This window comes from Papilio machaon, chromosome 14, assembly GCF_912999745.1.
Source record: "Papilio machaon chromosome 14, ilPapMach1.1, whole genome shotgun sequence".
Lineage (NCBI taxonomy): Eukaryota > Metazoa > Arthropoda > Insecta > Lepidoptera > Papilionidae > Papilio > Papilio machaon.
The window spans coordinates 7,309,170-7,381,258 of record NC_059999.1 but is presented as its reverse complement, the minus strand read 5'-3'; the positions used below and the strand labels follow the sequence as shown (position 1 = coordinate 7,381,258).

Here is a 72,089-nt window from a genome sequence, read left to right as displayed (position 1 = left end):
TAACTTATTACAGTTAAAGAAGTTAAGAAATTGTAAAACGATGGTTTTTACAAAGAAAGAAGAATAGAGATGATTTTGTTCAGCAATCATTAAACTATAGAAGTTTTCTTGATAATCTATAATAAACAATTTTATGATTCTGAAAATACATATATTCCTCTGAAACTTTCTGAAATAAAATAAAGTTCAATAAATACTGAATAATTTAGAGTTTGTCTTTCAGAACTTAATTCGATTTTGTTAACGCTTTTTGCTTGAATGCGAGATAATCTTTGGAATTTGAATATGTAATCCTACTCTGAAATGTAACAAAAAATGTATACTGAGTATTAATGAATACGAGATGGTGGCAATTTTCTTACACGTAGGGCTGTCGATTGGATAGTTTACGTTAATATTTGAATTTAGTTCTTGGCTACATTTTTTGTTAATGCTTTATAGTTATATATAGTTAATCTGTACACATTTATTTCCTATTATAGTATACCATTTAATTATTCAAACGAAATAATAATAAAGTATTAGGTAAAAATTCTTTAGGAAAGACTCGCATTGAAGCTTCTTTATTTGTATACTAATCTGTAACTCAAAAATATATAACTTTCTTAGACTTTCTTAGAAAAAATAAACAAATATCTAGATAATTGGAATTTAGTTTGCATTAATTACTTGTATATTTTAAATTACTTTCATCTGTAATGTGACAACCCTATTCACATGAAACTCTCACGTAAAGGAAGGACTACACTGAACATTTTTCTTTTTGATAAATCTCGTGCGGTCCACGTTCCGAGTGAAAATAGGGGTCATATTTTAACTTTCAAAATGTGGCAGAGAAAGGTAACAGAACTCATTGCATTCTTAATATACAGAGCGCATATCACACAGAGGCGACCTCTACCGAAATTGATTTACCCTCAAGGGAATATCTTTCTTGCTTCCAGTTTTCAAACTTTACAATTTAAGTATTGTTTTTAAAAAAAAATGACGTAAGAGTGAATTATTCATTTGATGGAAAGAATATGCTGCATTTTAGTCTTCAGACGTGTTATAGTTTAGTACGGTGACGAACGTTATTAATTCAGTAGAATTAGTATAAATATTTAACAACAAACTTGGAAACAGACAATTTTGACATAATTAACAATGAAGATACGAAGAGGATTGTCACAAATATGCATGCTAGGCCCACTGATCAGTGAATTTAGTATCAGGGCCTAAGTAAATAATGGAATCATATTTAGACAGTTCTAAGTAGAAATTTGGTACGCGTAGAAACATTTTTTAAAAGAAAAATTGTCACCAGGTATTTCGTAGAAATTCAAGGTGGAAATGTGCACAACTATATTATAATACATGCACTTAAATGCTCGTTACTAACTTCCCGCAGGAGCCACGTCGTCGCGGAAGTTCCCAACACTGTATCGTATATTTTACGTAAACTTTTCAAGAGTTTGTTTTGGAATAAAATCAGTGCGGGCCCGCGAGGGAGCTAAAGGTAACTACGTTATGCGAGATCGATCTCGAATCTTGATGTCCCCCCACCTTTAATACATCACCAAGGACAAAATTATCCTTAAATTCTTCAAAAGGGCAACACAATCGATTCTTGCCCTTATTACGATTGTAATAAAGATGATATTACCACTTTAAGTCAATGTCGGTGTGCGAAAAGTGTACGTCAGAAAAGTGGTCCTTTGTTGACAGGTGTGTAAAAAATGCGACGTTATTTTAGTGGGACGTTAGTGAAATGAGTTCAAAGGAATAGATTTTTTTTGGGTCGTATTAAATTTTTTCGTCGGGTCCCGTTGAGTTAGTTTGGCTCGGGATTTTCTGCTGTAAGATTTTAACGCAGACGTGTTTTGTCTTTTTCCATGGTTATGTTATATAAATATTAGTTCTTAAAACTTGATCTAACATTGTTTATTTACAATATCTAGCCTAGATATTATTTCTAACACATTTTAATACACTTGAGTAGAATTATAGTTACAAAAAATACTTCCTTCATTAGTATAGACAAAGTTACCAAAAATTAATCTAAAAAAATAATCAAACATTAAAATCTACCTATTCCTAGGTACAGAGGCTTTTAAGCTTTGACCAATAGACTGGTCGTCTATTACTGCTAAAAGCTATCTCCAATTGTTTCCATTTCGCGCTTTGTCTCGGCGGCGAGGCTACAATTTTCCAGGCACGTTGATTGTATCGACGTTCAATCTTATAAAACGTTCGCTTCGACAACGTTCTATCCTTGGTATTCACAATAACTGTCATCTATTTGTATCTGTTATTTGCTACTTCATTTTAATTGTTTTTAACTCGACTAACAAAGAGGGTAATATTTTTCGCGCGTATGTAATTTGTGTTTATATTTGTGGGTTTGTAGGTATGTAAAATTCATTGTGATTATCTAGAGCAGGGATTCCCAAAGTTTTCGAACTTAAAGCATTGCTAATTCTCACTCTGTCTTCTTCTATTATAATAATAATAATAATAACTTTGACTTCTATTGACCTAAATCAGAATGAATAATAATAATAATTGATCTTAAAAGTAGGTTTTTTGGCCATGGGGATCTGAGGTAACAGTTCATTTTAGAAAAGGGGTCACTTGTCCAAAATAGTTTGATGATCCCTGGTCTAGAGTCTAAACTACTGAACAGATTTTGACGAGAGAAGTTTCATTCGATTCCTCTTCTTCTCTGGAATGACATAGGGTATATTATATTATATAATATTTAATGATAGTTATCGTTTAAGCCATTGGCCTCAGCCGCACTTAGTGTACGTTAAATACGTTTACCATTGTTGTCATACAAGTCCTATGACAGTGGAGACTCATCGTGAAGAATTGCTTAAGCAACAATGAAAGGATTCTGATTAGAAGGATTTTTTGTAACATGAATTGAATTGAGCTATTCTTACTAATTGAAGATTTTTTGTCGCTTGCAGTTTCATTAAATTCTCTAAGTTAATTAACAACTGCATTCTATATATTAAAAAAAAACAAAGCATAAAACTTACCCTCACGTTACAAGTTATAAAAGGCCGTATTTTTCTTTCATTCCATCTTTATTACTGTGGCAGTCGCTAATGTGAGGATACGTAGGTACTTCCTTTGCTCAGAAGAAATCCCCTTGAATACTGTATTTGCTAATAACAATTGATGATATTGTGGTACCAATACACAAGGTCGAAAGAGTCTTTTATTACATGTGAACATAGCAATGAATGAAAACAAATGAATAATTTATTCTGAAACTTGTTTCTCAGAATTTGCCAACACCTTATAGCGTAAAATTTGGACCTGAAATCGACTGTGAATTAGGATGAAGTAACGCAAATAACATTTTGTATAATATATCAATAGACTTATATTAAATTAATACAAACGGGTTCAAGATGAAGTCTTGTAGATTATAAGTGAGTAAAATACAAAACGTGATCTCGTCAAATTTAATAAAGCTTTGAGGTAGCGCCTACAGAGCGAGTAACGCCCGGGCTGGGAATAGAAGCAATTCCGATAAAGGGAATCCCACTTATAAGTCACGTAATAGGAGCCTCACTCAGAAAGATCCGATGGGAAAAAGAACAGGGCTCACCGCGCCCAAATTAATTCCCTCTGTTAGTCCCCTTTGAACATTAAGCATTCATGCTTTTCCAATTCCATTATTTCGTCTTGCTGTATACGTTGTATCATTTATTTTGTCTTGTGACGTCACGCTTGCTCTCTGTTGAATAATAAAGTAGAATGTTCATTTCATTTATTATAAGGTAATTGCAATTGTAAGCTATTATCATCAGCATCACGAATGGTCGGCTATAAAGGACAAGCTTTTTTTTTATTATAAGGTGGCAAACGAGCAAGCGGCCAACTGAATTCGCTGAAATAGCGAAGTGACCGATGCCCATTGACAAATGCAATTGCAGATGCGTTGCCTACCTTTAAATAACTGAGAAGGGGACGCATACAAAGTCTTTATTTCTCCTTCCTATGCGTCCCTTCCACCGCTAAATTCCTCCGCCGCCATTTCCTCTACACATTATTTTGTTATAAGAAAAGAGTCAACTTGGACTAAATTTAGGCCTCCGGCACGCACACTCATCAGACGAAACGCGGAATTGCTTCCACATCACGTCTGTTTCTGTGTGGTCGTGGTATTTCACCGGTCGACCAAACAAATATTGTGGGTGCGAGATCTACCACTGTTGCACTATAATAAAAGTATTTGTATCATGTTTCAAACAGTTAAGATGCAAATAGATCAGAATATAACTCTCTTTTCTGCCGATTTTTGTGGTTTCTTAGTGATTGTAATCTGGCTTAAGGAGACATGAGCCTAAATGTATAAATTCGCAATTAGTAACGTATAATACCCGTTGAATCGTTTTTAAAATGATTTTTATTTACACTGCAGTTCATTTCAACAAGCACAGTCGGTTGCTTGTGGCGAAATGAAATAAAAAATCTGTTAAGTGCATGTCAGACGCGCTTTGGGTACCCCGGCTAATGCGGACGAAAGGGAAAAGTAAAATTTTCTTTTCATCCTTTTTCCTTTTTAAAAACTCTTCAATGTAACCGAAGCGCTCCGATGAAGTTCGTGCTTTTACTCCTCAATACGTCTAGGTAGATGGAAATTACATATTCAAATATTTTCTTTCTTTTCCTTTTTATAAATACGACTAGCGGCGCCCATGAATACGTCAGCGCGTAAAAATCGTCAACATCGATCCAGCCATTCAAACATACAGACAAAAATTTAAAAAATACATTATGTATATGAAATATGTTTTTTTTTATATAACATACAAACAGTTCAATTTTATAGTTATATAATATAATATAGTTATATAACTTAATTCATTTAGAAACGGCTAAACTCACGTGTGGTCGTCCGGTGACGGCACCGACTAGTTTCGGACACTAGTGTCCTAAACTAGTCGGTGTAGTGAGTCAAGCCGTTTCTTAATGAATTAATTATTATGTCACGAAAGTTTAAACAATAACTTATTACTTATGATTACTTAGAAGATAATAAAATCAAAATTAAACATTTACAGTATTATACGTTCAAAGAGATGGAAACATTTCGCTCCTTGAGAAGAGTATATTAATGTTCAACGAGGGAATACATATGATTTATGATCCTTTGAAATGCATACTTTCTAAGTTATTTAAAGTATTTCATTTAGTTTAGAAATGATATCTTTACAGTTCCTGGTCACGAATTAGTGAACAACCTATGGAATTCATTAGCGTACCTTATTCGTGGAACTAAAGTTGTTTGATAGTTCTAAAGGAAATTACTGTTAGTTTAGCTCTTACCAAGGAATATAAGTAGGGCAATGTTCCAATGAGTTACCAAAAAACCAGTTTCATAGTAAAATCTTACTAATATTATAAATGCGAATGTTTAGATGAATGTTTGTTCTTCTTGATGAGCTTTGGCGTAGATGTAGAATATATTCTGGAAGAAAACATAGGCTACTAGTTAAGTTTTTTTTTAATACCACGCGGATAGAGTTGCGCGCGACACCTACTATTATATAAAACCTTACGTTTCTCCACTAAACTTACAAATTTATAGAAGTTTGTCTGATACATTGGTCAAAATCTTCATGAGTCTCGATTGCCAAAATATCTGCATAAAACATTTTTTTCTTTCCTGAATGTAAATTATCTTTAACAATATGATTTTGTAAACGCGTAGTTTTTAGTACTAGCTAAAGAGTGAGCTGTTTATATTTTCAAAACAATTTCTATGAATACAGTAGGTAATCTTACTTCTTACTAATATTATAAACGCGAAAGTTTGGAAGCATCCATCCATCGCATAGATTGATGTTAAAGGTATCTCCGGAACGGTTGCATCAATCTGGATATTTGGAATAGATACGGAATACTGTCTGATTAAGATTTTTCTGTTTAAATAAAAAGCCAGTAGTTTAGTTGTCAAAGAACGAAAATGAAAAACACAATTTTCGTATAATTCTATTTGCTTTTCGTCAGTCGTAAAGTCTCGTCTACGGAGGGGTGGCTGTAAAGCGCGCACGGGCGTAACTTTTTAAATATTTTATTTGCTGTTTTGTAAATAATGAAGTTTTTATTTTTATTTTCATCGTAATGACGCTGCGAGTTAGAATTATATTTTACGAACTCACAATTAACGTAATATCTTTGAATTTGTTGAAACTCCAACTTTTTTTTTAAGTACAAATGCTCTGAGAACTTTTATTTGTTGGCATTTAAAAATATAATTTTATTTTAAAACCTATCTAAAAATAAATTCAATGATTTATTTTTTGGTAAATTATATTTATTTATTATTTAATTGCTTCAGTATTTTCTCTACATATTTATTATATAGTCCCTTAAAAAAACTAAGTTAAGATTAATATAGAGTTCCAAGTAGTTTCTTTAAAACAAAAAATGCTATAAAACACTATCACATTCTTAAAGAATACAAATAACACAACTTGATATAATGTAACATTTAACATTCCATCACGTTACGTTATGACGATGTTATTTTCCACAAACAATTTCTCTCCTTATTATTTGCAACATATCTTGTTTTCCATTTTGGCACGAGCGTATAATTTCCATATTATTGTCTGAGACCGCGTTGCCCGTTCCGTGCTGAATTTATTCCGACTGTTATCTACTCAGTATCGTTACGAATGTTGCATCGTCTTGGTACTTTTGTTGGTGTTAGAAGATACCTAGAGATGTAAAGCGCATTACCTTGTTATAGAAATGTTTGGTTGTTCCCTTTTTTTATTTTGTGTGTATTGTATTGTTAGGTCACATATACATCTCAATGAGTGACTCGAGCCAATATTAGGGACTATTGGTACGGTCGGTGCTGGTTAGACGACTTTACACATTTGAATTACTTCGCCGATATGTGCAAATTTACTCACAATATAATTCTTAACTGCAAAAGTTCACAATTTCTAGTGTGTCTGTTTAAGGATGATGATTGACAACTAACGCCTATGAAGTATCGAATTAATTTTGTATGAGTGTAATTGTTGTACTTAATGGACGGTTGTCATAGTGTCGGACCGTACGTGCATAATGAACAACAAGCATGGGAAGGGGAAGTGGATTCGGCGGAAGAGAGGACGCATAGGAAGGAGAAATATCCACTTTCTGTGCGTCCCCTTCTCCGTTGATTAAAGGTAGGCAACGCATCTGCATTTGCGGATGTCTATGGGCAACGGTCGCCTCGCTACTGTGGCGAATCCAGGTGGCCGTTTGCTCATTTGTCACCTTATGATATAAAAAAAAACAAACAAGAATCAATAAGTAATATAGTTTAGGAATTTTATTACATTTTTAAATTTATTACAAGCTATGTATCGCATAATTAATTAAAAAAATATTAATATCGATTTTAATCAACACATCTCTAGTGAATTCTCCAACTAATCATCCTTAAATAGACACTATAGTTTAGCTTTCATTAGTTATAATTCATTATCATTGTAATGGTTATAAGAAATCAAAATGTTTTTCTCTCATAAATCTACATCGGTGTTTTACGCTGTGACAAATAATAGTTATTTTTACCCGAAGAAGGAATGTTATGGAAATTTTTAGATATGAAAATATATCATACATATATTTAAAGGAGACAAAATAAGTCTACAAAATGAAAGCCTGCGGCACAAAGACATCAAAGACCTAGGTACGAAAGCCTTTGTGCCTTCATCCCGCCCTACGCCTAGGGCAGATCTGTGAAGATTTAAAACTAGTTTTAGTTATAAAATTCGCTCAGGCGTTAGGAAAATAAAAATAATTTTTCACGCCTCGTCGCTCGGTTGTCGGCGCTTTGTGTAAAGTTTTGACTCTTTTAATGTGACATCATAAAGAGAAGAAAGGTTTTTTTCGTAGAGACAGACATGCGAATATTGTACATTCAATTCGAAATGAAATAAATAATATCTTCAGTAAAAAAACAGCTTTTTACACAATTATAATTTAACAATTAAAATTACTTAAAATATAGTCAATACAGAAAAATAATGAAACCGTAGAAAGAAAATTACCATATTAAAATATTAAAAAGAGAGATAAACTTATTTATTTCATGTAATTCTGATTATTGTATCAGTGATTAAAATAAATATAAACATCAAAACAACTTAATGAACTCAAAGTGGCGATTTCTCCTTTTTATCTGTGTATATGATTTGATTTAATCAAGGCAATATTTCGCAGGTCACCGCATTTAGAACTCATTCCGCTCCTCTGATCAACTTCAAAAAGATATTCTCTGAAAGCGGAAATTTCATCCGAGAATAAAATAATTACAGCCACTCTCAGAGACGAGGGTTCAGTTTTGTGTCATTAAAAAAATTGAAAATCCGCTTTAATATTATCCAAAAGTTTCCAGGTGAAGTGTACTTTCCAACGCTAAGTTTTCAACTTCACCTAAATAACCTGCTTAAAATTCATTTTCCTAGGGTATTACGTAATCAGAATACGAAGTAAAAGCGAAAGTGTATACGACAAGGAATGTTCAAAAAATTTCCAAACATGTTATTTTTTAGAGAGATCAAAAAAACTGTCGCCGATATCATGCACTACGTCTTTTCACGTGGTTTTAGGCCTACCCTTAATGTGATCGGGGAGGGAAAGTTGTAGATCCAAGTACCATCCATCCATTCAGCCTTGTTACGCCCACTGCTGGGCATAGGCCTCCCCCAAAGATCGCCACGATAATCGGTCCTGTGCAACCCGCATCCAGGATACTCCCGCAACCTTGACCAGATCATCGGTCCATCTTGCGGAAGGCCTGACCACGCTGCGTCGACCTGTACGTGGCCGCCATTCCAGTACTTTGCAGCCCCATCGGCCGTCTGTTCTGCGGGCAATATGGCCGGCCCATCGCCACTTAAGGTTTACAATTCTTCGGGCAATGTCGGTTACTTTGGTTCTGCTGTGGATCACATCGTTTGTGCGATCACGCAGAGAGATTCCGAGCATTATGAGATCCAAATTAATGGTGTGGATTTGAAAAAACAATAAGAAGGTGAAATTAAAACTTACTTTTTTAAATTAAGCATTATTTTATATCGACGAGTTTAGGTGGAGGATTAAACGATCTTAATCCGCGAGCGAAGGCCCTCGCTCCCTGTCAGCCAACATCGCGACAACCGCACAAAATCTCTTTTCCCCTCATTTTCGCGTATCGAGAAGTGGTGGTGGGTGCGAATATTTAATTTAAACAGATGTGTCTTTTTTCGACACAACACGTTGTTTGAATTACGTTTGTTTGCACTGCGTGTCGGCGGCGCGTGACTGATTACACTCTGTGTCAATTTCATTATCTGTAGAATAACTTTTTTGAAACAGAACCGAGTGGAGATTGATGATTTTGTAGAGCACTTTTTTATTTTATGAAAAAGTTTTTATTGTGTTTTGTTGATAAAAATAAAATCATTGAGTACACAAAATAACGTATTACGTGTTCTAAATTATTAACATTTTTCATACTAGTGAAAGAGATAACATATTTTTGTGCAGGAGATTTGGAATTTACGTTATCTTACTTCTTACTTATATTAAAAATGCGAATGAATGTTGTAATATATTGTGTTAAATGTAGGTAGGTTAGTATAACCTACCGTCTGTATGTTTGAAAATAAATCAGTCCCTAACCAACCGCCGTTTAATTAATACCGATACACTACAACTGGCGACGAGGATGTTTTCAATTACGTAAAAAGTATGGTGGACGCATGGAAAGGTGAAGATAGTGTGCGAACAAGCGGACGCGTATGTTTATTACTCGCGAAAATAATTTTTCACAGCGTAATGTCAGTTTGCCGAACCTAAGTACGTGCGATCATAGTATGTCGGCGGAGAAGGCGGTGGCGTTGGTGTTGGCGGTAGATGAAGGCAGCCCGGAGAGAGGCAGCGGCCAGGGAGCGATGCCGGCGCAGGTTGGGACTCAAGCAGGGCCAGGGCCGGCTGGCTGCAGTGGACGAGGTGCCTGCGCAGTGGCAGCAGCGGGCAGCGGCTCTTGCGTGTGCGGCGGAGAAGTGTGGCCGCAATCTACGGTATGGTGTGGGAAGTACACTCGTGCGCGAGGCGCGTGTATCCGGAAGATGGGCAGGGCCAGGGCCGGCCGGCTGCAGTTGGCGAGGGGCCTGTGCAGTGGCAGCGGCGGGCGGCGTGTGCGGCGGAGAAGTGTGGCCGCAGTCTACGTGTGTGGTGATGGAAGCACGCGGGTGTTTGGGGCATGTGTGTCCGGAGGAAAAGCAGCGCTAGGGCTGGTTGCAGTGGGCAAGGGGCCCGCGCAGAGGCGGTGGCAGAGGTACCTGTGGAAGCTGCGGGGAAGAGTGTTTCGCAGGCTTCGTGTATTTAGTGCGTGCGTTAAGTGTTAAACGACGCTAGTGATATTAATGACTGTAAGACTATCTGCTTAGTATTTTGTATCGTAATGTTTTTGTAGTTTATATTTTATTGAAATCGGTAAAGGGTAGCCGATGTGTTTCAGCTTTTTGTATAAATTTAGTATAAATCGATTCAAAGTTAGTATAAATTGATGACAAAGATTTTTAATAGTTCTACGTCCATTTTGTAATTTTTCAAATCATGACAAAGCATAATGCAATTAGATGCAGCGCGAGTGCGAACGAGACAGCTACACCGCTGTTGCCCCTAGTGGGAGCGGGACAGGCGCATCGCTGCTTTACGTATGATGACGTGTTTAATAACGTATCTTAAAAAAATTTAATAAAATGTTGTTGTTATGTGCAAAGTGAACTTATTATTCAGTGTTATTTAATTGTAGTATAGTCAAAGATTGAGTTTGATTGAATTTAATTTTGTACGAAAATATCGCACATTAATTTTAGTATAAAGTTCGAATGTTGCAGTTAGTATGTGAATTACGCCAATGATAATTTCAAGTCACAAGCGGATAACTTGATTAGTTTGTATTGTAACGTAGGATGTGTTCCTTACATAATTATTATTTAAGCCATTTAGGGATAATGGTAGTGGTTGTTGTATTGCGGAGAAGATTGGCGTCCGCTCATTAGTTGAGCGTTGTCGTCATCGTTCGTCGCGAGCGTGGTGGCGGGCGGAGCGGACAGCAGGACATGCGGGGCTGCGGCGGCGTGAGCGCAGGCAGTTGTGGCACGTGGGTTGTCATCGGTATCGCGATATTGCAGGAGCCGTATTGTTGCAAGTGGAAGCGTGCGTGGTGTCACTGCCGAAGAGGAGGTAGGACACGGTGCTACTGCCGAGGAGTAGGCGGAGCACATTGGCCGGGCGCACTGACTGGTCACTTGTACTGTTAAGGTGCGGGCAAGTGGCTGGTGGTCTGGGCGTACTGGCGTAGCCGTATTGGTGCACGTGGAAGCATGCGTGATGTCACTGCCGAAGAGGAGGTAGGACACTGTGCTACTGCCGAGGAGTAGGCGGAGCACATTGGCCGGGCGCACTGACTGGTCACTTGTACTGTTAAGGTGCGGGCAAGTGGCTGGTGGTCTGGGCGTACTGGCGTAGCCGTATTGGTGCACGTGGAAGCATGCGTGATGTCACTGCCGAAGAGGAGGTAGGACACGGTGCTATTGCCGAGGAGTAGGCGGAGCACATTGGCCGGGCGCACTGACTGGTCACTTGTACTGTTAAGGTGCGGGCAAGTGGCTGGTGGTCTGGGCGTACTGGCGTAGCCGTATTGGTGCACGTGGAAGCATGCGTGATGTCACTGCCGAAGAGGAGGTAGGACACAGTGCTACTGCCGAGGAGTAGGCGGAGCACATTGACCGGGCGCACTGACTGGTCACTTGTACTGTTAAGGTGCGGACAAGTGGCTGGTGGTCTGGGCGTTCTGGCGTGGTTGTTTTGTTACGTGTGGAGTGTGCGTGATGGCACTGCCGAGGAGAAGGTAGGATACGGTGTGACTGTCGAGGACAAGGCACACAACTGTGCCCACATTGTCACTGGTACCGTCGTAGGGTGGACGAGATTCTGGAGGCCCTTCTGTGTTGTAGGGAGGACAGGTTACTAGGGGTCCGACGCATCGGTGTGATTACATGTTGTGTAATGGGAAGGACAGGTGCCTGGAAGTCCGGGCACACTGGGATGGTCGTTTGTGTCGTTAGAGGGCACACATGTAATTGGGGGTTCAGGCACTGGTGCGGTCGCTTGTAGTGTTGACAAGGTAGGACTCGGGCTTCGTTGTCGAAATTTTTTGGTAAAACTATTAGAATGTTGCTAGGTAAAATTTTGCATTTTTGTACTTGATGGCAGTTTAATTTATTTAAGTTTATAATTTGAGGTATCGTATTAGTTTATAGTTCTCATAGTGGATTTACCGGGAGTTTTATAATGAAATTAGAAAAATTTATCAGAATGTCCATTTTTATAATTTATCTGTAACATTGTGATCGTGGTGCATTGTAGTGACTGGGTCGATTACTACAGTGTGAATCAATTTAACTTTAAAGTTCTAATTGATAAGGGATATGGAGTTCGGTTAAAATAATATTAATGTGTAATCGCCATTTATTAGGTACAGTGTAAAAAAAAAAATATTTCATTTGTTTATTGTACTAGAATTAATGTTGACTATATTTAAATCAGAAGTTACTGTATGTTTTAGAATTACAAAGAAAAAGTTGTAAATTTATTGTATTTGAAAAAGTTAAAGTTTTGGTACAAAAACATGTTTAAATTATATTTAAAAAAGTGTTAAAATGTTTCAGTTTGTTTGTTAATAAGTTGACCCCATAATTTGTTGTTTATTCGAGGATAATTTTATTTAGTTAATTATGATTGTTGATTGAAGTTAGTTTTCTTCAATTACAATGCCTTAGTTTTTTTTATATGGGTTCATTTGAGTTTATAAAAAACGAGTTATAGAGTGTTGTTAAAAACGAAATTCTTGTACTGTTATGTGTATTGTGTTTTTTTTTTGAAGAAGGGAAGTGTTGATGTTGAATACTGTGTATATGTAGTAATTCTTTTAAGGGAGAGACTGTAATATATTGTGTTAAATGTAGGTAGGTTAGTATAACCTACCGTCTGTATGTTTGAAAATAAATCAGTCCCTAACCAACCGCCGTTTAATTAATACCGATACACTACAAATGTGTGTTACAAAGTATCTCCAAAACGGCTCAACGGATCACGATAAAATTTGCCACAGATTTACTAAGGTTTTTTTTTTTATTCCGTCCGGAAGTTGCGGCAAAAATCTAGTAATGAATTAGAAGCTTAACCAATACAATTAATATTTTAATTTCTGAAGGTGTTCAAAAATGACATAGTTTTAAACATAATATTATTATCGCCGGTAGCTTAAATCGTAATACCAGTACAGTATTCCTCGGCATAAAGATGCTGCGCACAATGAGCTCGAGTAACGAGTAAATATTTCCACTCGGGCTGCTACCGACGACAATCGATAGAGCACCTGCAATTCTAATAAAACTCTTTCAATGTTTGCTTTATTTTCCTTTAAAAGTAAAATACATTGTAGCGCAGGGTTGTCGATGTGTTTTCGAGGTGTTGTGTTTTTAATCGACTTCAACATGGATGAGGTTCTAAATTCGTCTTTATATTTTTTAAACAGAATTGATGTTTTTTTTTTATAATTTAAACTAAAACTTATTTAATTATAAGAATGGCATATTACAAGGAGAAGTTTAAATATGAGTATGGAGAGGTACACTGGTAGGAGTAGGCCTAGCACGAGATGGGTGGATTGCGTAAACGGTGAAATGATCAAGAAGGGAGTGACGACTGTGATGATGGTAGATTGATAAGTGGAACAAGGACAAGGAGATGACGATTGACAATTTTATTCATATATATCAATTAGAAAAAGGAAACAAAATTTGTCATTTTTTTCTTGTATGGAAAATATTTAATAATTTTTCGCTGTTGATAGCCCTGAGGTAGCGAGAAGAAAGGGCCGTTATTAGATGGCGGACGATCCGCGAATGCAGCGAATTTTATGTGGGACATAAAGTTTTTTTATTGATGTGTATCAAATTTGCCCATAATATTGTAATGGAATTTTTCCTAAGTAATTTCTGTCTGTATTAAATAATGTGCGTGAGCGTTGGTGTATCCTTCTACAAATATAGGTCAATATATAAAAAAATATCCTTTATCGAAGATTAAGGCTTTTTAATACAACACATTTCAAAACATTTTCACAAAGGACCATGTATTAATAGAAATGTGGACCTTGCTACATTTTAAATATAAATAAAAAAACATTAACAAAGATGTGTTAATGAAAAAAATATATGTATAAAAGATAGTCGTATATGTCGCCAGTCCCACGATAAGATTGTTCAAAGCAAATACAAAAGTTTTCTATCGTTATAGCTGGCATGCTCAACACGTTGTGTTGCTGCAAGATTGGTGTATCTGTTTCGGTTGTATAATCTGTGGTAATGCGCCGCGCAACATTCGCGGCACGTAGCCGGGCTTACGGGGACCCCGTATTACCGCCAAACAACGGACGTTGATAGTAATGCTTGACAACAATCAATGTTTGTTCACTACGATATTAATTATAGTTTATTGCTGAAATCTATATTCGATCCTTGAGATCGATACGAAAACATTTTTGTTTTCCCAGTTTAATGAATATCGGGAAGTCCAAGCTTAAAAGTGATTCGATGCCTGCAACACTATGAAAATAGCAGAATTATTTTAATAATTGAATTCTACATTGGGAAATTTCTACGCACTGTAGCGTCGTAGCACTTAATGCTACAACTTTGCTACGTTTCATAATAAATTTTAATAATAAACAGTAACATGGCTACGTGAAATAATCGGTATCAATTTAGAAAAACAATTTAGAACAACAAGATTTTTACGTTGTTTGCGTTTTTATTTGTACCCGATTTTCGAATTAATCGAGTATGTTTCTACAGATTGAACTCACTGCTAGGAAATGACTCTACAAGAAGGGTAGCTATACCTGTTAATATGTCTATATTCATATAAACTTGGTGTATTGTATTACAAGGGGATGTTGGCTGGTTGCTTGGCGATAGGGCGGCGGAGCGCGTGACAAATGATTGTAATTGGTTAGCGGCGCTCGCTGTCTGACCCGGCACTGATAGCTGATACAGTCTGATGACTCTATTTATTATTTTATACCTTATTATGCTTTGATTTTGGTCTACGATTGATTGAGATTCATATCGTACAATTAGATTATCTATCCTAAGTAAATCATGTGCAACTAAATTTATTTAGTTACTATTTATTTAGTTCTTGATATACTTCAACAAAAGAAAGGGGATTTTATTTTACTCTACTCTAAAAGATTACATTTTAATTAAGCTTTGCTCTTATTATAACCACGAAAGTTAAAAGTTAACCAATTATTCGTTAATTTAAGTTTTAATCCAAAAAACCCGCGTCACGGGACTCACGATTTAACCGAGTAATTACAACTTTAATATTACTTGTTGCGAAACACACAAATACAGGAAAGCTGTTAATGTTTTACGATGAACAAAATGGCGGTAGAAAGAAGAAAAGTGCGCAATTTTTTCACATCTTTCCGCTATTCGATTTAATGTCTTACGTGTGTTGAAATAAAAGCGGATTCGAGCGCACATTGGGGGTGGTTACTGAAAGTTTATGAGATTCCCCGCTATAGTCTCTAATGGCTCGTCTGGGTCCAGATCTGCCTCCCCGTCAATCGTAACTCCAAGTCGTAAACGATGCCAGCGAATTCCATATGCGGCTTTTTACTTACCTACCCCCAATATATAGACCGTTTGACATAGATTCATTCACTGTGAATATACAATTCAAAATCAACTGTAAGTTTAATAATTAAGAATTGTATACCGTTAGCGACTTTCTTTAAATTTTCGACACTAGAAAGAGCAAAGAAAATTAGATATTAGAAAGATAAGTTTATCGAGTTCTCACAAAGTATTATAAAAGCCTCTTACATTTCTATGTCTATGTTGTCCTAGTATTTTCTTATTTAAATAAGTTTTTGTCGTACATCAATTATTAGAAATTATTTTCTAGTCTAGTAAATTTACTAGAGTGTTTTACATCACAATCTCTAGTATTTATAATATGCTTCACTGCACTTTAGTAATCCTTTTAAATCCTTGCTCCAGTATCCGACGTTGTATTAAATTCCACTATACAGTTATTTTATGGACACCTATAAAGCTTAACATCGTTGTAAAATTGTTTGTGAATTTCATTAGGGTGTTAGCTTCGCTTCGCACTCTCTCAATGTGTAGAGTACACTTTATATTTTTTGGATTGAATATCTCCTTATAAGATACTCATGCTACTATATAGTGTTGTTACTACGTTATATTGTTGCGTGTTGAAATTGGTTTACATGGTTGCTTAAATTATTATTTTATTATTCTTATCTTTGTCATTTGAATTATTTAGTTCTTGAATTATTTATTTAGTTTATGTTACATTTAATTTTAAGAACTCGCAAATAGGGTTGGTTAAAATTTATAAAATCTTTTGATGTCACGTGAGAGAGATAAGACCAGGGAGATGGGGATTCTTGTTTTTGACACGTTTGTTGCTTTGGAATGATTTATTAATTTTATGTTCGGTATATTTTGAAGTGTGTCTAATTAATATTAATCATAATTGGCTTTGGCATTTATTCCATTTTTTATATCAAAAAGTAGCAAACGTGCAAACAGCAACCTGAATTCGATGAAATAGCGAGGCGACATTGACTTTTTCTAGAAAAATGAGCGCCTGCTTCATATATTTTTTGAAAAATGTTTATCTTCTAAAATAACATTAGCAATCAAAATTTATTTATTAAAGCTCTAGAGGAATAATTTGATAGCTAACGAGCCATTTTACGTCGTAAAATAAAAAACAAAGGCCATATTATATCTGGTTAAGGTACGTTGGGGATGTGTTTTAATAAATTTTAAACTACCTCCATTTTGTACCGTTCTCGTTATGATTTATAAACATATATGACATCGTAAAGTAATATAAATAACAAAGGAGGTTTCACCTTTAAAGCTAAAATCAAAAACCGAAAACCGAGCGTTGAGCATTCCCTTGATTAATAGTGGTCTGTATCTTAGAAAGATTAATTTTGAATCTTAAGTTTATATCTATTAAAGATAAATTTGGATCGGCTACTTACATACATGCATAGCATACAAATCGCCAATTCAAATATGTTACAAAACTTATCGCATAGAATTTTGGTATAATTTTCTTTTGTAATTAAAGAAACTTCTTCGATTATATTTCTACTTTACACCTTAAGTGGTTGATTGAAGGTTTAATTTTATTTGTGTTATATATGAAATTTTATTCTTAAAGATACCCTCGTCTTATACAATGCATTCGTAGGGCACACATCGAATGTTTGTCTTTGCACTTACGCCCTGACGATTAGACGTCACACAACTGAATTCAAATATTGGCGGTGGTTGGATCAAATATTTGCCAATTTCTTAGTTGATTGATTCTTAATCAAAGTGTTGGAGTGTTTGCCCGCATTGTTTGAGTCAAGCATAGTCTGGTTCGTTTACATATTAGAATGATTCTTCGTTTTTTTAAATTTACGTTATACGACTTAGTAAATATTTTTGTATCAAAATACAACGTTTATCAAATAATTTTTGAGTCACTATGACATTGCTGTAACTAAAACTATAGTTTGCTATAAAATGTGTAATATTAATAATTTAAATTTAACCAATGTAATGCACTTTTAAAAAACGTAACTTTTCAAGGGAATTTTTTCTACTAAAGGGTGTTCTATTTTACCCCGATCCACCCTCGTGCGGATTCAATGGAACTAGGGTTCATTACAGTTGACAGTTGCACAAAATATCTTTAACCGAGAATCGGTAGGCTCCAGAGAATAGGCGGAATTGCATCAAGAGAACCTCCTCGGGGACTGAGCGCATCAAATTGAGTTAGATGTGTGCACATACTGTATTTCGAATTCTGTTGTCGTTCAATACATGTGAGTCTCGTGTATGTGTTATATGTAGGAATAATAATAAAGTCATATTAAATAAGATTGAAAAACAAATTACCAGTTATTTAATAAATGCTTTTTCTCTAATTTTCCGAAGGAGTAAAAAGTGCATTAGTACATATAATGTTATAGACTCCTGCTGCAAGTTCGCCAGACGCCGCAAATCCCGAACACGTGTGCACTCTCCGATCGATTACGATGCAATTAAAGTTTGGAAACTTTTTCGTCGATACAATCGCTTAAAATTTAAGGCTGTTCGACACATCTGTGAGCAGTTTAACGAAACGTGTTTCCAGTAACTCGAAAACCAGTCGGCAATAAAGAAAAAGTTTACCCGGATGTCAAAATCGTTTTGTAGATTAACATAAGATATTAAATATTTTTCCCATGTAACATTGCATTAACATTTTAAAAAATATTTTAAAAAGTGTATCATTATTTTCGCCCCTTGTTCACCGCTATTTGTTACAAATAAAAAGTTTCAGTTTCGATCCGTCTGCATTTATTTATAAAGCAGCGCAGGCAACATCGTGGGCGCATAAAGGAACCTCGGAGAAACACTCTTTCATCGGTGCCTTTTGTCTCGGTCAAATTGAAAGGAGAAATTAAAAAAATGCAGGCGTGCGTACAGCGTTTTTATTTCCTTTTGCGAATCCTCCATCCAGACAATCTGACGAAGTTGCTCGCTGTGACCCCGGCAAAGAGACGTGCACATCAAAAGGGACAAAAACATCGAGCACAACACTTGCACTACAACCGGACAGGCATACGTCAAAAGGAAAGGGCGGGGTTAGCGATTTCGATCGCATTTAAGCGAAGCGGAAATACTCGAAGAAAAGCTCCGGCCACTCACGGGCATCGTGTAACACCGTGTTACTCCGCAGATCGTAATGGCTATAAAGTTCTCTTTGAGTTGAATTTTTTACTAGGTATGATTGAGGTATACGAGCAACGGATTATTAATTGATATATATTATCCGTAAACCACAACCTTATTAGACGTTAAAGAACTATTGTGATACAAATTCCAAATGTAGGCAGTACACGAGTCAGAAATTTGCAAAGAAACCGTGAGAAATTTTTGTGCAAATTTGATTTTCATTTACGAAGAAGAGGCGATCTGTTTGTTTTTAATATCCTGGAAAGTATGCGACGAGAAGCTTATAACGTTGTTAGAGTTGAAGACACGGGCGAGGTTAACACAGAAGACACATAAGACAAGTTCTAAATTGAAAAGCCCGGCGATATACAAGGTACATATTTACTTCGAGCGGGTAATAAAGTGCATCCGAGCGGTATATTACTCGTTGGATAAATAAAACTTTATCAACTTTGTCAGACGTATTAAAATTTCTGTTCCTATTCTTCCGAGTAAAACTTAAATCAAATATTTGTGCGAGGCTAATCTTAATCTGAATTTAAAAGCAATTTATCAGTATGATACAATACTAGACAATGCTCTAAAAATCATTGAACCTTGTAATAATGATAAACATACTAACAGATCTTTACTAAAATCCTAATGTTTAATTAAAATTCAATACAATAAAATCAAATAATGATGAAATGCATCACTGATGACAACCCTGAATAGTTTTTCTTTTATAATTTTGACATTGCACAATGAAATAGACATTCGGGCTACGCAACATGCCCTATAGCCGCCGCTCCCCCAGGGCACGTGCGATGCGTTCATTACAGCGCATTGTCCGCGCGAATGGTGCTCGCAAAAATGTTTGCTCGAGCACACGTTATCCGAATCACGAGAAGTATTTGCAATATGTGAATATAATTTTAGGGTAATCATTTAATTATATTAAGTTTACATTATGCAGAGTTTGCTATAAAATAATTTTTAATCCAAAACTCTTAGGATAATAGTTAGAATTAGAAGATGTTGTAACTTTAAAACTGTACTAATTTGTTTCTATGGAAAGTATAGATTAAAAAATGATTTTAATAATAACATTATTTTACAACAAGTGATGGGTCAGAATAATGTGATTCGAATGTTTGGATGGATAGATGTTTATTTGAAGGTATCTCCAGAACGGATGCATGAATCTCGCTGAAATTTGGCATATATGTAGAACATAGCCTGTATGAACACATAGACTACTAGTAAAGTTTTTTTTTATTCCATTGTACTTGTTTGTCTAGACTCTTTGGGTATCGTAAATTAAAAATATTGTAGTCTCCGTTATTACCTGGGTATGTGTTGAAATGTTTACCGTCCATTACAAATGTAAATACAATTTTATGCATAATTTTCAGTCGCAACGCTACCGCTGCGCCTACATTACTACGCTAACCGGATTGCGATCGTTCGCGTTTATAAATTCGCTCGCATTTGTTTCTAATATGGACTACTGGAGCGCGCTTCGCTAACAACACGCTATTGGAATTTCAATTTTGCAGTACTCGATGCTTTTGTTTCAGTTTTTATACCAGCATTGGTGTAATTGCATCAGATATTTTGTTCTGCATATTCCCACGTCAGTTATACGTTTTTTTAATAAACACTGCAAACAATACTACTGTCGTATAAACCGATTCACTTGAAAATTTAAAGTATATGTAATTGTTTGATTTCTTAAAAGAAATTCGAAAATAGAATTTTTTATGTTCACTTAAATAAGCTGATTTCGTCCTATTGTTTCCTTTCGATACATGTTGCTCCGAATTGATTGCTTCGGTTAACCAAAAGGGGTAGCGTCTAGACAAGATGAAGGATCGAAATTTGACGTGAGCAGTTAATGACCTGTCCCACACGCGCCCGCCGCCTGCAGGGCTGTAGACGTGTCGAACCTGTATACTCTGTGTTTGTTCGCCAGCTGCGCTAACACGGATGTACTGGAAGATTAAAGATTAGCTATAGAACAGAGATTACGAATAAAACAAATGTTATATTTAATTAGTTCCTTATTTTCCTTCCGTACAAAATTGGTGTAATCGTAGGTACCGTAGAATTCGAAACGACACTTTCTCATGCTACTTTCTCATGCGTATCCGTCCAATTAATAAATCGTCAAGGTCGCGACAATTATTTATATACAATAAAAAGAAATGAAATATATATATGTGCATTGCTTCATTGGATTTTAATTTCTCCAGCACACATTACTCTGTATCTCAGTTGTATTTTAATTAAGTCCTGTAAAGACATGTCTGCGGGGTGCAGTTGCTGTTTCTCATATCTACGTAACTTGCGAATGGCATTGCCTTTATTATCCCTTCACTTTGAACTTAAGTATGAAACAGCGTGCGGTTGAGTATATTATCGTTTTCAATTACGACTACAATTACTACAAAGCATGCAAAGGAAATCTCATGTACGAGTCTGTATTTCTAACTATATGTAATAGGGTTCTTAATGGATTGTGCTCAAATTTTTGAAGACTACTTGTGTTCTTTTTTAAAGAATACTAAGTCCTTTGCAAGATACTTATGCTATATATTTTAGAATATTAAACTCTATAGAATGTATGCTTAATACATAATGAAAGACACCTTCAGAATTCTAATTTGCAACAGTTACTTGATCTGATATGCTTCAAGGCTAGTTTTGAGAAAATTTGTACTTAGCTTTATTAAAACAAGATGTGAGATAAACTGGTTCACAGTTAACGTCTAAGATAATCAGCGTTTGCTCCAAGCCTTAAGACAAGTTGAATAGACTCCCCTCAGGTTGTTAAGTTTTAAGCTTTTACGATGAGTGTCTACAGTATCTGTTTATACTATCTTTTCTAGGTTATATCGTCGACATGATCAGAATCCAATATATGTCGTCTTGCAATTAACTGTGAAATATTTAGAGAGAAATGTTCGTATTATATTTTTTAAACTTTTATTCATATGTTTCATTGCTTTTATTACAGGTGAGTACCATGAAATTTATCAATATTGCCGTTTAAATTATGGTGAGTTTTTAAATATTTTTTTAATCTTTTCAATATTTTGTATTTAAAAGTTTCTTTTGAACAGAGTTTCTTTAGACTCATTTTCTTATACGCCTATGATATTAATATCAAAAACAATGCGTATTTATTTAGAATGTGGCTACCAGAATAAATTAAATTCAAGTAGGTACGATAACGAAACAAAAGGGTAAAGCATTTAGCATAGTAACTTAACCGAGCTGTGATTTTAAAAGCATCCAAGCATCACGTAGGTGTGGAAAGGGACGTCCGTCACATGCCGTCCCTTAATAAACAATGACATAATGAAGCACGGAGGTCGCATTCTGACATCCACAGATGTGCCGTTTGTCACCGCGTACCGTCAAACTCGAATGCCGCGCGCGCCACCGCCGCCATTTTGAATTAGGGTGCGTTAGCCGTTACTCTATGCGTAACCTATCTACGAACGGATTTAATTAAACGGATGCTTTAAATTGTAGAATATGCACGATATTTAGTAAATAACTTTGCGTTAATATTATTATTAATTTTATCAAAATTATGGGATATTTTATTTAAACGATCTAAAAAATTTACTTGTATTCTGTTAAAAAACATTAACACAAACAGTATTCCTTTTAAATGAATACATTCTCATTAAATATGTATTTCTTTATAAATAATTAATTTGTTACTTTTTACATTTCCCATAGTTATTATATTAAAGATGAAAATATGTTGTAAATTAATTAATTTTTATAATTAAGTGTAATTAAGTCTGTACTTTAGCAGACATAATGTATTGCAGAGATGCAAAATAAGGCTTAGAGTATTGCCAGTTAATTAACATGGTAATCGAAAAGCAGATCCTGAGGGGAAGTCTGTGAATGGCAATACTTCCTTTTACAGAAAAAGTTATCTTTTTTTAGTATTCTCTAATTAAAAATACATATTTCTTCTATTCACTATTTCTGTAGTAATGGTAGGAATGTACGGTTAGGAATTTATTAATAGAGTTCATAATGGATTGCTTATAATTAATTTTTTTTAGACGTCTGAATATTTTAGATCGTTACTTTTATGACTAAGAAAAAGTAATCTAAGATGATCCCGCTATCTATCTTAATTAGCTCTTATAAAACGATGAAAAATGGCCTCTCTAGTTACAACCAACCCCTTGCTTGAATTATTTAGAAAAATTATAAGATAATTAGCATTTAAGGGGAGATAGGACGAGGGTTTTCTCACATCGATGGGTTAATTTCGAGAAGTTATTTGCATCGAGTCAAAGCCCAGTCGACTTAATTCCTCAGTGTTGACATCTGCATACAAATGGATGTAATTTCGCTCACTGACAACCCTGAGGCACGTTTGTTTACAGTTAGGGTTGTACAAACCGCTTGTATCTACCAACTATACTATTGATTTAATGTCTTTGTTAATTAGAATATAATAATGTTAATATTATTAATTCATTGTTCTTGTTATGTTACAATTTTATTAATGTATTTTTTTTTTTAAGTAAAAACTACACATTTACATCTTGCATGTGCTTTCAGCTTTTTTATGTACAGATCTGTTTTCATTCAGCATAAAATACTTATAATGAAAGACTTGTTCAATATTCAACTTTGAATTTTTCGTTCCATATTACGAAACTTTTAGCCGTACTTGACAAAACACCAATGCTGTTTAAGAAGCGAAAAGCCTAAGACACTGCCAACATTTCAGCATCTTAGATCTCTTAGCCTCAGCAAAGCATCGAATTGTTCTGTAAACTTCAACGTAGTTACTTGATCTTGTAAATTGTAGAAACGGAATTTAACACAGAATTCTGTATTCAACAAGTAATGCAACAAGTTTTGTTAATCAACTTATCTAATTATTACAAAACTAAACTAATTGACCACTTAAAGAGACCTTTATTTTATACATCTGCACTAAGTAAATGTTTAACTAAGAGTTTAATTAATTAAAAGACTCGTTATTGTCTATGGGAAGTAGATATATCACGTTAATATTCTAGTTTATTTTCTCTGATTTAATTCACTTACAAACTTTCGCTCGCAATTCCGTCCGCGCGGAATAAAAAATCTGAATCAATAGCCTGTGTGTTTTTCCAGACTGTGTTCTACTTATATGTCCAAATTTCATCGTGATCCGTTGAACCGTTATGCAGATACCTTCTAACATCCATCCATCCGTACATACAAAAATTGGCATTTATAATAATAGTAAGATTAAAATCTATAGAAATCTGAAAAATAGAACGAAATCAGACGTTAGATGGTATAAATCCTCTTGGCAAAGTTAAACACCCGCGGACCTCCGCTCCGGGGCTTGAGCGGATTCGGTTAGCGTTTTCATGTGCTAATAAACGTGACGTATTTTTATAAAGACCAGAGAGCTAATTAAAAGGTTGTCGTTTGAATGAGTTGCGGCGGGAATGTCCCGGAACTTTGCTAAAACATTTTCAACACTAACGTCTACATTAAATCTAATGAAACTAATTACGCTTTCGTTACAATGCATTTTTACGCTTACTTTATAGGGTTTAAAAAAATGAACGAGTTTATTATTGTATTCTTAAAATTTAAAAACGCATTTTTTCTAGTCACACCAAATTCTTCACAGTTTTAATTTAAGATAAGATATGTTTTCCTTTTAATTAAAATACATAATAATACAATTTAATTATTTTTCTGTAAGGAGGTCGTTGTTAATTGAGATAAGTTTGTGAATCGTTTTCAAAAAAATAATATTCATAAATTCTTCAATATAGCTTTACAAATAAAGTTGAACTCTTTGTGTACACACAATTTCATTTCTGGCAGTGTCAGCTAAAAGTTGACTAGACATTCAAATAGAATGCAACTGTGTTAGCCATTTATAAAAAAAAAAAACTATCAGATATTTTGTTGCAAAATGTATTTCCATATTTAAAAATGTGGACAAAAGCAATTACGATACGCTCGAAACAGTTATTGGTTTTCCATTACTCAATAAATATTTTATACAATTGAACATCGGCAACTCACCACAATATCACATTGCTATTTTATATTACAATAGTTTTTATGCTTGTAAAATAAGTTCCAAGCATCACATCAACATTTCTCTTGAACCAAGTCCTAGTTATCTTTAGGAGTTAAGTATTTCAACATATCTCATATCATTTCATATTTCATAGACTATACAATCAACAAATTAATATTTGTAAAATGTTTGTCATCATAATATGGATTTCATCTAGATTAAGAGAAGTATGTACTGAGTATAAGGGGGAGGGTTAGGTTATTAATTTAACGTATCAGTAACTGTCGGCCGGCGCTAGGATTACGCAAGAACGGACTCGACTTTTTAATGAGCCTACATCGTATTCAACATTTGACGTAACGAAGTTGCCTGTAGCAGTGCTGGAGTTTAGCGTTAATTGCGACAAAGTTCTATTGCACTGTAGTACTGAAAGCGAGTAGGTCTCCGTCGCTTTCACGGCTTTATGACTCATCCAATTACACTTAACAAGGTTGTAAATCTTTGGTCCACTCAAAGGAAATGGAACTGTTTCGCAATAAAGTCCGGAATGATGATTTTCGCGTGAGTAGCGTAAACGTGTACTAGGTTAACTGTGACAGGGTTGTAACTCGGTTCTGCCGACTATTTAATTGCGTCTCTGTCGCATTAACCGGTATTGCGATGCAGTCGATGAAAATCTAATTTCGATTCCAGCATTAATACGACTGTGTTGGTATTGACGTGTTTGTGACGACATTTAATTAATCTGCTGGATTCCCCCTTTGATTGAGATAGAGTAAATTTGGTTGGGTTATTTCGTGCGGTGAGGGTGTCTGTGTTGTTGCAACCACCAAGTTTATTTTTAACTACAAGTACAAATGTATTTTACGTTCTGATCAAAAGAGGGCGCTGTAACAACTTAGCTTACTGAACCATGGAATGCGTAGCACTTGTACTTACTTTAGTAAATTTTAAAATCATATTTTCTAAGGCCTACAATAGAGACATTTGAAATAAAAACATTATAAATATGTAATTTATGACAATACATCTTTTAAGACGTAATTGTACACTCCTTGACCTGAAAAATAAAGTAAACTTTATTCGACTGCGTTTTCTTTACTAATGGGCGGTTGTCTACTTTGGGACTATCTCGTTACTGAGCCGATGGCTTAGGTCGGCTCATGACCTTTTGCTTTAATGAGCCCCTAACGGCTGTGCATGTGACGTCAGAGCATGACAGCATTCGACGGACCGAATATTGTGACCCAGTTTCCAGACGTTAAGTATAAAACTACATAAAGTTTGTTATATCAACCCAAAGTTTCTTAGAAATTCGTTTTGAGTAAAACCGATTAGTAAGTGAAATCCCATTTTATATTGATTTCATTACTTTTTATGCAATAATTTGCTTAATTAATTAAGAAACGGCTTAACTCACGTTTGATCGTCCGGTGACGGCACCGACTAGTTTCACCGTCACCGGACGATCAAACGTGAGTTAAGCCGTTTCTTAATTAATTAATTATGATGTCTCACGAAAGTTTAAATAATAATTTTCTTATTTACCTTTAGACATATAAGTTATTTACTTAAAACGTACCAGACATAATTTCATTTACGAGCTAGTGACTTCCACTTATGTTTTGCTTACCAATAAGAACATAGCTAAATATGAAAGATTTTTAAAATGCATATATAAAAAAGAGATACGTGATATACAGAGGTACAACATGAGAGCGTTGGCGCCTTGTCGAAAAATGCCTCCGGGAGTTCATTACGTGAAATGTGCTAATGAGTCTCGCTTGCGGTCTAATGCAGGCCGCACACGTTAGAATTTGCATGATGGTCAAACTTCCAGGTATAACTGACAAGCATAATGTTGACCACACACGTTAGTTTTGCAAGTCAATTTTGGCCTTACATGCATAACCTTTAGCTTTAACAATGGTAGACGCCAGCAATAACAACAACTGTGGCGCACGACTTGACAGATCAAAGCCGACAAGGTTAAAACCGTTTTACAAAACCTAACGTATTATGTTGTATCTATAATGAATTTTCATAGTACACATAACTGTGCAGTTTTGTTACACACACGCTTGGGTTAGCCTGTTGGCCAAGCATGTAAGGTGAAAACTATTAGCTAACGTGTGTGGCCAACATAAACCAACTGCTTGGTTGCTATAATGTTGCGAATTACTTATTTAGAAAACCTCTCGCCGGAAATAACTCAGAAATAAATATCAAGTTATATTTTTAAATAATTTCGATTATAACCCAATATTATTTACTACATCAAAAAATTTTTTTGTTAGAACGTGCTAATTCAGAAACTATAAATCGGATAAAATAAAAGAAATTTGCCAGAACAATCATTATGTAATAGGCTATTAATGTACTATAATTCTTATATACCCTTTAATATACGTAACAGATTTTACTTAATTTGTATAACCTTATTAGATAATATAGAAATATAAACATTTTACAACGCAAGTATCCAAAAAGATATGAACTTTTTTTTTGTTTAAAATTTACATGCAAGTCATTATGAGCTGACTATGAGGAATAATTCATGCGCATAATTTTATCCTTTTTAAGCTTTTTTCCGTGATGAAGCTTTTGAAGTGTTCAGTTCGTTCAACCGAGAATATGTTTCTAGGACATATACTGACCTATATGTCTTATGTGAAGACATTTTGGTATACGACTAAATAGAGTTTTGTTACAACTAACATTTTTTCTTATAACTTACTATTATAAATGCGAGAGTTTATAGGAAAGGTATCTCGGGAATGGATCAACGGATCTTGATGAAATTATGCACAGATGTAGAACATAGTCTGGAACATATAGTTTACTTATTAAGGTTTTTTTTTTTTAATTCCGCTCGAACGGTGTCACGGGCAAGAGCTAGCTAGCTAGAGCTAGTGTTTTGATAAATTAAATTTAAAATTAATTGTGTTTTAGATTTAATTTTTCAAAATAACGATTAAATTATAGATTAAAATTGAATATTTAAAATTGCTTCTAAATTAAGTAGGCGTCAAAACTTACTTCTTTTTTTTAATAATCCTTATTCCAAAGTCTAGATTGGTCTCGACGATAACAAGAGAAATCAATGTCTTTTGAACCATCTTCACTCAAGGGAAATTTGTCTCGCTAAGAAAAATATTGTGTCTCTTGATTAAAACTGGAGGATTAAAAAAATAAATTCGAAATGAACGTTGATTTTTATACCGGTCTCGATGGCAGACGTCTACAAGTCAATAAAACTGTGTCCTCGGGCGTTAGGATTGCAGGGGCTATCAGACCGCAAGGGCGCCGCGGGCCGCTCGCTGGATTATGCAAATGCTACGAAAATCCGGCCCCTCGTCGCGTCACCGGTGCTAACAAGCTACAACATAGTGACGGACACTCGGTGCTGTACTTTTGTTCAAGTTCTTAATTGTTTTGTGGATTGAATAGAATTGGACACTTTTCTCATATATATTTTTCTTTTATTAACATCTTAGTCGTGATAATTAAAATCTAAAACTAATAAAAATTAATTTATAATAGTTAATTAATTAAAAAAATTAATTCTTCTTAATATCATAAGGTACACGGAAAGTATGTAAAAAAACTAATCCATAAATAAACAACAGAGTCGCATCGTAAGCGTGGAGTCCAGGGCCCTAATTATTTCAAAATCAACCGCTCCTGGCCCTGATTGATCCATGTGCGGGGACTCACATTGGCTTTGTTCTTTTGAAGCTCTCTCCTTGTTACTGCGGAATAAATTACAGGGTATCCCCTGGCCCTTTGGCTTTGAAGGGCCACTTCATTTGCAGTCAAAAGTTTGGTTGGGCTAATATTTGCATATAGCGTTATAAGCATAATAACCACATGTAAGCCGTATGTGATTTTTGTCATATTGCGGATTCTTATAGCTTTAGAAATATTTGTTCTTGTGAAAGATGTTTTGAGAATGAGTTTATAAAAGAAAATTAATTTAGGTCTTAATATTTCAGAAGAGAATCATGTATGTATGTGTATGAAAGTTCAATTCTACGCAAAGCGCGAGTCTGTCGAGTAGTCGCGCTGAGTTGGCGGTTTGTAAATCGAGGGAATTTCGTCCTTTATAACAGTTAATGCTTCAGTTACGCGCAATAACCGGCGCAATCAAATACAACAAAGACATTAAAGCTTTCAAAGTGTTATATGAACGCCAGTATCCTTATAAGTAATATTTATTACTTGAACTGCGTCGGGTAATTATTTAGGAAGAAACCCCCGTGGCTCGTTTACCCCCCATTAGGGGTGGCTTTTGAGGGCGGGGGGTGTTGTTAGAATCTGCGCGGATGAATAAACTTTTCTCGTATATTCAGAGAGGGTGTGCAGGTAACTGAATTAGGACTATAATGTCTGTTTATACTTTTTTGAAAATAAAAAATCGACAAAGGTTTTTGTTTTGCTTGGTAATAAACTTCAACTTTCTTTTTCATAATTTTGTTTTGGGCTTGTTTACCCGTGTAATGGCTTAATGTTGATGTTATTTTAAAATTCACAAGGAACACGTTAAATTTGTATTAAGATTTAACGAATTTAAGTTAGTGGTATTGTACATAGATTATTGATAAGTATTAATTAGAAAATTGTTGTGTTAATAATGTGTAATGACCAATAATTTAAAATACAGTATTAAACATCAAATTATTAAGCATCAAATACACTTTGCAAATAAAACAAAGTACATGCACCTTACTTAATTATTATAATATAAAACAAATAGTTTGTTTGTTCAGTTTTGTATATATTTGTACCTAATTAATATTAAAGTTGAGCTTAATTAATTATGATCCGCCGCAGCCGAATAGGTAATTCGATATTGCGGCGCGCGGACAAATAGACGGTGGAACAATCGAATTACTGACGCAAATATTAATCGAGTTGTGATTATTAGCGACTAAATAGATGTTTGCGTAACATCGATTGTTTAAATCGATTCAATGCGTTACAGATGAAATGCTGTGAATATCTTTAATTGTATGCGATAAGTTTAATTACACACGATTCATACGTCTGTACTATTCATAAATATTTTAACAACATTGTTACAGAAATGGATAACAATTGTACAAATTATTATTACATTTTGATACATGTACTAACGCGTTGTGGAATGGTCTGTCCTCGGCGGTATTTCCAAACCGCTACGACTTAGGGTCCTTTAAGGAGCGAGTGTATTATCTTCTCAAAGGCCGGCAACGCATCTGCGATTCCTCTGGTATTGCAGATGTCCATGAGCGTTGATGAACACCTTGGTGTTCCCGCTGCTCGTTTGCCCCCTTCTCTTATAAAAAAACATGTTGCAGGAGTAGTATTAATAGGAACAAGTTTATTGCAACCGATCCTTTAAAATCGCAGTGATATTGCAAGTGTTAATGCTTATAAAATATTACTTTGTACTACATTACCTAGAATTTTATTTATATGCCTTGGTTTCTTATCATCTTTAATAGTAAACACGACTTGTGTTTTAGAGACATATATAGAATATGCATACGACTCAATTATTACTATACTAGCTGTCGTCCGTTACTCCGTCCGCGCGGAATAAAAATAAAAACATAATAAGTAGCCTATGTGTTCTTCCAGACTATGACCTACATTTGCAAATTTCATCGAGATCCGTTGAGCCGTTCTAGAGATACCTTCAAACAAACATCTATCCATTTAAACTTTCATATTTACAAAATAAGTAAGATTAATAATAATATTGCAGGAATAAATGTAGTCGTTACGTATGACGTAACAATTTATACATTTCCTTCAAACGTTTCAGAATTGTTGACTCGGGCCTATGTAATCTTGTTACAAATATCGCATACCAGAGTTACCCGAAATAAATTACATCGCGGTGTATTCTGGAATAGCAATGAACGCCGAGATTGGCTCGCGTCGTGCCTTAATCAGAAATGGTACGTGTTTCACAATTCAACCGGACGAGAGTAATTATTTTGGAACATATTATTTTTAGATTCACTCTTTTTTAATTCCACTCAAGGTCAATTTTAGTCAACAATTTAAAAGACTTTGTTTTTAGGCCTCATCAAAGTATATAATTCCATTTCGACAAATCTTTGCCCTCAGGTATTTTTTTTTGCAATTTTTTAATATGATATAGAGCGTATAGAGCAATTTTATCTCTGAACTTCGTAGCTCTAATTTTACACAATTATTTTGGTTAACAAATTCAAAACCACTGGAGACCGTACTAAGTGTTGCGGCCTCGGGGTTGCATCCAGCCTTTTTTGGACATTTTATGAAATTTTTTCTTTTATTTGACATATTTCGTTTTGACGTTTTTTTACATCTTCTTGTTCGCATTTATTTAATTTACACTTATATTATGTAATAATATGACCTGATGTTATTGTTTGTTTGATGCAATCATTAGAATAATTCAAATAAAAAGATCTCGATGAAAAGATTTACTGGAGTGAATAGATCGACCCCCTCTTAGTCTAAAGGATGGGGCAGTACACAAATAAAACGCACCGAGGAAAAACCGCGGACGAGTGCTTTCACGGTAAATTTGAAGGCAATTTTTTACGCGATGCAATTTCGATTTACATTGGAGTGGGCTTGCATTGGGGAATCAATTAGCCGAGTGGCGCGGTTAGAGGGCGCTGCAATCGACCGATAACATTCGACAACTATAAAGCGATGCGCCGACTATATGCTGATATAACGTACTCTATTATTATTGCATGTATTTTGGATATTAGAATCGTTTGCTTTTAATAGAACTTTGCGCAACATTAAACTCTAATTACCATATAGTTTTAAATGATGTATATAAATAATAATTTTGCATATTATTGCTTCTCATTTTAGTACAGCGCTAAAATGTCAGGTTAAGGAATTTTTAAATGATTTTCTTAACTCACTGCCAAGATCAAATTCTTAATCAGTGAGAAAACATCATTCTTCGTAGCACCCGCTATTAGCGATTCTTGACTTTCGTAGCACTAATTCATTATTTCTACGTAGGTTCGAGTAACAGCTACAGCAGCAGCAGCAGTAACAGTAAGATGATTAATAAAATAATTGAAACTAAGGTGTATTTTATTCCTTTAAAATCAAAGTATCTTTTAATCCCGATTTAAAAAATGTCCGAATAAATTTTACTTAATCTGGCAAACTTTTAAATATAAAGCTTATAAGAGCATTTTGGTAATTGCTTAACGCTATTTGATTTTATTTTATATTCTCGCTGGTCGTATGACCGCGTAATTTGTTAACCAAATAGATGGGATATTGGTTGTTAATAAAATTTTAGGATGCGGTTCACTGTTACATTTTGAACTAAAATATACTTACGTTGGATCTAAGCTTATACAATAATTATTTCAGTGTTTTTTTTTTGTATTTGTAAGTAATTGAGACATATGTAATTATTAATGTAATATTCGTAGCTGATTTTGTAGGTCCTTAAAGTTTAAAATCTTAGTAACATTCTAAATGCGAATGTTTAGATGGATGGATGGATGGATGGATGGATGGATGGATGGATGGATGGATGGATGGATGGATGTTTGTGTTAAGGTATCTTCAAAACGGCTGCATGGATCTTGATGAAATTAGTCTGGAAAAAAAGCATAGGCTACTTACTAAGTTTTTTTTTTATATTTAATAATCACAAATAGTTAACTTTAGTTTTAGTTTAGTTTACTTCTATCTATGTTTTAAGGCGAAAGATCTGTACAAATTTCTGAAACGTATATATATTAAGGGAACTTCATTATACATTGGCTTAGTGTTTCAAAGGTCCCAAAGTTTAGATAAATTTAAATGAAAAAGTATCAAATGAACCGTAGCTTATTTGAAATTTAAATTTTGAGCTTTATTTATGAAACGCAGGTGCAGTCTGGGCACCGTCGATTTAGTTATTCGAGGGATTAATCAATTCGGGCTTGCGTTCGCTAGGTCGGTGTGCACCACTTTGAAAGCTTCGAGAACATATGCTATGTACTACGCTTACAATATATTCAGTCGAATGGTCAGAATACATACGAGTAAGCTAGGTAAAATGTAACAGGGTATTAGAATTTATTGGTGTTTAAGTAACTTCATAAAGTAGTGTATTATGTTTTTAATTGGTAATTTTATAATCACTAATAAAAAAAAAAGAAATGTAATTTGAAATATGGAGAACTGACCGCCAACCTTCGCTAGTCGGAGAAAAAGAAGAATTTGAAAAAAAAAGTACTTTACTTAGTTTTATTAAATAAATAAATATTTTTATACTTAAATTTTCTTTCTAATTAAAAATTATTAATTACCTGTGTTGTAAAACTGACAGAAAAAATGTCTTTTCGTACTACTAATTATCTCGTTAATATTGCTTTGTGCTGAGCAGTCTTTTGTTTTATTAAACCGGACAATATTAGATTTAAATAACCGATTGAATTGTTTTCTATTGTTCGAACATGCTTACCTCACACTAAGGGACTCCCTTAGTGGTCCACTTAACGACTATGAGTGAGGCAGTAGGTGCGTATTAAAAAAATATGTTCACACTAAAGTTGAAAGAAACTTGACGTTGAATGGATAATTTTTAAAATTCATAAAGAATCAGTGAGTTTTTTGTGTACAATTTTTTTTTTATTTGCGAGGAATAAGACTACATTCGATTCTCAACCTTTAATACGTCTATGAGCGTACAGGAAATATACATTTTCGGATAAAGGCGTTTTTATTTGGAGCGGTAGTAATAGCTAAGCGGAGGTTATTACCAAAACCGCTTCCTTCGCCGGTAAACAGTGTTGCCTTTAAAATTGCTTTTCCCCGATTCAGTCCGGTAATTTCAAGTTTTCTTTATTTACCGAGCAAATGAAAATATTTACATTTAGAATTGAAATTTGAACTCTTTTCGGAACCTTTTGAAATTATTTTTTTTAATTCTCTCTAAGTTGCATTTTAGTTAAAAAGCGGCAAAGGACAGACTTGTTCTTTTATCTGTACTTATTTTGCCAGAAAAATTCATATATTTGATGTCAAACTTTAAAATATAACCAAAATATGTATCGAATTGGAACGAACAAAAATCCCTTTTACATTTTATTTACACTGCAAAATTGATGAAAACTTCCCTGAACTCGAATAGATTTTTGCCGCGCTCCGTATAAAGGCATAAAAAAATGCAAAGCAATATCCACTGAAGCCTCGGGCTGTTTCCGATTGGACAAATGACCATGAACGATACACATCGTTTAACGTGAATGCAACCGTAACATGCTGGGTTTAAGGTCGTAATTTCAACATAAGAACCTCTGTAGCTTTACAAATTTGTCGACAATAACGTGCTAGTGGAAAATAAACTCTATTGTTATAGTGGTAAGGATTTATGTTAGAACAAGTGAAATTAGTTTGATCTCGGCAATCGGACAGAGGTGGGCTTTGTTGATGTCATCAATGTTTGTCACGGCGGCCAACGTAGTCGTATGCGGTGTCTTGGGGCAATAAATGCTTTATCAAACACAATACCAAGTAACTTATGCAAGCCACACACGTTAGGTAAGGTTGTCTGACCTTCATGCAAAACCTAAGGTGTCTTATCTGCGTTATAGTGATTTTTAATAAATTAACTTATTATGGTAAAGGATTAGTTTAATTTAACGCGCCCTTCTTTGTTTGAATACCCTATCTCTAAATATAACATTTTTTTTCGATTTATAATCTTACTAATATTATAAATGCAAATGTTTGGATGGACGGATGGATGTTTATTTGAAGGTATCTCCGGAATGGCTCCCGGAACTTTGAACCTGGCCTGGAACGTCTGGAAGAACAAAGCCCGTTTTTAAAGTTTTTTTTTTAATTTCGCGCAGACGGATTCGCGGGTGACAAACTATAAATGAATTACTGTACAGGAATATTGTAGAATATTCGTAGCTGTGGTGTAGCCGCGTGCTACAGTAAACGTCGCTACGCCGCAACGCATCGTGTTTTAAAATGATTTTCATTTTCTCGGTTAAACGAATAAATTATGTTTTATTTTAAAGCCGCTCTTTGTAAGCAATTCAATGTGTCCTTTATTTTAAATAAAATATCATTTAATAAAGAATATTTTATTAAAGTTTAATTTATTTTTAATTCATTATAAACTTTAAATGGAAATGATGCGGCATCGTATACTAGGATACTCAGCGGATTGCAGTTTAAAATTAATAATTTTATTAATAAGTGCAGCAATTCTGGAACATCTTCATTAGTTCAGCGATAGTCTGTTTTTCTTTTTTTTATATTAAAACAGTGTTAATGAAAGTATAGCGTATCTTAATGTTAAATGTTATTTCATTGTACAATCTACGTCAAATCTCACACCGCAATGTCGTCAGAAAAATACGCGGGTATAAAATTAGAGGCGGCAACAAATTTTATTCCAAAAAACAATATTTCAGTTGCGTCTTAGAATTAACTTTTAGGTGCGCGGGAAAACCGGAAACGTGACACTTGGACTGACGGATGCGTAATTAGGTTTTTTATATCTTTATAAGTTATGAGTTGAGACGCGGATTTAACTTTTTTATTTGCGATTTTTATTTGTTTGTTCGCCTCATGTCGCTTTTGGCAGTAAAACCGCTAATTTCTTTTCCAAAAGAGTAAGGCCCTTTGTACATAAGTTAATGTAAATATCCGAAACCCAACGAGTTTAGTAGATAAGCGACTTACGCAATTCAATGTCACAGCATGCGTCGCCGACATTTCTATCTGACAACGCCAAAGTGAGTCGCTTGAAACATGTTTATCAAGATTGTAGTGAGTAATCCCCGCAATTTCCAAGATGGCGGAGAGAATCTATACTGTAAATATGTAGTCACTATGCTTCTAATGACCGAATAGACAATTTGCGTCGACGATTCAATGTTGTGTGTACGGAGCGCACACAATGCGTTACTCATAACTCAACCATACAATATTAGTATCGACGACTTACCTTGCCTTGTGTCCAACGGGCCTAAGAGAGCGTCAATTGTTTTTCTACATGTGTTATAACAATGAGAACCCATTTTGAAAACGTGTTAAACAGATCTGTCATTTGATAATGAAATGAAAGATACAAAACAATTTATTTCATAGCAATTAGTTTCGCTTTAATGGATTGCCGCTTGCATCTGATAACATCAGATATTGATGGGATTGATTGGAGCGTTTAATATTACTTTGTGAGTACCGTCGCATTGGGCGTAAAGAGATTTAAAATGCCCATTGAAAAACTATTCGTAGCGCATAAAAGTATAACCAATTAAAAAAGTTGTACAACAATGGATACCTTATTCACGAAATTTCTGTTTCTGATGTTTTTATATTGAATTAAATATCCATTTTTGTAATTATCTTAAATAGGTACGTTTTTAATTGTAAATCGAATAATTCTTATTTTTAATTGTTATGCTTCCTCGCTAAGAATCGTTAAGTTAAGACCACTTGGTCTCCCTTAGAGTCGATGAACTCTGTGTGCGGCGATTAGTAGACATAGAATAACAATTCATCAAAACTTAAGTTGCGTTTTCACTTATCAGAAAGTGGTCATCATCTCCCTGGCCTTTTCCCACTCATGTGGGGTCGGTCCACAAGGTTTTATAAACCTTAAAGTTTTGGCTTTAGTTTTAACGGCCAGCCGCCTGCCTTTCGCCAACCCTACTTGAGAGGAAATTGTTAAAATTAAATATAATATAAAATGGATAATTGGAAAATGGTATCTACGAGTATTTTCAGAAGGTTTTATATTCGTACAACAATAGCTGTTATTCTATCTCAGTGTCGATCTGTGTTCCTTAATGAATATCGATAAGAATTTGAACGTTGTTCCGTCTCTCACATTAGATCGGATGCCGGGAGCGTCATTTGGCAAATGGCGACGTCGTTCCAACGCCCGGGACTGTCGGCATTACTAAAGCTATAATATTATCAATGCGATTAACCTTCCGGACTCGTTTTCATACAAACAACTTTACGATTACATTTATGTGAATGTTTCCACGGAATCGAGAGAAAACAAGTAAAATATTTAATGTATTATCCTACTTTTCTTAAATCATTGAACTAAATTTGACCACACTGAAGTAATTATATTGTATTACATAATATATTTCAGTATTAATTCTACTCCAGAACTAGTCACGTATTTAAAGAGTTCATGAAACTTCCTTTTCGTAATATATATCCAAAACTAACTTACTAGAGTGAGGCAGTAAGCCGAAGTGGACCTTGCCCTTTGACAACAAAAGTCTTCACTATCTCGGTAGTCCCATGTATGCGCCGTTGCACTCCGAATATCATCCATAGAAAGAATATTTCATCATCATTATCAGCTCACTATAGCCCCACTGAGGAGCTCGGAGCCTACCCTAAGTTAGGGGTGACTAGGCCATAGTCCACCACGCTGGCCCAGTGCGGGTTGGTTGACTTCACACATATCTTTGAATTTCTTCTCAAATATATGCAGGTTGCATTACGATGTTTTCCTTCACCGTAACAACGTCGAATAATTGTACATATGTAAATCGAAAAACACATTGGTATATGGCGGAATTCGAACCCAGGACCTGCAGATTGCAAGTCAAGTGCTTAACCCCTGAGCCACCTACGCTCTTCCATAATAATCCATAGAAAGAATATTTAATTTATTTATTTACATAACATCCTGTGAATTCTACAACATGTAGCTATTATTGCTTATTTACCTAAATTTTTAAGTCATATGTTTGATGAGTAAAATATAACCTAGTTTATATAAGTAAACATTTAACTTAGTAAGAATTTGTGAGGGTTAGATATTTTGCATAATAGAGTTTATTGTAAACATAACTACAGCCTTCAGTCTTAAGGTCATAGGGACAAATGGTACAAGTCGTAGCCAAGCACAGAGCCAAGTTGAGCGCATAAATTAGTGGTACAGTCCACAGGGAGCTATAAATTGAAGAAAATTGTAATCTTCGAGTAACAGACTATCAAACTATCTACTTATTAGTTACTTAATGTTTATAACTTATGATAAAGCATTTTAATTTCTAAATGTTAAAAATTTGATGATTTTTTTTCTTAGGGTTATAATAGAGTATAGAGCGTCGGTGGCTCAGGGGTTAAGCACTTGACTTGCAATCTGCAGGTCCTGGGTTTAATCCCGTCATGTACCAATGTGTTTTTCGATTTACATATGTACATTTATCCGACGTTCTTACGGTGAAGGAAACAACCTGCACATATCTGAGAAGAAATTCAAAGATATGTGTGAAGTCAACCTTAGCCAAGTCACCTCTAACTTGGGGAGGCTTTGAGCCCCTCGGTGATAATAAAGTACTGTTTTTGTACACATTTTATTTTGAGTTGCCATTGCCTAAACAGCCGTTCTAAAACAATGGACTACGTGAACTACGCGCTTTTGCATAAACTGATTTGAACTCTTAAATACTGAGTACTTACAAAATTGTATATTATTTTATATCTATTTTTTTATTACAGGTTTTTATATATTTATACAGTTGCATTCAATTCAATAAATCAGTTGGGTGTCGCGTCGCGCATTCGTGCTGCGACACTAAAAGCTTTAACCAATCAGCCGTCAAATATATTCACGTTATCAGATGCCGTCCGCCGGTATCAGATACGCCGGCAATACATTGAAATAATCTTTTAGTTTTAAAACAAAATTTTATCAAACAAATTCGAAGGCTATCGCGACGAGTATTTATTCAATAGTTCATAATATAACTGATTAAAATTACTACGTTTGATAACGTTTTTAATGGCTTCAATTGATTATATTTTATCGCAGCAAAAAAAATCTGACTTAGTATTTAAATGACTAAAGTTTAATTTTTTGTATTAGAAATATTTTATCTTTAATATTTAATAAAATTTGATTGATATTCTTTGTTTACCAAAGAAATTGAACGTCGGCTTTAATCTTTCACCGACTATAGAACCGATCCTTCAACTTATGAATTTTTATTAAATTCCATCAAAAGCTTTCGCCTTTGTGGCCGCTCACGGATTTAATTAATATGGCATTTAGCGTAATTTATCGCAGGGCCCTTCCAGGACTCATCCGGGCCCTGCGAGGGCCGTTTTTAAATTAACGAACCCTTTTTGCTCTCAGAAGTGAGATCTACAGAACGCGGTTCTATCAGTCCCGACTTTACTTCTTTACCTTCGTCAAATGGTAATTTTTTCGAGCGTTTATCCGAAAAACCTTTTTTTTCCTCTACATTTCGTCCGTTCCGCCTTCGTAGTAATATTTTCAACTATTTGTTTCCGAGTATCTCTATTCCCTTTCTTTATTCATAAGGTCCGATCTTTTGGTTATTTGAAAATTATGCGGTCTCTCTACGGCTGGCTCTTCGGGTTTTATTACGTTTCATAAATAACGAGATGTTTGTAAGAAGCTGGGATTAATTTATCTGTTTGTATAAAGATATTTATGGTTCGAATATGTTTTGTTTTATTAAATAGTTTCGTGCTTCTATTTGCACATGGACATTTTTTTATTATTTTAATTGCATTGTATGAACATTTTTATTTTCATTTAGTCACTATTTAATAATAATAACATTTCAGTTACTGCGTGAAACCTTTTAGAAGACCAGTAAAATTGTAATTAACCTTTATCATTGCTGTTAATAACGGCTGTAAATTACTTCGCTTTCAACTTAGGTAAATTTTTGTTACATAACGAAGTAACTTTTTTCGAATTGTAAAAGAAAAGGTGAAAATTGTCCTCGGGCGATCTATACCGACTAGTCATAACTTTGTATTTACGATCCTCAAACAAAATGAGCGAAGAACGAAACGTAAAAATGTCGGGACGAATTTCAGCCTGAGGTGAGACGAGAAATTAGATTTACGATTCGGGAATTTTTGTTCGGAATCCATCTTAAGTTGGTCGCGGATCACATTCGAATGCCGTCAGCTGAAGACGCCCATTATCATATAAATTCGGTGTTGCCGGGAAAATATAGCGACTGCGATGGTGGCTCCACCTGCGAACAATTGTGAACAAAATGTGACTTAATGATTTCTTATGTTGTATACTTGTGCTAGAATATACATAGATACGTACAGTTTATTATTATAGTTAAGTCAATTTAACTCTTTCATATTTATAAGAAAACCTTAGAATTGCGAGTTTAAAGACAGGATAATTTAAATGTCTTATGCTTCAAATATTTTTTTTAATAACATTGGAGTCAAATATTAGCTTCTTAGTTTTTGTTTTCTATTACTTATTTTTATTTAATTTCAATATAAAGATACGTTGATATAAATCAAACAGAAATATTTTGATTTTCGTAAAATTTCGAGATAGGTATTCCATTATTTTTATGGCAAAAAGAAATGTAAAAGAATTTACTATAAAGAATGTCACAAACTCGTTAGCTAGTTGTTATGGAAGTTTCCATTTCCCTTCGCGATTAATTACAGTACCATTGGCTTATGCAAAAAACCAAAACCGCTGGCAAAACACCAGCGTTCTAGGAAACGCGATTCAGGTCGCTCGGGCAAATGTACAGCACTGCAGTTATTACGTACAAATTAACCCACTTTCATGTTTCTTTCCATTAAGTATCTTTTATTTATAGCCGAGAACGTCGAAGTAATAATGTCTTCGCGCTCGAGTAGAGATAGCTCTGGATTTGTGTAAAGATATCCGACAAGTTTGAAAGAATAAAAGCCGAACTTGAATGCAAATCCGACAATTTTCCGGACCAAAAATAGGTATATATTTTTGTAATACTTTTGATTTTTTTTATATACTTTAGTAGTTATATTTCGTTCAGGGTGCATTCAGGTGAATATTTGAGGACAATTTTTAATATGGCGGATTTCAACTGACGAAGTTCTAAATTGATCGGTGACATATATAATAAGTAAAATGATGTTATAAATACATGTAATAATAAGAACAAAGCTACAAAACAAAGTAGAAAAGAAATAAAGATTATTCTTATCCAACTAGGGGGATTAGCACGGGATAGTTTCGGGTTGAGAAAATTGCAGACGGGGTCTACGGGAGCCCCACGGGATTTTGGCAACGGTGAGGGAGAGGATTGGCCGTATTTACAATGTTGGAAACTAAAGATAACCTCTAGACTAATACTGAGACTTGTACTTTATACATATGTGTTTATGAAAGGTAAATAGGTAACTAGTTAGTAATAAAAGTACCAACTTAGTTATTAATTTAGTAATTTATGAATTTCCCACTTTTTTATCTACATGTCGTAATCAAACGTTAAAATTTCGGTTCCATGAATACAAAATGTATGCTAAATAGAGAGATAAACTAAGAGATTTTGCGAGGAGTCCACCAAAAACGGAAGCTCTTGCAGATCGTCAAGATGAGAAAAGAAATAATCTCCTCTAACTGATCTTGATGGCAAAAGTAGTGTTGCTCTTAGGAAGATATCGTGGTTATGCAACATCCGAGAGTGGACAAGAATTGGGAGACCTGCATAACTATTTAGACTCGTATATTGAGAACTGACTGCCAACCTTCGCTAGTTGGAGAGGCGCCTCAAAAAGAAGGTTGCTTTATTATTTTTTGATGTATTGCATGTAGGAATATTCACTTCAACATTGTTATAAAGCATGCTCTAACTTTGTAGTATCCCGCTGTCAACTATTCACGTATGCTTTATAGTTGGTAAAATATTAGACAAGTTGGGTTGTAGGGTCGAGTGATATTCAATTATACAGTTATCGTAGTCTATTGTCCGGAGTTTTAATGAATAGTCCCCGCCGAGGACGTACAACCCACGTGAATACTCCGCTATTTTATTGCCTTAACAAACTTTAAGTTGTTAATTCACTTAGCACTGAAGCCTCGCTCGGTTGCAAAATTTTATAGAAATTGTATAACAACGTTAATTTTCATAGATATACTGTATTATAGTTAAGGGTCTGTATTTACTTGAAATTGTTGGGTACCAATTACCTATGAGACTTTGTTAAAGAAATTACTTCTTTTAAATCAAAGAAGGTGGACATCGACATCATCATCATCAGCTCACTATACGTCCCCACCGAGGGGCTCGGAGCCTACCCCAAGTTAGGGGTGACTAGGCCATAGTCAACCACGCTGGCCCAGTGCGGGTTGGTTGACTTCACACATATCATTGAATTTCTTCTCAGATATGTGCAGGTTGCATCACGATGTTTTCCTTCACCGTAAGAACGTCGGATAAATGTACATATGTAAATCGAAAATCGAAAAACACATTGTTACATGGCGGGATTCGAACCCTGGACCTGCAGATTGCAAGTCAAGTGCTTAACCCCTGAGCCACCGACGCTCTCTGTGGACATCGACATTGTTACCTTAAAAACGTTTGGCCGTAATTTTTTGTTAGATATGTAAAGTTACTTAGAGATTTGTTTAACTGACATCAAATCGATCAAAGCGTCTACATCGAGAACAATCATTCATTTTCTGACGTCGATAAAATCATTTGAATGTTCACGAAAATACATAACAGTCAAAGAATTAAATTCGCTTCCCACTTAAGATGGAATATGATACAGAAAACTACCACCATAAGAGTAATAATTAACCACATGTATATATATATCTATGACAATTAGTGTTCAATTTTTCGGTATTGTCATCGTCAAATGACTTTATTGGGTAGGAAATAAACGTCCTCGACTGTGTGTCTAAAAGCCTGTTGAAGTCGATTAACGAACCGACTAATGGCGCCTACGAAAGGGCTCCGTCAGATTTCCGAGTTGCAAGACATTGTCATTACAGCGCGCAGCTGCTCAATTTTCCGTTCCGACGGATGATTAATTATGAATAAGAATCCCGAGCAGCGCTTGACAAATATGCGTATGTCCTATTTGATAGTTTATCATAATTGAAGTTAGAAGCTTGACACGTTAATGTTATTTAATAGTTAATTTAATTTTTTTTAAATGGTAGCTTAACGTATAGATTTTTATTTGATTAAGTTGATTTTTTACTTTACTTAAGATTTCTTAACTCACAAAGAGTGTAAAAGTAAATTAATTGGCATTTTGGCGTTTTTATAAATTACTAGCTGTCGCCCGCGACTCCGTCCGCGCGTAGTTAAAAAAAAACTAAATGGGGGGGGGGGGTTATGAAAAATATATGTTGGCCGATTCTCAGACCTACCGAATATGCTCACAAAATTTCATGAGAATCGGTCAAGCCGTTTCGGAGGAGTACGGGAACGAAAACTGTGACACGAGAATTTTATATATTAGATATTAGGTAGGTATTCGTAGTTGTTATTTCACAGAACTAGGATAAAGTATGACCACATTTTTACAGAATAAATACTTCTTTATTTACAAATTCTTTACTCAAATATTTTAGCTTTGCTATTATATAATAAAGAATATTATGTTTGCGTTAATTTAAAGTATAAATTGTTACGAAGTGAAATATAACATTGATATGAAAACTCAGGTAATTTTGTTATATTACTTTGGTGTCTGTAAGTCACGACCTCTTGACGTAACCGCCTTGCATTATTAAATTTTGAATTATTAATAAAGTGGTCTGCTCCTCAACTTCTATTTTAATAACGCCCTAGACTTCAACTTTATTAGACTTCGTTTTTTTTCTGTCTGTTGTAATATGAAAAAGTTGAAATTTTTCATATAATTTATTGTAAATATTTTATAGTGCAATTAAAATTTTTACCATTGCTTATTTAGGTAAATGAAATTGATTTAATAAGTTTTTAAAATGAGTTCATCTCGAAGAGTTAACATCGTTTAATTGTCATCATTTATGCTTCCATTTGACACAGTTCTGACACATTGCTTATCCTCTTGTGTATCTGTTTTCATCGGTTTTGTACATGTAAACACATATATACTATGCTCGATGGTTATCGTCACTTTTAATATCAAATTTCTTTAGTTAATTCTTTGTTCAATTCTCTTTTTTGTATATATATACCTTGTCATTCGTCATTCATCAAATACCGAAGAATATCTGAATTTATTTCACACACCTGTTATATTATATTAATTTAAGTGCTTTTGTTACTTACGTGTAATTCTACACCTCTCTCTCTTATATGTGTACATTGTATTTATATATAAGGCATGTATTCAAAGTCTAATTGGAACGGAACAGATGAAAGGGACTTTGATCGTCCCGTAAGCGGTATTGGGAACGGAACAAAATTTCGATTCGATACAATGTTGCATCAATCGGTTGAGACAACGCACCGGCTGTCGGGATGGAGGTGGCATAGATTATGTTGTACAGATGTGCCACTTTGGACTTAATATAGAGTGGGTACAATTTAATTTTCAAATTAACTTAATACGCATATTGTGTTGTAGATAGTATCTTCTCGTAAATTAATTTGAAAGCAATGAAAACAGTTTTTTTTTTATAAGAGTACCATGTAGCATTTTAACAAGGATGAAATGTCCAAAAAACTTAAAAAATCTTATTATGTCTTTACTAATTTAATTATTTTAATTAGTATCAGTCATTTTATACTTCTACTAAGACGCTTATTTATGAAAATCTTTATATATTTAAAGGAATATTATGGTTAACTCTATTGAGCTATTCTATGTCGCCGTAGACGTGCGGGGCGTGCGGGGGACGCACCTGCGCGGGCCGCGGGGCGTGGGGTAGGCGCGGGGTAGGGCTCCGGTATTGATTATTCGGGGGCGTTTACTTTCGCCACTGTTTTAATGGGAGCTATGAAATGTTTTCATTGGCAAGTTGACGGCCTCCGCGCAAACTGAATAAACATGACAATCGATATATTAATAAATTCTTGCTAGATATTAGCTTAATGATCTGTAGATTTATTGGTTGTAATTAAATTTAATTAAAATTCTAATAAAGTTTAAATTTAGTCTTGTCTAACAGAGAGTTCTTGGAACAATGTAATAGCAAAGTATTTGTCTTATAGTCTATCGTTAGCTTTATTGTTTCAAAAATAATCATAATGAGGACGATATTTAATTGTTTAAACTTTTGTGAGACATAATAATTAATTTATTAAGAAACGGCTTCACTTACGTGTGATCGTCCGGTGACGGCACCGACTAGTTTCGGACCCATCGGAGGTCCATCTTCATGGCGAGTGTTTATTCTGAGGACTTCGCGGTCGCGTCGCGTCTCGCACGATATTGCATTAATAATAACTTTTTTTTTTGTTTTTAATTATTGTCTTTTTTTATCTCAATTTAATTCAAATGTTTCTGAAAACTGAACTGAAAACATTCTTTAGTAATATGTTCTTATTTCTGGGTTTTCTTTAAAATAAAATAAGCAACGTATGTAAGGAAATTTTTATTTAAAATTACGTTTATAAAACGTAACCTTTCTCGTCGCTCGACGAGCAGCTATTGAAGGCAGATAATTTCCTGCGCCGTAACGAGATCGCAAACCTCGTATTTTTTCAGTTTTATGAATTCCATTGGAAGCTTCAAGCAATTTTAGACCTTAAAGTTAATAGTACATACGGGCGAACATCGGTAAAGCGATCAAATTATCATAGGATGTATACGCCTTCGAAGAAATTCTTTTAACATGAATTTGTAATAAAATCATTTGTGAAGTTAAACATATTTTTATTTTGATGGAAATTATATCTTAAGTTTTATTTCCAACTGTAAAAAATTGTGTAATAATTTTTGAAGAAATATAAATCTCTGTTTTTTTACCTTTTGTGCAATGACAAGATTGACTACAAAATGACTGGTAAATACAAAAGAACTTAAAATCTACGTTTCATTTGAAACCAGCGATGTAAACTAGGTTAATAGCAAGAGAAAAAGAAATCATAATCTCTGTTTACCCTTATTGATGACAGTCGTAAGAGTTATTCGTTTTTTTAATGAAATTTGATCTACGCCTTCGAATATCTTTCTTTGTAAATCAATGACTATACATTTCAACTTTATCACTCACTTACGCACTCCATTCAATTCTCACAGAAAATTTGCATTAAGTGTGCAGTGACCTTTCAAATAAACATTTTAAAAGTGATTAACACATTTTCTGTTCTATTCCATCCTAAATATTCAGCGTAGCAATGAATTCAGTAACAGATTACAATTGAAAATGTAGACAATATTGAATTTCTCCGGCTGCGGATCTCTAACAACAATATTGCCGTAGCCGACGTCAATTTAAGACCTAATAATAATATAAATAGGCCTACTTTACTATGCGGGGAGACAAAATGGCATCCCGTGGCAATAATAAGTTAAAAAAAACCGCCCTATCTTCCCTAATATTGCATTTGAGGCTCCCAGGCCGAATGAGAGAGACGTGACTCGCTTACTAACAGCTTAAACTAGTTTTTCCCCCAGACTGTACTCTACGTAGAGTATATTTTTCATAAGTTATGAACTGAGTAAGGAAATGTGAGAAGGTTATTTATAATTCTATGTTAAATTTGTCTTATTTTGTCTGTTTTTTATTCATGATTATAATTTATAGGTGATCATAGTTTTTATGTTACATTAGACAATAGAATAACTTGACTATGGCTAAAAAAGAATTTTTTTGAATACTGATTGAACTTTTGAAAAGGTAAGAACAATGTTTTCCATTTCCATTTATATTGAAAATTGATGTCAATTCTAACCTCTTTTGGTAGCTTAGAATAATAAAGGCCTAAAATGTCTAAACGTAGTGAACTAAAATGAAAATACGACGAAATATTACTTATTCGAAGTCCTGTGAAATTTGATCTTTGGTGCCTAATAAATAAAGTTCACATTAATAAAAAATTTGTCGATACCGCAAAGTTCGAAGGCACATCTCGTTTATCAATTGTATTGTACGTTGACAGAAATACCCGTATTTAATTTTGTGCTTTGAAGTTCAATAGTTGTGCTCGAGGTTATAATTTTACTAAATTTAAAACTTATATACTACACTAACGTTCATGTAACTATATGGGCTATTTTATAGGTCACATTTGACACAAATATTTATTTTCCCATGGTCCATTGGAAGCACTTAATTGGCTGACTACCTTCGCTAAGTTACAAATCTCCCACTTTACTTCAGGATTACCGTTTCCGAAGCCGACTGAGGCTTAGGCTATTTCGGACCCATATATCATTTATCGTTTAGCGATATTTCATAACCCCAATTACGGTTATAGTCGCATTTGGACGGGATATTTGTGAAAACTTAAGTCTTTTACCATTTGCGGATACATAAAATAATGTAGCAGTCATTTGAACAATAATACCATTTTTATTTGTATTTTTTTCATAAATAATTATTGTTCTATCCTAAAAATACAATCTGAATAATTTTCATAACGTTTTTTTTTTCAGAAACAATATTTTAACCGTTAATTTTAAATATCGTGACACTTCTATCCGAACACTGTTGATATCTCTGTTTTTCAAAATGAATGACAGGGGTGGCAATATTGTCGTAATACAGGTTTGATGACAATGGAGATTCACCGTTGCATGTGATAATATGTTGTCGGCGTCTATATAGAAATCTTACTAACATTATTAATGCAAATGTTTAGATGGATGGATGGATGTTTGTTGGAAGGTATCTCCAGAACGACACAACGAATCTTGATGAAATTTGTCACAAATGTAGAACATAGTCTGGAAGAAAACATAGGCTACTTACAAAGTTTTTTTTACAGCTAGTCATGCCTATATTTGAAATCAAATTACCATATACATCAGATAGTATTTAACATCTTTATCTATGTCGGATGAATTATTGACATTTTATTTCTCCCCTCGCAGTTTCCTCCAGCGCATCAAAATTAAATTTGCCGACTAACTCCGGCCGTTTGGGATTATTTATCCCAGAATCGAAATAATTTACTGCCTCAGTATTTCACTTTTTTCGTTAAGTACTTTCTCTTTATAGTAATGCTATTAAGGTTTAATTTTGTTTGTTTTGACTGTATTAGATAATTCAACAAATATACCTGTCGTAGGTCGATTCCGTTCATGTAACGAATTCTTTTAGGGTCCAGTTTCATTTCGTTTCGCTTAATGTTTTACAGTTAAATGTAATTGGACGATATAACTTTGTATTTTAAGATTTTATTGCTGTTTCTGTTTAATGAAGGTTATTAAATGTTAAATTTAAATGAGAGTTGCTACAATTTTTATTGCCTCGTGAAGTTTTGAGTCGAGAATTTTGGACAGAAAATTGTATAACTAGGAATATACTCTGAAAACTAGTGATAATTGTAGATTGTGCTATAGTTTTTTTACAGTCGTAAGCGAATGAATATTGTTTTATTTGCTATGAGTGTATTGTCTTTTTAGTAACGAATGAACAAATAGATTGATAAATTAAATTTTATATAAATATTGCAACGCCTTGCTAGGGGCGTTATCATGGTAACTCACACGTGTGACGAACGAACTGTAAACACATGGTAAGGGTTGGTTTAAATGACGCAATAAGTTGGAGATATACATCGAGTGAATACGAGATGTAAATTATATCTTGTTTCATATTACACCATGTTTTCCTTCCCCTAATATTTTGATATAGCGAGAAAAGATAATAGTTTACATTTTTCTTACGAATTTACTCTGTAAAAAGTTTTTTGGTAACGATTTATACGTCATACTTAAATATCATCAGAAAACTATACATCCCCAATGACTTCGACGAATAAATAAGACTCTTTAGCTTCGTAAATGTACATTTATATAGCTGATTGTAATACCAAAACAGCTAATACACTTAATTTTTTTTAACATAGTAAGATTTCTTGTTTAATGTATAAAGAATTTAAATGATATTTAGATGGCCGTACTTATGTATGCTTTAAAGTCACTAGAGTTCCTGTGTAAAGTGTATATTCTCTCTATTTCAAAATGCAGCTTCCCATCTTCAAAGATAACCGGGTCTTTAATCACTACGTTCAACGGCGTAGTATTCATTGATAAATTCCACTTCTATTAAATCCAGTTCAAATTCGATTCATCCGCTCACAAGAACCCTGGCACTAGGGTGAATATATGTACGTCCTTACTGAGACTTTCCTAACATAAAAATTATTTTAATATTTACACCTTGAAAAATATTCAAATAATAAATTAATTTTCATTCACAGAAAAAAAAATGTATTTTTAGTGTCGTTATATTATTATTAGAAGAAAAATGCTTGTATTAATTTTTATTGTTATTTGTCAACTTTACTCTTAGAATCTTTAATCTAGTTCTCAAATGTAGTGACATGCTTTTGTATCGATTACGGGTAGGGTATCCACGCAACTTTTATAAAATGTTTTACCATTGAATAGTTATATTTTGCAACAACCGGAATAACAATGGTTTTGTTTCAGCGTGAAAAATCACAGTTAGAAATAGATTTCTTCTTTTCTTTTCATTTTGGATAAAAAAAATCTCTAAAAATTCGACATCATAGTCACCGTACTCAAGACCGCCCTTCCTTTCAACAATTGCTCCAAGCAATAACAGAGCTAAGTTCTCTTTGGTAATATTCAATAAGCTACGATTTTACCGTTCGATAGTCCCACTAATAGGATTATATCCCCACTACAGCTCGTCTTCATCAAATCGTTTAATTTTGCCTCTAATTAAAGTTTACTTATGCTTTCTGGGGACGGATTAATTATAATGATGCTCAATATGACGTATGGCGTAGTTCTGTTTTAGTTTCTGATTAAAGTACATAAGGGCCTCTATAATTAGGGAACGTAAATTAAATTTCGAAAGTGGAAATTATTAATTTTGATACGTCATATTTTGACTTAATAGATTTGAAATATATCTTTGAGTTTCTGGGAAAATTATGATTTTACAAAATTAAAATAGATGAAAATTTGATAAAATATCTTTTGAAGTTAAAATAATAAAATGTCTTTGTAAAATTTGGTGTCGAATATTTTCAATTGATTGCGCATTAAGCGCAAGTGGGGTGCTAATTGTTTGGAAATATGACAATAATTTTCAATATTTTTCATTTCGAATTCGTGAACTCCCGGCACGCGAAGTATTTAACGCTCGCCGCGCCACCCACTTTATTGAGAGGAAAATATTTAATAAGAACGATTTTCTTTTAAATGCCCCGCGATTTTATCATTCGAAGCGAACGCTAGAGGTGTACAAAATAGCTTGATAGCTTCTTCTAGCTTAGTATACGTGTGAAGTTTACGTAGAGAGTTTATATGATCGGCTAACTACTAACTAATAATCATAAAAGCGCTATGTATCTTGTAATAGAACCATAAATAGATAATAGAATATTGTTCTCATATAAATTAAAATATAGTAACGAACGATGATGATGATGTCCTTCGTGACGTAATCCGTCAATGGCGAACCTTCCTATCTTGTTATCTCCGAGAGTGCGATCGGAGATGACTGGCAAATCCGAACTTAGTTTTGAAGGTCCGGTCGCTCGGCACATAGTACAAACGGCGTGAGGAATCGTATGTGTAGGTATAGGAAGGCTTGAGTCGAGTTTTTATAATTTGGCGTTTTGCATCCAGGTCTTGTAATCAAATTATAAACACCCTTATTATATAACATCTTTAATTTATAATTCAATGTTGTAAGATAAATCCGCGTCACAAATCGCGGGCGAGATTATTCAAATGAGGGCTGATTAAGTCGGCAGTCAATCAATCGCCCACATGCTTGATTTACATCCCCCGTTCCTCCTACCCCGGCATGTCCCAGTCCCCTCCCCGACACTCCTGTCCTCTCGACTTCCAAGAATTTTCTTTGTCTTATTCCGAACGCTAATTTATATCTTGAAACTTCTACGTGAATGCGTCTTTAAATATTATTTAAGTCAATGACTTAAGCGATTTCATTACTTTTTTTAGTTATTAGCAATAGTAATACCAAGGTTCCAAATTTATAATTTGACATTATCGAGCGTTCAATCCCTGTGTTTTTTTTCGCATAAAATGTAGTTTATAGTCGCACGGGGACGTTATATGCTCGGCGTTATTAGCTGGTAATATGGTTGTTTTATTTCGAAATATAATAAAAGGAAGACAACATGAATTAAAGCGTTATATATTCTAGCCTATTTAAAATCGAAGGACTCGATAAAATTTAGCTGTCACTTGTACTGCTGTTATTTAAAAGAAAAATTCCGGTTAAAATAGTATTGGCGTGCATTAGGCTAGAAGCTCGTGACTTGCAGCGCGTTGTAAAGTCGAGTACACAACAAGGCAGCGGCGGGAGGTGTCGGCCAGGCTCGCGCCTCGCGCCGCGCCGGTCGGGGGGACTCGGGGTAAATGGGCTCCTTTGATAATTTATTATTGAAACCTCGCTTTTATTCTTTCCTTTTGTAATATTGTCTCCACTCGGCTTATTTGTTCCGGTGTAATTTGTTTGAAAATTTTTCTATTTTCATTTTTTCATTATTATTTATTTCGCCTTCGGTCCGCTCGTTATCGGAGATTTATTTCTGATATGATCTTCGCAGAAATAAAGAAGACTTTTTAATAAAATTTTGTATTGCAAAAAAGGTTTTTCATTACTATTCATTAAGATGACGTCTGAGTATATCCGAGCTTCTAGGTTCAGATCTTTTGTACAAATTTACGAATAGGTTTGTGTACAATTTTGTTGACAAAATATTTTTGATGTACTTTTCGTCACTTATCAACGCTTATTCACCTTCTAGACAAAATTTAATCTCGAGAAAATTAAATGAAAACATCACCTGCGCTATCCGTATTTATAGCTGTTTCACTTTGGTTATTGTGAACAAAAAGCCGGTGTCATATCTCACCGCGGCCACGCCGATTTGATCCTACAGCTTAAGGGTATTAAGTGTTTAATGGCGTGCGTCTGTTAAAGGTAGGTGCATAAGGGAGAGAAGGTAAACCAGCGCTAGCAGGGGTGCGCAACAATAAGCCTCGTTTGATAAATTGCGATATTGTTGCTTGCAAAATACCCCAAATAACGAAGAGCCCTGAAACTTTTTTTCTATACATTCATATAATAAACACGGAACGTGTGGCGAGCGTTCCTTTCATTCTGGTCGTAGCGAGCTGAATTTTCCTCATTGATGAATTTATGTATAGTTTTCTTTTTTTGTTGTTTCTTTATTGAATTGTCTGGTGGTCTTTCCTACTGTACGTAAACTAAATTACATTGCACCTTTTATAGTATTTGGTTAAAGGTATCTACATTGCATTTATTCTATTCATTTGAAGGTACTATGAACTTTTTGAGGCTAAATAAATTATACTACGTATGTAACATTCACAAATCATGTTACGAAGTAAATATATAAATAGTAATGGGACATAACTGTATGTGATGTCGGAGGGCCGCAAAGCTTCGGTCAATGAAAACTCAATCGGGCCGGATTATGAACGCAATTTCAATACAGACTGCGGTCGTCTGTCATAGCCTGTATGAACGACCGCGGTTTCATCCGTCGGTACAGACAGAAGATTAAATTTATATTTGTTGATTTATAAACTAGTTTAACATATTTTCATTGAAATAAGTAAAAAATGTATCACTATATTGTAGTAACGACATTCTAAAGATTAATTTATACATAAGTAGGAATCGTCCGAACAACGCTCGGCAGTCGGTTCAAAGCGAGACAAATGTATGGGAATCAAGTATTTGTAAGTCTACTCAAATATTATAAGTACAAAGTTTTCCCTTGTTTGGTATTCGATATCAGATGAAGTAACGTCTTGACTATCTCGTTACTAATTAGTATTAGTTTTGTGTATAGATATGTTCTGCAGTCCGTACCGCACGGCAATGTTCTGTCGCCTTGCGCCATCTCGCTCGCACATGCATGTCATTAAATTCATAAACTACCTACGTAACTTTGTTACGTAGCGCAACTTTAAAGGCATTCATCGTATTCACTACGTAAAATAGTTACCTGAAATACACTCCCGTTGCAGTTGGGGAGTTGGTAACGTAATTTAAAGAGCGCGTCAGGTAACAAGGTATGTTCTCTTTGTGTGGAGGTGTTTTTGATTTATTATGTCGTCAAGTGTATTTAAAAAATTTATAAAGTACAGGAAGATGAGATTAGATTGATTAATATTTTATACTAGCGGTTACCAGCGACTTCGTCAGAGTGGAATTAAAAAAAAGTAAAATAACTAATATAATAATCCCGCATGCATTAGTTACCTTCCCCTCAAAGTTCCGTCAAAACCAACCCATTTTTTTCCGGTAGGTATACTTAATTTTATCATATTTACTTAAATATGATAAAATTATGTACAATTAGACACTCTAATTTTAGATATATTGTATGGATAATTTAATTCAAAACCATCGTAAGTCTGCTGCCGCACTGATTCGGTTAAGGAAGTCTCTTATTGTGAATGTTAAACGAAAAATCTATACTAAAGATTAAGCGATTCTGAGTGCAGACAAGAGAAGTATGTATTTAGTTAGTTATTATTGCCAAGCAAACATTTTCCTACAAATTGGAATCGAATTTACGAGCAGTGACATAGTGTACGAGACCATAAAACTACTATGTTATCGTTATTACAAGTTACGCTTTTGCAGTTAATCCTCGTGTCTAAGCCCCCGGGTTTCCGCTCGATATAGGAGTTCGATAAAATTTAATTGCCCCGGGAATCTAACACCGAGGCAAGTTGGAGGAGCGAAAAAAATCGTGAATATCCGGCTTACCCGGACACCCGATACGGAAGCCGTACACCGCGGCCTCAATTAGCGCGCTCGATGTGTGCTAATGTGTTATCTACAACTCACAAATGTCATGCTGATGGCGGGAAAGAATGCATTTAAAAAAAATCTTTACTTAGTTTTTTTTTTAGTACCGAAACACTTTCCTTCCATTTTCAAAAGTGAGAGGGGTGATAGAATGTTTCTATTTTGTTTCGTTTAATGTTTTGATAGTGTAAATCCTTCGTTAATCAGTATACAGTAATATAACCACACTAATGTATGTAATGCATTTAACAATGCTTTGTGACTTACTGAAGCACCAATTTCTTAATCGTTTATGATTTAATGCTGCTTGTTTTAATTGAAAATATTATTTGTTATGCGAAACATTTATTTCCTAAACATAATATATAAAGAAACAAAATAAGTCTGTTCTATAAAGAAGTTCATATATCTTGAAGTGACCAGACTCTTTTCAATATACAAATGTACTACACTGCAATAGAAACAAAAATTAAGTCCAAGTTTCCACTGCTAAGGATAATGGAAACAAGTCATTACCGTTCGAATGCCATTTCCGTCTCGCGGACGTGTGCAAGACTTTTCACAAAGACTTGTCGCTTTGACGACAATATCTGACGTACAGTTTAAATGGATTACTTCGCTAACCTTCAAGTGAAAGTATAAAGCTTTGTGTAGCTGCCTTGATCACTATATACTGATCTTAGTTTTCTGGCAATAGTTCATATTTTAGATTGATTGCGTGTACATTTTTATTCATTTATTACTAGCTGTCGTCCGCGACTCCGTCCGCGCGGAATTAAAAAAAAACTTTATTATTAGCCTATGTATTCTTCCAGACTATGTTCTACATCTATGCCAAATTTCAAAAGATCTGTTAAGCCGTTCCAGAGATACCTTCAAACAAACATCCATCTATCCGTCCATCCATCCATTAGTTACTTTTTCATGATATTAGTAAGATTTTTTAAATTATTATGTTTGTCCAATGTGTGGCAAACTACCTAACTAGCAATGGCCACCTAAATTCGCCAAATGCGATTGTTGCCCATATATTTATATATTTGAAGATGCATTGCTTACCTTTAATAGACAGAGGAGGGAAGGAACAGAAATAGGATATTTCCTCATCCCATCCCTTCCTTAAAATAAAAGGGTGAGAAGGGGAAGAGGTCTAAAGTTTCCGACAGGCACACTCATCAAACGGAACGCGAAATCGAATGCACATCACGCCTGTCTTCTGTGTGATATTTTACTGTAGTACTTTAACTTCATCTTTTCTTTTTAAAAAAAGAAAAAGTTTCAGGGGAGATTAATTTCTTTTAAAAAAAATCAACGTTTCAGAGGAGACGTGTTCGGTTGTCAAACTCACAAAAACTATTTCAATAAATACATTTTTGATAAAGCGGCAACCGTTGCCGCAAAGAAAAAAAAATACAAAAAGCATCCCTCGTTACACGTCATTTACATACACATGACAATTGAATGATGTACAAAGGAACCTCTTCAAAAGGCTCACAGCGTTACTTGTTATTCTATGTTATTTAATTTTTGACTACGGGTACGTCAAGGGCGAAATAAATGTTATTCAAATGTTCAGATAATTTTAGAAAACATATTAAAATGCCAAAAATTTCCGGTTCCCATTTTTTTGTTACTTTACTAACATAGTGTAGATTGTATAGGATCTAAATTAATATTGTTCGAACGATTTATTTATCCGTTGTATGATTTTACACTTTAGACTTATAAATATATTTTTACTAGCTGTCGCCTGCGACTCCGTCCGCGCGTAGTTAAAAAATGGGGGGGGGGGGGTTATGAAAAATAGATGTTGGCCGATTCTCAGACCTACTGAATATGCTTACAAAATTTCATGAGAATCGGTCAAGCCGTTTCGGAGGAGTACGCTTACGAAAACTGTGACACGAGAATTTTATATATTAAATTTGATGTAATATTCATCTGCCTGTGAATACTAGATGAATTATTTCCATTCATTCATATAGATTTAATAGAACGTAGAAAAAATTCAAATAAAATGTCTAATTTTAACAAGAAACAGAGCGTGAAATCACATATCGCCAGTCCTCGGTTACAAAGCGCGGCTAGGCATAATCGCGACAAAACCTTTTACCAACGCCTCGGAACAATTGGCCGAGCGCCGCCAAACTTGACAATCAGCCATTCAAAGTAAAATTATACAGCGAGCAATTATTGGGCCGGAAACTGCGGCGAAAGCGCGCCTCGGATTTAGAACCTCTGGATGTGTACTCATGTTCTATATTATTTTTCTCAAAGTTACATTTTTTGACTAGCAACAATACTTCCTATAAATGTCGTATGAGATTTTGGAACGAAGTTCCTTATCGCGCGTTGTGAAAGGGAGCTAGACGGAAAAAATCTTCTTACGAAAAGTTGTCACGACACTTTTTGCTATAGTAAGTATGTTAACGACGAATGAGCGCTACTTCACCATGGCAACGACGTGACAATATATAACGAAAATTCATAGAAATAAAATGTACTTCTTGTGAAGACTTCAGTTTTTTATTCATAGAATAAACATTGGTTCCTTCACTATTTAATTAACTTCGTTCCATTTGGGTGTCCCTTGACACCTCTCAAGTTTTTTTTTATTGTTATGCACAATGTATTTAAAGTTCATTTTCCAGTAGCAGTTTATATTTCATTTCATGATAACAGTTAAAAGAACATTCGTACCAGTTAAAGAATACACAGAAGACAGGCTAACGAGTTCAAGAATAAAGCGCTTCGAGAAACAAAAAGTTGAACACAAAGCGTACACGAGTACAACGGCTAATTATAAACGTCACTTGTAGACACAAAGTCTCTACCATTCAATCTTATAGACAAAAGACTCGGGAGTACTCGGGTGGTCGGAGATATTCAGACCCCTGTATCCACCCTGCAGCGGTTCAATCGCTTGATTAATGCAAAGTTGTCCATTATTATAATTGAGGTATCCGAGTTTGGCGATTTGTTTTAATTGATAATTTCTCAGCGGTTTTGTCCCCGATCGATGTCTCTTTGAAATTTCTAGTTTCTTGTTTAAATAGGGATTTTGCTTAGCGACTTTGAAAGTTGAAGATGGATGCTCAGATTCAGAAGCAGTTTATGGATTAGAATGGAGATTTCGTTCGCGTTATTAATTGCCCTTTGGACCTCTTAGAAATGTGGTTATTTGGGGATTAACGAAGTTAGAAAGCACTGAACAAAACCTGTTTGCAATTTATTTCTTTAGCTATGCAACCTTTTGAAAGCTCTTTTTTATCGAAATCCACAATAAAAGACGACAAGAAAACAGTATTAAAAGTAACGGTAATGGCTTCCTTCATTCGTGGGCCTCGTTCAGCGACCTCTAGCGGAAATTGCGGGAAGTTCCTTCTCTATTTGCCGATCGTACAAGTTTTCCAAGGGAATTCACTGAAGGGATTCTTTTGCGGGATTATCTTTGTTAATCTGTGGTACGATTGTAATTAAGTTCTTTTAAAGGTTAACAAAGTTTGTATTCATTAGAGTTATTTTTTTAGGTTATTTTGCCTGTCGGCTCGTTAAGATTTGTTTTTGAATTTTTGATTGTTTTTTTTTTCAATTCTACTTTTTTCTTTACAAATATTTGTTTGTTTTGTGGCCTCATTACTTTGATGAGATTTTCTATAAATCATGTAATTTATATTGAAGTCATATTTTGTTTTACTAAATAAAATCCATAATAATGCTGAGTCTGTTTTTACTCGGATATACAAAAGGAAGTAATGGAGTAGTATTTAAATTGTTATGAGTAAATATACCAATATTACGCTGCTTGCGTTTACAAATTGTATGGAAAATCGTTGTTATAAATTCTTTATTCGATTCTCAATAATTGCAATGGACTGACAATGTAGAGGAGCCACTCCAAACAGTTCGCTCGCCAAGATACAAGTTTTTTTTTTCTGTTTTATTGTTTTATTTGCGAGGCTTTGTTTCCCTCGGCAGTGTATTTTTTTACAATTTAAAAACATACGTTGCTACACGACAATGCCTCATATTATGGAAGGCGTTCTATTATCATCGTATACATTTTAGTGAATGATTTGAAAGCATAACAATAGTGTGATTACAATTTTTTTTATTCATTTTATAGAAAAAAAAATAGTTTTAATTATTGACCCGCTATATCTATTGGGGGCGCGGCAGTTCCACTACTAAGGTGAGCACGGTTGGAACATCCTTTGATGGAGTAATACCTCTTGGAGTTATAAAATATAGGTGATATAATTTTTTTTTATTTTAGTATTATAAACATTACAAAACGAGATCTCGTGTAGAATGTAGAATGTAAAACGCGCACACATAATGGCGGGCGATAGAGCGTGTCGGCGCGTGCGCAGCGTGTGCTAGCTACGTGACCTTTCTCACGCAACCGATGAATACATGCATCGTTAGAACTATTTTAGGTAGTACGGATTGCTTCCGAGGTGTTTTGATTATAGTAATTAGTAAACAACCTTTATTTATAAATATTTTTGTTATAGAAAATTGAACTTAATTATCACGTGCGATAAGCTGCTATCAAATAATTTGACAAACATGTAAGAAATTTTTCGTGTTTGTCTCGTTCTGATATTGTTCTTGTTTAATCGTTAACAGGGCGTTTTTTGCGCTGTCAATCAATATTTGTATTCAATATTAAAAAATGTCGGAATTATGTTATTAACTGTTTTTAAATATCTCTTATCTTTACCAGAATATTTTTCATCCTATGAATGATTAAAATTGTTTAAAAAGCTTTACAACATTGCCCAAAGGCGAATATAGGCCGTGGCGGAGGAACCAATTTGAGTTTAGGCTTTATATGCCCGGGATACTGGCGGTCGGACGACTCCCTGAGGAACGCCTTTCAAACTGAAACTGAAACTTTCATTACTTATACATATACTTATCTTTTTATAAAATAAATAAGTCACGTAATCTTAAATATATAAAAACTTGTCTCGAATATATAACGGGCTTTTTAACAGTTAAGTAAATAATGCAGTAACAAATAAATATAAACAAAAAATTCATCAGTTGACAAATTACTGGAAATCTATCTATATATATAAAATAAAGTCGTGTTAGTTACACTATAACTCAAGAACGGCTGAATCGATTTGCCTGAAAATTGGTGGGCAGTTAGCTTAGAACCAGGAAACGGACATAGGATAATTTTTACCCCGTTTTCTATTTTTATTCCGCGCGGACGGACTCGCGGGTAAAAGCTAGTCTATTATAACGTAAGCAGCATTCGTCAAAATCATCGGCATTTTATTGACAAGTCCTTCATGAACGCTGATATTAATTAAGATTGAAGGGTTTGGCTCTTTTTAATTAAAGTAATAATGGATGGAAAAAGTAAAATTTCGTTTTGAGCGCATTTCGAGTCAAAACAATTACGGACGAATCAAAAGATTTAATTTCATTAAAAATGTTGTTTGAATAATTACTTTTTGATGATATTGTTCTTTTCATCTATATAAATTAAATTTTAAATTATTTTTCATTTATATAAATCGCTTTAAATTAATTTATGTAAAAGATTTTATTTTAATATTCACACAAATTCATTTAACGATTTTCATCTTTACGGTCTCTATACCTAATTTGAATATAATTAAAAAATGAACTCCACATTAATTATTCCCTTTTATTTCATTGTAAGCAACAAATCAATTAATTCCCTTTGCGACATCTACTACGATAACTTTGTAGCGGACAAAAACGTCTACGAAACGCTACGCCGTGCTACAACTTCGATTTTCTTTAACAGCAGTAGTAGAAGTTTACCGTTTTTAATTTCCCGTCCCATTTATCCTTACAATATCCCGGTTGTTTTGAAAGCTACATCGCGTAGGAGCCACTCCCGCCTCTATTACGGGCAACACGTTGTAAACTCCTTTGTGCTTCACTTGTCAAGGGTCATAAATTGTAAGCACCTGTAACGTACGTTTTACGGTACTACAGCAATTTGATGCGATATTTTATATTCATAACGTTTCATGCGAGAAGTGAATGCGAGAGTCGTATTTTTTCTTTTTTTAATTTGCACTTTTAGCTTTGACTGTTTAAATGTTTCTCTCTGTGATGACGTAACCATTTATATTTCTTTGATGTATTTGTACGTAACATTTTCAATCATATTTTTATTTGAAATTTGTTTTAGTTAACAATCTATTCTAGTCTATGTAGTTCTTATCCTAAAACAAAAGTTCTCCTGTTAAATATCTAGGTAAAACCCACACGATGTATTGTCAGAGGTTGGAAAGGGGTCGAGTGAGTCATTCCTTTTTCGGTCAGTCCACCGCGCAATTAAAATAAGAATAGAGGAGAGTCGGCCGCAGGTAATTAGGCTTGCTTTTCTATGAGAACAGTATATGTAGCAACTTTTAAAATATACTCAGTGACATGAAAAGTGGGCTGTTTTTGTTTTCTATCTGGCAGGTTTTTTCAAATATATTTTTTGTTGTGCTGAAAATTGTTTTTCTTATTTCTAAGCTTTAGTAACATGAAACGACTTTTAGTTCTGTATGGTAGTCTGTCATGTCTATCTTTTTGTCATTTTCCACTGTTAACACACATAAATAAATGTATCATGTCTTTCGAAAATACAGAGATAATAATGATGAAAGTACACTTTAATTTTGCAATTTAGTGTAAACGGCTCCGTAAGGTTTTTCTCTTATCTTTCGCTTAGTAGCGGTAACGAGGCAAAAGTTTTTCGTATAGTCGGTCTCGTTAAGCTTGCAGACGGCTCTAACATTTATTTCTACTTTTAACGAATATCGTTCATAGTTTTTTGTACTAGTAGTATACGAAAGTTCATAACGATGATTATTAGAGGATCTTATGATCAAAGTTTACGAGATATGGTTCGGTTTAAGCTTTTATATTCTAGTTGGTAAGTATTCTAGTGAAGTAGTTAATACAGTAGTAGGGACAAGCTTGTTGACAACAAAAGTATTTTAAGCATGCACTAATGTGTTGTTAATAAGTCACTACGGTAGACCGTAAGCTTAGATTTCTAATACTGAATTAAATCTATACTGAGTGACTCCCTTTGTGACCACTTAATGTCTGAGTACGATATAGTATGAATATTTAACTGATGTACTGAAAAAATCTAGTAACATAAAGTATTCAATTTTCAATCGGATCGAAAAATGTGAGCACAATGAAACTTTTTTATAATGTAGTCTATTGTGTAGTGCTGTCTGCGAACCGGCTTATGTTATGTTCTCAGGCGGACAAAGCTGAAAGTAGCTTTTTAATAAAGCTCACATGTGACCGTAAAGTTTCTAATATAGTTAATATTAATTTATTCAGTTTTATTTTGTACAATCTACTTGAGTCGTGAATCCAGTGTAGAAAATTGTAAGATACAAAAGAAGTTTTTTTTTTTGACAAATCCATTGTCAATGTTAAAAGTATTTTAGTCCTTTAAATTGATGTTCAAATTTGTTGGAACCATTTGACAATATTGTAACACAGTTGCAAATTTTTTGGAGCAAAAAAATCCGTTCTACTTTTTTGTTAAAAAATTGTGAAAGCAAGAGATAATAAAATACGATACAAGCAAATATGTATCACTAAATTGTTAAAAGTTTTCGGAGTTTTATCCATCCGATACTAAGGCATTGATCCGTATAAGAGTTGGGTATCGTGCCGCGCTTCCCACGGGAGCATCGACCTCGCGGACGTTTCCTAGTTCCCATTCAGCTATCGGAAGGACTTTTGAAAACGCTAACGAAAGATGAATTGGACGGAAATTTACCAATGTTGTTGACACATAATTATTAAGTAATAAATAATAAAGAATAGGTACTTAACTATAAGTAAGCTATAAATTAATCCTAACTTTTAATATTTTTTAACTATTTATGAAGTTTGTTCGAGTGAAATTATACTTTCAATTAAAGATAAAGAATCTGTCTTTTTTATACCAGAAGTCGATTTTTTAAGTGTGTTGATAAAAAAAAATTCGAATACCTTTTAATTTTTTGTGTAAGTAAAAAAAATAACAATCTCTTGGTGATAGCAATTTTTTTTTAATTTCTATTACTTTTAACAGTTTTTTAATTTTGTACCGATAAGTTTATACAATGGAAAAGCGCACAATCGTGCTCTCGCGCGCAGTAACCTTCGCTCCTTTAATCTTGGGCCGTCGACCCAAGGAAGGCTGTCCATCGCAGCTGCACAACATACTACGATCAATTGTTGCTTACCGCCTGTTTCACGCAGCGAGCGCTTGATCAACGTTTCGCGGCTGATTTTAGTTTTGGTTCCGCTCCCATTTATTTCAACGTAAGTTCAGTTGAATTCACATTGGATATTCGTACGTATTTGTAAGTGAAATCGTTTTATCGTTTGTTTTTTTTTTTAGATGTGTGAATATTATTGGAAAAAAGTTCGAACATTTTAAAGGGAATAAAAACTAACATCACACAAATATGAACTCGAGCACAAATTTAACTAAATTAAAAGGTAACAAAGACTTGACACAAACTACGATCAAACAATTCTCCACATACTCAGTAGAGCGTGAGATTTTCCAGTTACTAATTAGTCTAACTCGTTGAAAAGCAAACGAATCGGCTCCGAGTCGAGTCTAGTTCAGTGTAGTCTAGGCTAGACGCACCTACGTTCAATGCGCTTGTTCAAAGTTTGCTCAAGAACAGCGCGGGTACGGCGCACGTCAATTAAAACCAGGAAATTGAGTTATGCCGAGTTGAGAATTGCATAGCTTCCCTTTATTCAGTTCCCGGTGAAAAGATAATGGGTGAACGTAGTTGTTGAACCTTTTGAAAGTGTTTCGATGACAGTTTCACACTTTGTTAAGAAATAACCACACGAAACTTATCTTGTAACTACCACCGAAGAAGTCTGTGGATTTTTATATCATTTCATGTGTTGAATTTGGTTGCAAAATTCTTCTCATTTGTTCATTTTACTTTTTGTTAAAAAATATGTAAGTGCTTAGAGGAATTTTTTTCAAATACAATTTTAAACAATGGTACAACTGTAGTCATCATCTGTGTAACACAGCAGTCCTAAAATGTTCAAATTTGAATAGTTCTGGTTGAAGTTATTCGAGTCGCAAAGGAAACTAACGGGAATGGCTTGAAATATTTTCGTGAGCTTTTGTCCGGCGCTCGAGCGACCGCGGCGGAATGGCGGCTAATCTCTAACAATTTCATTACGAGAGCTCGGCTTTGTTCTGCACATTCAAAATGTAACGCTTTAGATGTCTACTTAAATACGTTATATCTTTTGTCTACCAGACATGCAAATTCTATTAATTACTTTAACTTCAGATAATGAACATACTTAAGTGTTACTACAATAAGTGTTGATTTTATAAGAACCTCAGAAGTATAAAGGTTTAAGTAGGTGAGATGTATAGCTTCATTTTGAACCATTTGTCATCTATTTTCCGGACATCCTAAACTTAAATGTCACAGTGACAGTCATGTTTGTATAACATATTTTCCTAAATCTTATCGTTTCCTAGAATCTCCAGGGGTCGGAAATATTGCGATATCACCGGACCTATACTGGTAATATCCATTAGGGCACGTCCCCGTCCCTCCTCCCGCACTTCCCCGTGCCCCCGCGCCGTGCGTGACGTAGGAACTATTAATTCCTAACACATTTTGCACGGCGAGCGCACCCGCATCATTGCTACGAGGGGCTCTGATGTTTGTGTAACAAACAAATAATACTGGTGAAAAAATCGTCGATATATTATATTGTGTTAAGAAGTAAGATGTTTGTTTTCTGTTTCAAGAATGGCTTATACGATAGCACTACGTAATAACCTTGATATCTGATCAAATTGATCATAGTTCTAGTACAGATTAGACTGGATTGATTATCTGGGTCTAGAGTGCGCTTTATAATGACAAGCATAACGCCATTACGCCAATGCGTGCAAATAATTTAAACATATACAGTCAAAATCTGTTATAACGACATCGAAGGGACTACTCATATTGAGTCGTAAAAACCGATAGTTGTAACAACCGGTGACAGGTTTTAATAGGAAAGATATGTATATAACATTCAGCCAGGACCTTTGATTTTGGTCAATTTAACCGGTATGTTGTTCTAAACGATGTCGCCATAAACGGTTTTGACTGTATATGAATTGGCACTTTTGTTAGTGCCACATTCAGTAATTTAATATTTATTGACAGTCGCGTATTTACAAATTATCTAATAGCCTTATCTCTTGTTGCAGGGCAAAGCGAAAAGGGACCAGTCGTTGGAAGAGCTCCGAGAACACATCCACCGATACTACATGCCTCTGGGCAGGCAGTTCATGGTGTTGTTCCCTGAGGGGGGGTTCCTGCATAAGAGGAGGGAGGTTAGCCAAAGGTAACGTGAAACTGTAAAATGTATATTTATGGTGGCTCGCACAAGATACTGCGCACAATACAATTGTAACATACCAGTGGGATGTAAAATCCGGGCACACGCCTTTAAATTTCAAAATCTCATATTATGCGTCGCTGGATGCTGTGTGCGGAGTACTATATACTGGTGGAATACATTGTGGAAGTCCTTAGGAAAGGATTATGTCCAGCAGTAGAGTGATACAGGCTGATGATGATGATGATGACGATACCTTGTCATGGATACGAAAATAAAAATCCAAATGTGTGGATACGAAAATAAATGTAATACCAATGTAAACAACATCGAATACTCGACTACACATAAGGGTCGATAGGGAACGACCAAAGTCGTTTAGCACAAACTCGAGTCGCTGGAACAAGTTTCAACAGCGCCCAGTTGAATTTATGTTCGAGGAATCTGGCGTACGAACATATATAGCCATTACTTTGACAAGCCATCGCGAACTAGATATTGTTTTCTGAAATATTTTTCTTTGAACTGTCTGAGAGCTCTCTAAAATATTTTAAAAGATACAATGAAAAAAATGTTAAGATGGCAAATGAAATTTACTGGACCCTAATTCTAAACCTTTGACCTAACTTATTTTTGGCATCTATAATTTATTCTAGTATGTTTAAAATAATTACTGACTATAAATTTGTCTGTCAATAGCAGGGAAATTTTCTCAGCGACCATATGATATTTATTCAAATTATTTTATTTTAGGTTTGCAGAAAAGAACAATTTACCAAAATTGGAATATGTGTCGTTACCTAGAGCTGGTGCGATGAAAGTTATAATGGAAGAAATCGGACCTCGCAGAGATGAAGGAGCTAGCACATCCAAAGAGAATTCTAAAAAAGGTACAGTAAATTTCAAATAATCTAAAAAAGCAGTTTACATTTAACGCTATGTCTATTTCTGAGGTTCTTATTCTATTTACCATTTCAGATAACAACTTTAACCAGAACAACTTAAACAATATAATCGTAGACACAAAAGCAGGTGATAGCATAGAATGGATACTGGACGTAACCATCGCCTATCCTGATAGGATTCCGTTGCACCTGCAGGACATTGTGTGCGGCACCCGACCGCCCTGTGCCATAAACCTGCACTACCGATTATATCCAAGTAACGAGGTAAGAACTTAATTGTAATTTCAATAGTGGTTAAGGAAGCAGCTCTTTGAGCAAACGAGTCGAAACAGCACTAATCATTATTACTACTGTGCCGGCTAGACGTAGAGTTATCCTATTATTTAATATTCCTCTTCATTTTGTCTAATTTATCTAAATGATTCCTATCATATCTCTTTTACATCATCTATTTTCCTTTTTGCTTCTACATTATTTCACTGCCTTACACCTAATTGTTGTAAATATTAATTTATATTAAAAGCCATAAAAGATTTCGGATTCTTTCATCATTTACCTACATTACCATAAAAAAATTAAAAGAGTCCATGAGACAGTATCCAGAATCAATGTTCAGAACTTTCTTACCTTCGTTAAGAGATGGCATCCTAGGAGGAAGAACACAATATGAATGACCGGTGAATGACATAATAGCACCTTTGTGAAAATTCTTAAAAGATTTTTAATCCTCAGATTCCAGCAGATACTGAAGGGATGACTCAATGGCTGTATGACAGGTTCATAGAGAAGGACAAAATGTTAGAAGAGTTTTACCGTACAGGCCAGTTTCCAGCGCGGGGGAACAATTCCCAAGTAATTCGACAAGTGAGACAGGACAATCTGCGTTATCTTATCGTGCATTTATTCTTCATTGCTTCGACGTTCTTACAGTACAATATGTTACGTGAGCTTTGGAGTTACTTATGGTAATCGAGAGTTTACTTTAGTGAATTTATATGTGTGGTCGTTTGATTCAATTTCTGATGTCTTTATCATGATTCACGATTATTTGAATATTATTATTATTAATAAAATCTTCTTATATATTTAGAAGTAAATATTATTATTACAATTTAACATATGTGTGTCAGATTTTCAAGTGAATAAGTTTTGGTGTTGTGTAGAGAAATATTTAATTCCATTTACATTTCAAAATTCTTAAGGAATTAAGGTTTTTGTTAGAGATATTTCTGTATGGAAACTGATTAAATTTGTTATAAGGAGTATTAAAGATGCAGCTATTATATTGACATCAAAAATTGAATCAATTACAACGTTATGTCCGCTTTTGCCATTGATGATTAATATGGATTTTGTGAAATTGATCGCTTTCTTGTATTAATAAATTATTCATTTATTTGATAACATTTTATTACATTTGGCAATTTTCTTCTTGGTTTGTTTAATTTTTAAATAAAAATCAAATACTAGAAAGCGATTCTCATTTTAGGAGGTGCATTGAGAAAGTACATTTGTTTTACGTTTCATTTAAGTTTCCTCGCATTTTACATTTAGTGAAGATTTGTGTGTTTGTACTTCGGTGTATTAACCGTGCGTTTCTACTACATTTATATCTGTACAGAAACATCTGTTTTTTATAAAGAGAGGAATGTTTTTATACTTGTTTTTGTAGTGGAAATCCATGGTGAGATTGTCTCGATGCCGATTATCGATGTTTTATGTAGCACTTTAGTGAGAACATAAAATGAGTGCTGTGACGTTTAAGTCAATATTTAAGTGAATTTCCTAGAATAAGTTCTTCGCTTTGAGCTATACCAAAACTTGAATATTTTATGACAATAAACACATTAATGTATAATTCTCACCTTTATGCTTTCATAAAAAATGTTTCGTCTGGACTAAAAATACATGCCAAAGAAATTTATATCATTTTTACTTTAAAAAAAAGGTCCTTTGAATATAATTAACCCGGGTAATTTCAACTACACTTGTAAAAAAAACAAATTGAAATCTAATAATCTTCTCAAAGAAAGTGAAATAAAATTATTTTGGTCTATATGTTTTAGACATTACAACTCGTAGTTTCACATTTGAACTTTTAAATTAAGAATTAATGTTTTTAATCTCAATATGTTAATTTATTAGTCCAGATAAAAACAATTCAATGTGAAAGCTCTCTAATATCATTAACTTTAAACTGTCCCCGCTTGTAATTTAAAGAATAATACGAATTTAATATAAAGGAGTCTACAGACACTCCAAATATAAAATTTCCAAAGCGTGCGAAATTTATGTATTTTTTGGTAAAAAATGATGCAAAATTTTAGATAGATGATAATGAAGTTGCGGAGATTTTTTATGGACACATAAAAATTATTTGTGCACATCAAATTAATGAGTAAGTGAATTGTATCAAACAAATTTTTAAACTTGTTTTGCCATTTTTTAAGCTACTTAAATAAAATGATTGTAAAATCCACTTTATTAAAACAAATAATAAAACATTTAGTTTACTAATATCAGTATAATTAAAAAAATCGTTAATTGTATTTAAAAAAGTCAGTTTTTTTTCATTATCCAAATTAGGTTACAGTAATAGTAAGTAATAACACTTAACTATAGCATATTAGTATGATTTATATGGATTACAGTTTGTTTAAAGTTAAGTGGAGATTAATGATATAATTAGTAGTGATATTAATAAATATTTAACTAAATCTCATATTAAAAATGATTTTTTTTAAATTGATAAGTATTTTTTACCATTTCTGTTTGAGGTTGCTTATTACCTGGAATAACGCGTTCCTACTTATTAGGTTTTTTTTTAATTTTACGCGGATGAAGTCGTAGGCATCTCGCCTAGTAATATTCCTATCGCCTATTATTAATATCACTGCCAATTTATTATAAAGCGTGTTGTGAAATAATTTAGTGATATAGTTTATTAATTTCTATATATTTGAAGCCAAATTACAAAATATACTCCACTTAATAATCCATTTATTAAAGTTTTATTCCCATTACCGTTTATTTGAAATATATGATACATGTATAAAACATTATTTTTATCTCTTTTTTTAATTGAAAGAAAGGTACGGCAATATTGGTGTAATATTGGTGTTAGGATTGTGGAGACCCGCCGTTATATGATTCGAAACATACCAAAATGATGCCGTGAGTGTCTCCGTTCCAATAGACCGGGGCGGAGAACAGAGCAGATAATTGACAGCAAATAAAATTGAAGTTTATACTATAGAAACAAGGTTTAATTTCACTTAACAGGTCTTTTTTACAAAGCTAATTTCCCTTATTAAGCACGAATAAATATTTTATATTTATTCGTGATAAAAATATGCCCCACTCTCCGCCTCAGTTGGAGAGAACGGAACCTAAGGCTTCGGTAACGTTAATTTTCTATGAGTTTTAACTTTGGCTTAATTTGTACGTTCATATGTATATCGTGGTTCTATATACATTTGTAGCTATTCTCTTATGTATATTTCGAAAAAATCAACATTATAATTTCTAGAATAATCCGGATTGTTTTTATTTTTAAAAAGTATATAATATACATAATGGTACTTAATGTCTATTCATATCTATTCTAAAAACAAAATATCTTTATTTTTTCCGCCATTATCAAACAACGTGACATGTGTATACGAAAACTAGTGTTATATCTGTTACATACACTACATTGTCGTAGCAAGTCACGACAGTAGAGACTCCTTGACGTTCAGTGTTACACAAAATACTCAACCTTACAATTCACTCGAGTAAAGAAATGTTAAGATTATTATTTATTTCTAATACGAATTGAGAATTTATTTGAAATATTCATCTTTTACTATTTGTCGTACATTGTTTAAAATTAGACCATAGTTCTTAATCAAAGATTTTATTTGCTAAAACCGCATGTACTTCTCTGCATTAATAATCGATAATTATAAAAATATAAAAAACAGTAAATATATGATTTTTTTGGGATTTTCAATAAGTCGGTAGCTAAATTATATATGCCATATCCGCTTATTTATTGTCTATGTATTTAATATTTGTGACAATAATATTTAATAAATACATATCAGAAACAAAACATCATTATTACAAATAAATAAAAATTACATTTTTCATTTAAAGAAAGGGAAATTTGAAATTTAACTGTCTAAAATAAACCCTTCTTAAACTCTTCAACTATATAACTTTGGTAACAAATATATTATATTTGAATGATATAAAAATAAACCGCTTTGCGTATCTAATATTTTATATATTCTTATGAAAAGTTGTTTTAAATTCATCACGTTCATGTTCCTTATTATGTCCAAGCGTGCCTTTTGAAATTATAAAGCAGATATTTAAAATCATATCTAAATATCAATAATAAATATTTAAATATAATTTACTCACAAAAAATTCGATTAATAAAATCAATTAAGTTGTCGAATTTGATCTGATGCAAACTTTTATTTCTTTAATAATTAAATTAAGGTGCGATTTCGTGGTACGCGACAGACGGCAAACTGCAGCAACGTTCATCGAAACACTATATAATACAATTTAAGGGAATTTGTTTGCTTTACGAAAAAAAATGTTTAAAAAATATAGATAAGAATTCTTATCCCCCCCCCCTCTTTTTCTAATAGAAAAAACTGAGATAAAAAATGTAAAAAAAATATTTCCATTGGCAGATGTAATCAGATCAAATTTGATACTCAATTCACTTGAAATACTTATTTATCATTTGTTACAAAACCGTCCTCATTCTATTAAGACAAACAGGTGGCCATATTTTTATTAAAGTATTTAAAACATTATATTGCTTTGATTTCACTACAGCACGATACTAGTTCACAGTTTTCTTACATTTCAATTATATTTATATTACATTTCATTTTGTTATAAATTAAGCTTACTGAATTAAGAATTCGTACGCATTATACGGTTAGAACGCGATTAGCCTTCTTTCGCACTAAGTGACCCGCTCTTCTCTCTTCTAGCAGTGTTGTTACGGTACGGTTGATAACCACTACGATGTGACAGCTAGCCGAATTTAAATTACTCAATAGTAACTGAAAAACGCGTCTGTTTCGACTATCCGCACAATGCGTTAATCTCCTTAGAATGTACCATTACATCGTTAACAGAATTCCTTTTTCTTACAGTATGTGATTTGCATTTATATGTTAACATAATAGTATTCAATATGAAGTAATTTTGCCATTAATAACTTATTTACTATTTGTTGAACGGACAATGCTAACAAATGTAAGCGTTTTACAGTACGCTTTAAGTACTTCTCGGCAAACAAATCGAAACATCAGGTGCATTAAGACATTTTAAAAACATTAACAATTCAGTCTCTCACACCGATACGTAATTTGTGGACATTTATTTTTATAGTTTGCTTAAATGAAACAGCATAGTACAAATAGTACTTTTCTATTGAATATTAGTCGACTGTTTATTTTCATAAATACTAAGAAAATTAAGAGTAACATTGGCTGTGTTCGAATTTACATCTTATTTTACATAGATTCTCTTTATTTAATGTTACGTTTCGGTGTAATGGACGGTCTAGCTTTTAGCAAGTGAATAGTGGTAGACGATTTAATGAAATTTGATTTTAATTATGGGATTATTATGTTCGCTCTAAACATTTTGTTTTGTACTTTTTTTCTTTTATATTTTTCTTTGGGTGTTTAAAACTTTTTAATTTTAAGTTCTTAAAATAAATAAAAGGGATTCGTGATTATTTTTAAGTTCAATGTTGTTATTTTTTTTCTCCTCTTTTTGTTCGTAGTTAAGTTTGTAATTTTTTTGTAGATATTATTTTAGTCATAGTTTATGAATTATGTGATTCTGGCAATGTGAATTTTTTATTTACGTTACTTTGATATTTTTGTTGAAGCTATTTAACAGTTGCTTGCGGAAATGATAGCAAATTTGTGTGCTATCAACTGAATGAACTAGGTCAAATAAATATGTTTATGTGATTGCAGATAATCGATCAGTTCGATTTCTGTTTTTTTCAGATTTGTACAGTTTGTGCTTAGTATTACAATAAGGTAAAATTCTGTCACACGTGACCCAACTCGATTATCGTGTGTTTTCTGTATTTTTTTTATATGTTTTTGTCTGCATATGTTGTATTGTATAATAGTAAATTCACTATCACTTACTTTTGTTTTGTAAACATGGATTTATGTCTTTTTTATTGTTAATTCCATATTCAGTGTGAACGAATAATAAACCTTTTAATTGTCATAACTTTGTTGTAAAGATACGAACTGTTTCACATTTAAAAATTGCGTTTATAAGAAATATATGTTTTCTATGGAACTCAAACAGTTATTATAGTGCTACAAGTTTATCTGGACCGGTAATAGAGATGCTGCTATCGTGGTTAGTTCTGTCTAAGAATATGTAAAATTACATATAAGAAATAATAACAAGACAGCTACGGTACGACGAAAATCTTGTAACATTTTTTTGACTTTGATACTGGACCCTAAAGAGCCATTATAATTTAGTTTATATACCCACCGGGTCAGATAACTTTGTCAGTCTGTAACTTGAAAAATACATGTAACAATCAACAACCGACGATGTATGTAAAAATATACAATTGACACGATTTTGTACTTTAAGTGTTATGTACAAATTAAATTCGGAAATCTAGTTTAAGATGCTTAGATGTAAATTATGGAATTGTACTCCATAATTTTAATTTTTTTTTGACACAAGTGAGTCCCGTGGAAATGACCGCTGTACATAGCCTTACGTCCAAACCCAATAATCGATCTTGAAGCAAGTTTTGCTTATTTTGAAGCACCATTTTTAGTCTATTAGCTTGCCTACCATCTATAGAACAATTATACGTTATTCATTTTTGTACGTTATTAAAATAATCTTGGTTTGAATTCTATCTAACTTTATGGATCTATTATTGGATTTGGCTGTTATAGGCAATGTTCCCCCAGTTTCTGAATAAAGCACGTTTGAGGCACTACAAAGTTGTTTTTTATTTATCTATCCTAGTTATATTCTTTTATTTGCATATCAAAACATTTTTATTAACATAACAAATTTCAAATTCACAACAAAATCGGAAATTAAATTGCTGGGTAAATCAAAATGGCCGCGGCGGCGTCTAA

The 72,089-nt window shown here is 33.9% G+C and overlaps 1 protein-coding gene across 1 annotated transcript; it reads left to right on the top strand.

Annotated features, from left to right (window-relative positions):
• Positions 1 to 13,651: 13,651 nt before the first annotated feature.
• Positions 13,652 to 66,074, top strand: LOC106708382 (acyl-CoA:lysophosphatidylglycerol acyltransferase 1). The gene is made up of 6 exons (XM_045681104.1): positions 13,652 to 13,693; positions 63,897 to 64,033; positions 64,781 to 64,917; positions 65,006 to 65,196; positions 65,665 to 65,784; positions 66,063 to 66,074. Exons 1-6 carry the CDS (start codon positions 13,652 to 13,654, stop codon positions 66,072 to 66,074), a joined length of 639 nt encoding a protein of 212 aa, XP_045537060.1.
• Positions 66,075 to 72,089: the final 6,015 nt, after the last annotated feature.

Excerpts from the sequence above, each read along its gene's own strand:
- LOC106708382 (XM_045681104.1), top strand. The coding sequence starts at position 13,652 with ATGGCATATTACAAGGAGAAGTTTAAATATGAGTATGGAGAG. Across the intron at positions 13,694-63,896 it reads TTAAATATGAGTATGGAGAG|GGCAAAGCGAAAAGGGACCA; the intron begins GTACACTGGTAG and ends CTCTTGTTGCAG. Across the intron at positions 64,918-65,005 it reads CAAAGAGAATTCTAAAAAAG|ATAACAACTTTAACCAGAAC; the intron begins GTACAGTAAATT and ends TTACCATTTCAG.